Source organism: Camarhynchus parvulus, chromosome 2 (genome assembly GCF_901933205.1).
Source record: "Camarhynchus parvulus chromosome 2, STF_HiC, whole genome shotgun sequence".
NCBI classification, from domain to species: domain Eukaryota; kingdom Metazoa; phylum Chordata; class Aves; order Passeriformes; family Thraupidae; genus Camarhynchus; species Camarhynchus parvulus.
Genome location: NC_044572.1, coordinates 128952393 through 129013340, shown reverse-complemented (window position 1 = coordinate 129013340; position 60948 = coordinate 128952393). Strand labels below are relative to the sequence as shown.

The following is a 60948-nucleotide window of genomic DNA, read 5'->3' as shown; positions in this document are numbered from 1 at the left end:
TCCCACACCATCTGTGCACGTGCTGCCACCAAGACTTACGATTCCTTGGCAGTGGCAACTACTCCTGGTGGGGAACTGATGGGAGTAAGCAGAGCAGGCCCCAGCTGAAAGGACAAATATTGCCCAGGGTCAAGCACCTGAGGCCAGCCCCAGTCTTACCCACGCCATTGGATACAAACAAGACACCTCTCACTCAGGCTGGCTGGCACTGGGGCAGGAGCAGCTTAGGTACCTGAAGACTTCCACAGGCTGCTGTGGAGGGCACCCAGCTGAGCAGGTCCTGCCTCCATCCATCCCAGCAGCCACGGGCAGGGTGTGCTCACCCACAGCAGCTGGAGCTGCTCAGAGCTGGGGATAAGCAAGCATGCCAGTGGCCTACAAGCTGGAGAAATATTGACACATGGGTGACTTCAATTTGTGCAGGCAAACTCTAAACATCACTGCATTGAGGGCAATTGCATACTGATCCTGCTTTTCCAGTTAGTCTGAGGTAATTTCATGGGAAAGCACTTAGATTCTCAGGTGGGAGTTTTGGGGTTATCTCTGAAGAATGGACTGGAAGGGATTTTTAATTGTTTTTTCAGGGCTCCCCCAGGGAGCTCCATGGGCAGAGAGTCTGAAGGCTGGTGAGCATCACTGTGTGGATGCTGTTTTACATACATGTAGTGTTAGCAAGGCTATCCCTCCACACACAGCAGGGCAGGCTGTCTTTCATCTGCCTTTCCAAGCCATCACTGCATTTTCTTTTCTGCTTTTAGCCTTAGAAAAGATTGGAATAATTTCTCTGAGAGCAGCCAGGTTATGGATCTAAACCTTAGCTTCATTTGGTGTAGAAATCCATCCAAAAGGCAAGCGGCATTACAGAAAACTTGTCTTCATACAATCATTACTGTTTCCTTTTCTTCTCAAGGCTAGGATTTGTACTTAGGTTAACTCTACATTTCTAACTGTCTTTTTGATTTAACAGGGTTGGCAGGAAAAGGAAGAGCTGTCATAAATTGTTTCACCATCCTTTTTTTTATTATTATTCTAAATCAAACAAACTTTGGAGGAAACTGTTTTACAAACAAAAAAAAAATCTTTAATGAAACTTGGAGAGCTGTCTTGTCCCAGTTTCACACTGATTTCTGGAGCAGTCACTCACACATAAAAATATGGGTGTAAAATCCTGAAGAGGATCTGGGTCTGGAAAACTTCATCTAACCTATGTCATGAAAAGTATGTTTATATTACAAATGCTAAATATATATATAAGAATTTCAGGGCAATATTAATACCCAGAATGTTAAAAGGTGGCCTGCTGTGTCCATTTCACACAACAGAAAAATTGATAAGTGATTGCTACCATTTTCCTCATGCTTGGGTCTGAAATCACCTCCTCTATTTACAAATGCTTTGGGAGAGGTTGCTTAAGAAGAAAAGGTGAGAAGTAAAGCCCAGCTTGTAAGACATTAACAGTTGTTGGCTCCAGAAGAAAAACTACAATGATAATTAGATTTGGCCATTGACTATGGAGCAGCTAATCACCTAAGCTAAAATCAGATTACCCAAAATGAAAATCTTGCCTGGCTGCAGCTGAGTTTCAGATGTTCTTATTGTAAGTGTACCAAGAGGAATCACAACCCTGTTATATCCAGACAAGGGCCAAAAGCCCACATCAAATACCAGACAGATTAAACTGAGGCTTCCCATGTCCCCTCCCTCCTGCTGAGCCCAGAGCCAGGCACTGCCCCTCCTTGGACACCTCCTGCCAGGCACCGCCTTCGGCTCTCCACCAGCCGCCCCTGAGCCAACTCACAACACCCAACCTGCAGATCCACTTTCAAAGATGCTGTAAATGCTAACTGAAAACTTTTTGTCTCGTTGGTCTCTTGAGCTTTTCCACTCTTTGTGTTCACACATTGGTTGCAAGATAGCACATAAATTCAACAACAAATTTTATCCTCTGCTGGACAGGCATGCTGCAGTCAGAGATGGTGCAATATCATGTTGGCAAACATTAGGGCTCCTTGGTATTTTTGTAAATTTATTAATATTCAGCCAAAGTTTGCAGAAGGGTTTAGCTAAAAGGTCAGTGAAAGAATATCTGCATATTGTAAATCTAATAATCAGAGAAGATGTAATTTGTGTAAATTTGTAAAAAAGCCAAAGTAAACACGTTAAAGAGATTGCTCATACATCTGAGGCTAGAAGTGGGGTAATAAAAATAGAAATTATGTGCATAGGACCTATTGTGGTATAGAAACTTAACCTCAACATATTGATTGAGGCAGTTCTTTTCCCTGAATTAATATATGCCTACAAGTGAGTGTTTGTTTTAGGAAAGTAAAATAGAAAGGCCATGAATAAATATAAAGGCTGAGATGAAATAGCCATCTGGACTACATTAGCCCAAACTGTATAATTGAAGCAAAGAGAGCATACATCCTTTGATCCAGTCACGAACAACTGAAATGAAAGTCAATGGGCAACTCCTCTTATCTAATCACTGGAGAAGAGTTTGCAGCACATGTGAGTGAGAAGGACCACTGGAGAGATCCAGCTGGGGCCACCTCTGCAGCAGGAGGACCCCAGGTACAGAGCCACAGGTGTCCTCGTGTCTGGTGCTACATCAGGGCCAGGACCTCAGTGCAAGCCCTAGCTAGGCTTATGTTTAAACTGCTAAATCTGTGCATCCAGCCTTAGCATCTCTGCAGTTTCCACACAATTAGCTGCAGAACCATATAACAGGGCAAGCTGGACCTTGGCTCTGTGCAGCTGGAGGAGGTGTGGTAGCTTTGAAGTGCCCCATTCAGCCATGGTAGGGACCTGGGTCCCACAGTGAGCAAGGGTGGGCAGGCAAGCAGGGAAACACCAGCCCCTTTTAATGCAGATTGGTCTTGCAAGAAATGGCATGGAGAGGGGGCATGCAGTGTTGTACTGCTGCCTTGGAGTATCCTCCATTTGGTTAAAGGTGAGTACATGTGAATGGGATTGCCAAAAAATAATAATGGGAATGACAGCCTGTACTTTCAGAGCTTGAATTCTGCTTCAGCCTTTGAATCCAGGGCTGGCTCCGGTCTTCAAGGTACGCAGATGCACTTAACTCTAAGGTGAAGGAGCTGACAGAATTGAGGTCTTTCAATAGCATTTGTAACCTACTGTTGAAATCCCAGCCAACTCCTTAATGAGCTATAAACTGACCAGAAACTGCCTTCAGTAAGCTGTGTTTCCCTGAGCACCTCCTTGCCCAGGCCATGAACAGCCCATCAGGAGGGCTCTGACTCCTGGCCCCTTGGTCAAAGATGTCCTGTTTGTCAGGGCTGCAAGTACCCCTGGTCCTAGACCAACAGTGTTGTGCTGGCAGAAGTCTAGAGTCTAAGCCATCAGAGCATAAGGAACTTTTCACTGCTGTAGATGGCTTGAGGGGACCGAATGGGGGAGCAGGGAGTGGCAGGGGGCCAGGAGGCAGAGGCACCTGCTCAAGAGCCAGGCAGGAGTAAGATGCCTGTTGATTTGGTGATGCGCAGCACACTGCCTGAGCGAGGAAATGGCAGTGCTCAGAAAGCAAAGATTGCTGAAGGCAGCTTCTGATTAGTTTTTCGCTTACTCAGGAGCTGGCTGGGATTTCAACAGCTGGTTCAACCACAGTGAACCAAACTGTCTCCTAGCAGAGCCCTGTCTGGAAAGGGGGAAGAAGAAATTTAGTTGAATCCAAGGAAATAATTTTTCAAGATCCCGTTGTCAACTGCCAGCTTCTTGAATAGCTTTTCCATTTCTCCTGTGCTCCTGAGTTCTGTGCCTGTGGTTAATGTGTTGGGTTTGTAAACAGGCAGAGTGTAAAGTCAGCCCTCCTTGCTGACAACAACAGCTCTGTGGCCAAAAGCATAATATTATCTAATAATCTTTCTTCATTATTTTCACAGAGCAAGGGAAATGATATGCAATTGTTCACATATGTACACACACACACCTATATATATATATGTATTTTCTGACATTACAACATGAAATATTCATTTGGAGAGTTTTTCCATTATTTCCCAACCTCAAGCAGAAATTTCTTAGATGGGTTTGTCTGACTGGCATTATGTAGATAATGTTATAGTTTTTAAAGGATTGAGATAATAATTCCAGAACAAAATGAAAAAAAAACCAAACTAACCAGTCTGCTGATTTTGAGAGTGGGAAAGTTTTAAAAGTTAAATTTTCAAATCCTTGAAAAACTCTTAATTGAGTAACTTTCAGACTGAGACAGACCCCGTCCAGCTAGCTCTGTTATGCAGTGGCAAGACTGCCTGAGTAATTGAGAGATGTGTTAGATATGGCTCTCTAAATGCTATCAAAAATTATATTATTGGTCCTGTGACATACTGGTCATGATGGATTTTCTTTGGTAACAACCACCAATCAAGTGGATGTGTGTGCTCTCTTCCAGTTAGTTAGGAAAGTCTGTGTGCCAGGCCATTATATCCAGAGTACAGATCCAGCAGTACAGAAAGGGCAGCTGAAAAAATACACTATGCCTTTGAATAACAGCTCTGAGTCCTGTCAGCTCCCTTATTTAAATCCAATTTCCAAGCTGGAAAATAAGATGAAACAAGTTTTTTGTCAGGGACTGTATCACCCACTATTCTATCCATCTTCTCAGTGGAGGATATATTCCCTTTGTCCTCAACAGTTTAGATGAACCCTTTTTTTTTTTTTTTGCCATTTGCCTTTCACCATATTAAATGAGTAAAACTTGCACAAGAGTTCAGAAGAAAAGAGGATGCCCCATATCCCAGACACTCACTCTTTCCCACGCAGCATGGCCACCCTCCTGCACTGTCCATCTGCCAAGTAAAATTCAACATCTTGGAGACAAATGGCAAGGGGGAAAGATTTTTCATGAGAAATGGTGAGTTTTCAGAGCAAATACTATATTCATATTTGTCAGGAACAAAAAGTACCATTTATAGCCACGTGTGGCTGAATATAAATGAGTTTGTACAGCTGAGTTAACTTTAACCCTGCTGGGGAGGGAGAGATTTAGCTTAACTGGAAAACCCCACGTCAGATTTCTCCAGCCACAGCCCCATGCACTCCTATACTGGCCCTTTTGGTCACATCACTGCAACCTGCCAGCAGCCTGAACGATTTGTAAATGAAACACCATACTGCAGGACCAGGGGAAAGAAATACAGTTGGAGATTTTTTTCCACCCCATCGAATCCAAGCCCAAATGCATTTGCAAACCTACCAGGAAAGCCCTCAGTGCTCTTACTTATCCAGACTGCATTGTGGTTCCATGAGGTCTGAGAATGAAGTCAGGGTGACCCATCTGAAACAGGAAGGGTGAAGTCAGAGGGCGAGGCAAACAAACACAATTGCTACCTTTTGTCCCATTTCCGAGCCAGTCTCTCAAGGTCTATAGTTTCTCATCTAGAGATGTGGCTTCAAGTTCCTGCTGTGACCCAGCTGTTCCCATAGGTGTTTCTGATGGAGCTGGCTGGTTTCTTGGCCTGCTCTAGCACTCACAGCACCTTTGTCCTCCCTGAGGTAGCCAGCTCTGTTGCTTGGTCAACAAGACCCTGTTTCACTCCTGCAGCCTCCCACTCAAGCCTGGTTTGGGGCTCCCTGGTAGGACTCCCCATTGCTGATGTGGAGCTGTGTGTGCAGGCTGGAGAGAGGATGTCTGCATGTGACAGTGGCTGAGTGTGCCACTTGCTGCCTCCATGCCCTGTGGGGAAGCCCAGAGGAGACCAGGGGGGTCTCTGATGAGGGTCAGGCTCTGCCACTTTCTTCATCATTTGTCAAGGAACAGCTGGAGATACTCAGGACACACTGTGATTAGCTGATGTGGACTCACTATCAAACACAGGCTGCCAGAGGAAAGATTAAGGGATAGAAAAGGAGGGAAAAACAATATATCTGGGATTTGTCCTCTTTCCACCCCATGCATGTTGCCTGAGTTGAGTTTCAAGGCCTTGTACATGTGCCTGGCTGGCAGCTGCGAGCAGGAGCAGCAGGTGGGCTGTGACATCCTGCAGTGCTGGTGGTGTGCAAGCTCCAGAGCAGAGCAGGACAAGAGGTCCCAAGCTTTCCAGGCATGGCTCTGGCTGGGCCCACTCAGGAAGGCAGCAGCTGCTCTACAAGGAAAGATGTTTGTGTGGCTGTAGGCTGGGGGAGCTGGTGCAGCCATCCCTGTTGAGCTGGTAGGTCTGATGTTGCTGGAGATATCGAGCTGTGACACCAGTCAAGTGTCACAGGCACCAGATGACAACCTCGCATTAAGCAACTTCTGCCCCTCCGTGAGAAACAGGTTTGAAAGAGAACATCTTCAGGATAGTACATCTTCTAGCTCATCATTTGAATCAAAGCTAGTCAATTGAGGGTGTAAATAGATAACCTGAGTAACTTGGCCTTAGAATTCATATGGATGGATGGATGGATGGATGGATGGATGGATGGATGGATGGATGGATGGATGGATGGATGGATGGATGGATGGATCCACCTTTGATAAAACTCCCCCAGCATTGGTGCCCTTGTACTAGATCAGCAGCTGTCCACATCTGGCCCCTGATTGCTGACAGCTGGAAAGGCTGACACAGGCTGTGATTCACCTAAGGGTTGGACCGGATGATCCTTGTGGGTCACTTCCAACTCAGAATATTCTGTGATGGAGGAGCTTCTCCAGATTTTTTGTCTGTCCAAGGCCACTTCAACATCAACCAATTTCTTAAAGTACATGCAGTCCCTGGAGGGAAGGTGGAGCCCTGGACTCGGCAGGGGAGCTGGCAGGCACATGTTTAGTCCTTGATCCCTAAGCAAGAGAGTAAATACAGGACAGCAAAGAAAAGTTTTCCACAGGAAAAGGAAAAAGGGAGGGGGAAGAGTCAACTTGCACACATTTTTATATCGAGATGAACTTGTCAGGAGCCATGAAACCAACACTTCACTGACAAAGCAGAAGCCATGAAGGGCTCATTTGCTGACAGGCTCAGTCTCCTGTGGCCGTTGAACTCAAGACCTACAGGGAGGTGAAGTACAATCATTTATATTGTTCAAAAAACCACTGGGCTTTATCACAGCCTGCCACAGGAGTACAGACACCTACAGATCTGGGAGTGTAGCTCAGATCAATGGCAAGAGTAGAAAGGAGGGAAAACTTCCCTGGGGGTACTGAAAGCAAAACAGCCCCTCAATCTTCAAAGGCAGCTTAGCAAGAGAAACAGATCCCACAAGCTGATTTCTGCAGGCACTGCTTATCTTTTCCAGTGCTGGAGGTTTCACACTTTAAAGACTCACTTCCTCTACAGTGCTCACAAAACATCAGTATGATATTATTTCCCCCTCCTCCTTGGTGTCAGTCATCACCTTCCAGTCTCCCATATGTCTTACTCAGATCATAAACACTGTTTGTGGGCTCTTCTGCCATCACCCCTTCACATGGACAAACAACAAATAACTGCAAATCATTCCCAAGTTTTGTTTTCCCAGTGCTGCCAGATTTTTTTCAAGACATTTTATAAAACCATGCAAAATGACTTGTCCTGACCCATGGGCAGCAATGCCTGTAGCTCATGGCAAGGGAGCTGTTAGCTGTAGCCTGCCATTCTCCCCTCTCCCATTCCATCCACTAAGGTCTCTCTCTGTCTGTCCTGCCATGGTCTGTCAACCCACAGCCCCTGGCTTTTGGGCAGTCAGGAGTGCGTGCCAGAGGTGGCATGGGAAACCAGGCAAAAATCCTGCTCTTCACCCCTTCACAGGCATCCACAAAAATGGTACAGATAGTAGTCCTGATATGTTCCTTGTTTTCAGAATGCTGTCATGGTCTGGGAATGCACAGCTCTGCATCTTTCTAAGTCATCCTTCCTTTAAAGAAAGTTGAAACCCTGCTGTTTTGCATGTCATGTGCAGAGACAAGCAGAACAAACTGGGTCCTCTGCGGAAGAAAGACAACACAGGAAAATTAATTAGTAACATTTGGGGTGATTTTACCTAACCTATTAAGAACTGTAGTTCTGACAAAAGATAAATTGGCAGTAACTGAAGATGGCATAACAAAGAGAACCTGAAATATCCTATACTAGCTTGTATGTTGGCTCAGTAAATTATCTAATTTCTGTTTTTCTGTCTTTGGTCCCTGCCTATCCACAGCACTGCTTCATGCAATAATAAAATGTTTTCTAAATAAAGCTCCAAGCCCAAAGACCCCACTTCTGGGTAAATTAACGAAGTAAACAAGCAAGCAGCTAACTGGAGCTGATTATATATACCTGCCAGCAGCCTTGCTTTTAAGCACCTTACAGGTGAACATTTTAATTACTTAATGTGCTCTATTGTTCTTGAATTAGATATAAGAAAAATAACACTGATCCAATCCTTTTCTTATTTTTACACACTGGATTTGGAAGGCAAGTGGCTTTGTAAGGGGATTATGCATGTGTTAATCCTCTTTAGCTATGATAAAGTTCTCTGCTTCCTAGTGAGGTTGTTTAACCCTCTTCTAACAGCTGAAGGGAGCTGGAGAAGATGAGTTACAGCTTGGGAGATTTGAAAGCAGAAAGAAATAAATGTTTATTTCTTATCTTTTGCCGTGCTGAATACTGCTTATCACACTAGTAGGAATACAGCCTCAAATTTAGCAGGTCCTGTAAGAAAGCCGGTGAATGTCATTCCAGCATGGAACCCTTAGTTTCCTTTTTTATGCTGCAATGGGCTCAGAGTATCAGCAGCATCCCAAAAGCACAACATCAGGAAGAGGGGTAACATGCTGAAGTACAGTATTCCTGCATCTAGAAAACAGCATCATGCTGTGAGGACTGATGGGGAAAACAGATGGATGCCTCAAATCAGTGGAGCACCGGGAGCATGTACCTGGACTCATCCCTTGTAATTTGGGTGCTTGCAGGAGGTGATGCATTGTGAAGAAGGCTGGTGTAGCTACATGCCTGCTCTCAGCAGTGAAGCCTCCTTTGGAGATCACCTGCAACCCCAGAGAATGATTAAACCATCTACAACGTCCCTTGCTCTTTGAAGATGCCTAAAGAATTTTCTTGACTGGCAAGGAAGCCTATGGGGACTCTGCACCTAATTAAGGCTCTTCTGTCAAATGTCTTAAGTGGAGATGAATCCAAGCATCCCATCCTGCTGCTGGGAGAGGCTGACTGCTGCATGACAGAAAGTGACATGGCTGCTGAGGGAGAAGAGAGAAAAGTCATTGTTAGGGGAGCAGAACAGAGGCTGATCCAGACTGTCACCTGCTCAAAGCTGAAGCCCTGTGGGACCATATTAGGTGGAAGGATAGAGGTGAGCCAGGAACCCAGCTCAGAAACAAAGGCTTTATTTTAGTTCCTTTTTTCTTTTCACTTTAAAATGGCTGTTATCCTCTTATCAAGTTCAAAAAGTAATCAGTCCTTAGTGAAAGACCTCTGATGTGTCAAGACAGAAGAGCATGGCTGATGGAAGCAACACCAGGGTCTGACAGGCTCAAGAACAGTATTTAAAAAGCAGAAATTGAAACTTTTTAACCTGGTACAACGACACTAGGGTCATTATCTCTTTAATTCTTGCTAGAACAAAACCGGGAAAACACCCTCAGCTCACTCAGCAATTGCAATAAACGCAAAACCAAAACCATGAGGGCCTTAAGGTCCTGGTGTTAGTGGCAGGCCTTTAGCAAATGATCCACTTTCACAAATTAGTTTCTTCATGCAGGAAGGCATTGCATGCCTGGCCAAAAAGCCTACAGCAAACAGATTTCTCTGGAGTTGTCCACCCAAGAACTGTGCACAGCACTGCAGGTGGGGTCTCACCAGAGCACAGCAGAGGGGCTGAACCCCCTCCCTTGCCCTGCTGGCCATGCTGCCTTGGATGCAGCCCAGGACACATCAGGGCTGGGAGCACACATTGCTGGGTCATGTCCAGTTTTTCACTCACCTGAACACCCAAGTCCTCCTCCACAGGGGACTCAATGAGTTCTCCCAGTTTGTATGCAGGATCTTCTACTTTGCCCTGTGTGTGTTGTTCCACCTTTAGCAAACCCTAATTTTACATCAACAGCCAAGGTATTGGTCATGAAAGCTCACTGGAAAAGGTAGGTAAACTGAAGTAAGCCAGGGAAACAAAATGAAATGAAGATCAGAATATAAGAATGGAGGGAGTATCACTTTGCTCCTGTTCCATCTTACATTATATTTTCATTTTTAAGGACTAAGAGATGTGGGTAATATTCCTGCAGTTGCTACACAAGCCCTTTATTAGGAAGTCCCATGGTAATTTTCAGATAACAGCATGGAACCCAAAGTTCTGGGATTTCACTCTTCTCTTTGTCTTCAGCTTCCTGAGGAAATGTAGACACGTGACTTACCCTTTGTCCCCATTTCTATTCTTTAACGTGAACTTACTGGCCACTCCCCCCCATCAAGTTTGTGATGACCTATGCATTGTTCCAAAGAGATTTCTTCAACATGGAAGTGGTACAAGAAAAAAAACTCTGCAGCATGAAAGATCATTACTGGTAATCATGTTACCATCCCCGTGAGAAGCACTGGGACTGAATGAACAGCGTGTGCTGCTGAAACCCGAAGTCACCAAGTGGAACATTTCACCCTGAGATATTTTGGGATGTTTAGAGAACATGTCACCAGGAAATTGCAATTCAGCTCTATCTGGTTTCTCCACCCCAACCTCTGTCCTGCTATTCCAGATGCATTTTAAATGTGGGCAAATGGAATGCGTAGATGTGGATTTGGGAGCCAAATATGGCAAAGTCAGCAAAAGAACAGAAATAATAGTATTTTAAATGTTATAAACATCATTTTGCATCACCTACAATCCTTACAGCACATAAATAAGAAAAAACACAAACCTGAATGTCTCAGCTAATATAATAAAAGGTCTTGGTTTTCTTCCAGATTATTTATTTGATTAATGGAAAAATATGACTCTTTAGCAATATTTTTCACTGTATTCTTTTCCCTCTCCATTAAGTACTGAAGTCAGGCTACAACAAAAACCAATACAGGCTTACTTATATTAGTGGCTTCCCTATGCAGAACCAGATTGAGAAGAGCAAGGACACTGCTTCCTCCTGCAAGGAATGATGACTGCAATTTCTTTTTCCAGCTGACCATATAAAAGTTAAATGATCTTTCTCCCCAATAGCCATCTTAGAAGTCATAGTAATTGGTACAAGTTGGGTGCCTTGTTGAGGTTTGTGACCAGAAGGATTTTCCAAAACTTTAGAAAAAAATTACACTTAAAGGAGAAATGGTAATGTTTTGCAGATGGTATGAAGTTTTGAATGCTTGTTGATAAATACTCTGAGTCATCCAAAACTCTGAGCCTCATAAACACACAAAGCAATAACAACCTGCACCCAGTGGCTTCCCTGTCCCAAAGAGATTGGCAGAGATAAGGGACAGGCTCATCCGAGCAAGGAGGTAAATTCACAACTCCATGGCTACAGCCACAAACTCAAGGGAATAGGCAGCACTGGAGATCATGCCCTGGTTCAGCTGAGCTCCTGGGAGCAAAAACCAAACCACCTTTTCAAACAGCAGTCATCCTATCCCTCCCAGTGCCCTACACAAAGCCCAGTGGGAATAGGAGGAAAGCCATAAGAGCCCTGCACAGAGCTTCATCCCAAAGATCCTTGGGAGAAAGTAGTGCTCCCTTCAAATCAGCAAGGTACTCAGACAAGAAACTGGTAGTCTTTGTATGATGGAAACCAGAAGAGAAGTCTATTGCTCTTGCTCTCCAAAGCCTAGAGCTATCATTTAATGCTTTAAATGAAAGTCTTCTCAAAGCTACTAATTTGATTTTATTTTGCTTTGGTTATTCTGCAGCAAGTTTGACAACAAGGGCACTTTGCAGGACTGTGTGCATGGCACTTGTAATTAAAGTCAATGGGAGTTATGAAATCTTTAAAACCAAGCCTGGGTGGCTCAAGCCAGTAGCCCAAAATTAGAAGCAACATTTGAAAAAGCAGGTCATACTCTTTGTGCGTTTGTGTTACAGCATCACCTAGGGGCTGCAACTGAGATCACTGCCTACTGCTCCTGGAACTTCCAGGGGTACAGACAGACTGAGAGGCTTCCAAATGCTCAGGTGTGCTGTAGTCATTGTCACAGAGACTGTACTGAACCAGGCTCTGAGCATTTCAATGAGAAAGTTCATCTGGTAGATTTATATGTACATATACAAATGCACACAACTATTTTATGCATTGTTTTTTGAGCAAGAACCACTAAAATAGTGAACTGGAGGGCACAGCAGTTGTAGAACATACTTTGGATCACAGCCACAGGAATGCTGCTGCTGTAAATTCCCCTACTCTAAAAACATCAAATAAGCCATCCAGCTATTTCATGATCATCTGAAAACTGAGATCCTCAAAAACGATGAAAATTGAACCCATGTGTATCCTTAGTATAGTCTGGCACTCACATTGTTGCTGATTATAGGAATTCAATGTTTATAATTTGCATTCTTTCCCACACTTGCTTTTTTCTTCTGCACTGAAGTAAAAACTCACTTGGTCTTACCACAATACAATTTAGACTGTTGAGGGCAAGACTGCTCCTTTGTGAGAAAAACAAAATCCAAGCATGAGAGACCAATTCTTGTCTTTCACTGAGAAATTATAGAAACAGGAGAAGATACAGTCCAAATTAAAGACATAGGAAGGAGATGGAAATAAAAATTAACACCTCAAATTTCCAAAGTTCTTTGAGATAATCATGACTTGGACTCAGAGTACAAAGGAATTTGATACATTTTGCTGAGCAGCTGCCCAAAGTGAACAGACAGGTCTCAAACATACAACAGGAGACTTGTGCAGGATCCACTCTTTGTGATGTTCTTCAGATGGACAGCATAATTGCAAAAAAGCAACAGATCTAGAATCATCCAGAAACAAACAAACCAACCAAACCAAAGTACTTTCTCCAGACCCAAACTGGGTTCCTAGAGTCACCCTCATGGTTTATGCATATGGCTCTCACGTACAGGCAGGTAACTGGTTTCATTGGTACAACAGAAAATGGGAGCAAGCCCGAAAGCCTATGTATTATCTTCACACTGCCAGTGGGAAGCCCTCTGGCCCCACCTGTGCTGACATGTCTGAAAGGTGTGTCACTGAGTCCAAAAAAAGCTGGAAGTAGCAGAGCCTGACTATCAGCTGGCTTCAGGGGGGCTCATACAAGTGAAAGCAGCACAGAGGAAGGCACCTGAGGTGCACCTGCAGCCACAGCACTGACAGAGGAGTGAGCAGGCATAAAGGTAACAGACCATGTACCCTGCTGGGCATAAGCCAGGAGTCTGGTTGTCCTTGTACCTTTCAGCCCACTGCATGAAGAGCTTATGGTTTTCTAGTCCTACTTTCTTTGAGTAACATGTAAGCGCCCAATTCCTGACCAGCCACGCTAAAGCAAAAGTGAGCAACATGAGCAGGGTGCTTGTCCAAAACACATTTCCACTCAACTGGGAAACTGCACCTTTAGGAACTACTTTAATTTCCTATATTAACCAGGGCCTGCCGTAGCTCCAGAGGACAAAACTGTGGCATGGATAAGAAGGCAGATCACACCTGCAGACAAAGGGAGCCAGAGTACTGCAGGAGGTATTTTGAGCATCCAAGCAGCTCAGAAACCTCTGGTTAAAAGTAACTGTGTGTTCCTTAGAGTGCTCCAGCATATACCAGAGGGAACATGTGGCTCAGGAGAGTAGTGCTCAGGCCCATGCATACATTAACAGGACAGAGCTGAATGTGAGCACTCAGACACTGAATTAGGCACACCAACACCTATTTCCATAATGCTGCCAGCTTTTGGCTCCAGCTTCTGGTCTGGGCCACACCATATGATCTTAATAGTGTGCAAGTTGTGCCACAGGGTGACTGAACACAAATGAAGCCACTAGGCCCATCTGAACACTGCTGATTAAGCTCCACCCTCAACAGCAACTACCAAGACATAAAACAAAGATTGATTATTCAAATGCAGTAGAGCTCCATGCTTATAAAGGAGCACATTTTGAATTGTTGCTTCTTACACAAAGTTTCTAAGACTGTTCCAATTTTTCCCAGTATTTTTAATGCTTTAATGAAGAATGAAAAGATAAATACCCTCCCCTCCCCTAACATAATAAGCAGTGTTCTGAGAGAGATGGCTCCTATAAATTTCTTAATCAGGTATTTTCCCACCCTTCAGAAGGTTTACAAATGGAATACTTGACTTTTAGCTGTTCTTCCCACACTATGAAGAAGCTTAAGTCCTTAAGTTAGTAGTAAAGTTAGGGATAGCCTATCTCAGAAGGTATGGCCTCTCTGTAAACCAGAATTCAAAAAGATGTTGAAGGAAAGTCCTTCCCAGCAAATCAGAAAGTCCCAGTATTCAATGTCTGTATAGAGAAGGAACTGAAGAAGAACAGGAAAGCTATACTGCTTTCCAAACTACACATCTGGCTCTGAAGAGCAATCAACAGCTCACAATAGCTCTTAGGGATAACAGAACTGGAAAGTGCTGTTGTGGGAACTGTCAGCAGTGGAAGCCAAAGCAAAGTGATTTAGGCACTCAGTGGCACCTTGTACTGGCTGTTTACTTGGTGACAGCCTGCCCTGCAGTCCTTGCACAGGAGGCCTCGTTTCTTCTCTGAAGGTCTGCCATGAGACCAACTTGCAACTCAGCTCTCCCATCCAACAATAAATACAACCCAAAAAGAACTAGTGAGACAAGAACTGATCCTGTACACTAGAAAAGCTTCAGAAGGGATAATGTAACTGTTCTTGTTATAAGATCTGCTGCTCCAAAATAATAAATTACAGCAAAACCTCAGAGTGCACTGTAGGCTGCCCAGGAACCACTGCATTTGTCAAAATTCATTCACTTAGAATAAAACACAAGATCTTGTAAAGGCAGTATGTCAATTTCCTATGCCTTACAGGTACAGACAAACACACATTCCAGTGATATGGCTTGATTTACACAATTATTGCAAAATACAATACTTTGCAATCAATACAGAGCAATTCTATTCAAAAATTATTAAACATGTGGTAACATCTGTGTCCTCTTGTGATAACAAAGTAAAAAAAAAAGTTTTAACAGTTGGAACATCAAATGATGATCTTCACAGAAGAGTAACAAAAGAATTGGTCGAAACCACGCTCAAAATATTTAATAAGATGTGGTGTATGATCCATGCAGCAACCTTAATACTGGAATTCAGTACTCAACATGAGCTCTGATTTATTGTATAAATCTATTTTTAAACTCTCCATTTTTATTTAATCTACTACTTCAAGTTCTTGCCACTACCCTCTGCTTACACCACGCTGCCTCAAATTAGCCTCCCTTCAATGACTGACATTGAGGAACAGCCTCTGGAGGGCCAACTCCAATCTCTCCACAGCAGCACGGGAGATCGCTGGAGGACAGAGAAAGGAAAGAACATCAGAAACAGGAAAGCAGGAATGAGAGGTTGTGGCAGAACAAGTAGTTTAAAACAGGACAGCACATCCATGACTGTTACAAAATACTGTTCAAGCAGCAGAATTCACACATGGATGCTTGTTACTAAACAGCTCAGTGATTTGTCATTTATAGGTGTTACACACATACAGAATTCAGCAACAGCACAGTAGCTGATAAAACTGAGATCACTAATTTTACAGAAGTGATCAAAAGCACCTTTCCAATGCCTTCCAGTGCAAAGCTGACATCCAAAGGGATGGGCTGAAAATACAGTTGTCAGTCAGTGCAGGACTTGTGAGAACACATGCGAACTCCAGCCAGAACTGCTGATACAGGAGACAAAGTGCCATTTACCAAGCAGCACTTGAATAGTTTACTAGTTTCCCTTTTCCCTAGCAATCTCTCTTTTAAAGTGAAGAAAGAAAAAACCCCAAAACACAAGAAAAAAACAACAAACCACCAACCAAAAAAAACCAAAAAACCCCAAAACACCCCCAAAACAAATAACAAAAAAAGCCAAACAACCAACATCCTCGCAACCCCCCACAGATGAAACACCACACAACAAGCAAAAAAAACCAACCAAAGACAAAAATTTAAAGTAAAAAGACTTAATTGGAAATAATTTAAATGTGTTGTCAAACAACATTTTTTCAGGACAAAGCTGTTGTAATAGAAGCTGTGTACAGAAGTCAGCTTCCATCAAGATGACACTTCAATGTTTCTCTTTCCAGTATTTTTAGGGTGCAGTTCAGCAACGTGAGCACCAGGCCTACATTTACACAACATGTGCTTGTCCCCAAGGCAGGTAGATGATGTACTTCAGCATCTGTTTACACATGTAAGCTTTGTATACATAGTTGGTGTGTATACCCCTTGCAAGTACAAAATAGGCTCTCACACTGGAAAACCACAGTACTTAAAATACCCAAACCATTAGATTTCAAATCTCTTGCTTTGGTATTGAATCAATAGAAAATTTACAATGCCATTCTTCAGTCTTAACACAGACTGAGTTTTTAACCAAGGAAATAAAAGAAATAACATGTCTCAGTATCCAAAGAAATCTACAAATACATTCAGCAATATGTAGTACATTACAAATACAACGGCAATATATGGAATTGCTATAGTATGAATGAAAACCAAGTAGTTGTAGGAGAGCCTGAAAGTCTTCCTAATGTATTTTTTCATGTAACATTAAATGTCACTGTGGCAATGATGATACAGCAGCTCCTACTACATTACTTTCCAAGCTGTACACTCCATGTTTGATTGAAAAGCAGGGTAGGAAATTAAAGGCCTCTGAAGAGCTCAGCAGCAACACTTAAGTGCATTGAAAACATTGATAATCTGTGGCACATAGGAATTGATGGATAACACAGGATAATTTCTTCTATTTACAGTATCATACACTTGCATAAAAGTCTCTGCTGCATTTTTTCTTTAGTACCTGGCCTGTGGCAAATCACAGTAACATTAGTCAAAGAAAAAGCAAATCCTATTTTCTCATAAAGACTAAGTAACTAATGGGTATCGGTTATCCTTTTAAGCTACCTACCCCTCTGAATGTCTTGAATCCCAAAATTTAATTGGCACTAAAACATTTTGATAACTTAATACAGAAACTGATTGCTCATGATTGCTTACCTCTTGACTTAATCACTACATTCACTGCTGGAGAATTACCCACTTTGCTAGATGTCACAATTAATACATTAAAAAAACCCAAAAGAACACTCAGACAAAAAGTAAATCGCCCCTCTCCAAAAAATTAAAAAAAACAACCTGCAAGAAAGAAAAGAGAGACTTTGCTTTTGAGTATCTAATGCATGATAGGAAACACCAAAGCAATGGGCTCTATCACATTATGTTGCCTCTCAGACATCAAACACTACTGCAAGTCTTCACAAATAATTACATTTATGGAGATAGTAAGCAATTCAGCTTCAGCAAAAAACTGCCTTATCACCAAGCTCAGTAGGGCATCTGAGCCTTCAAAGCAGTTTCTGGTATCAGTCTGAAGACATCAGGATTTCTGGGTCCAGCTAGGATGGAAGAAAATAGAAGGAAGCACGAAGAAACATTCTACACAATGTGACACAGATGAAAAAAAGACATATTTACACTTGAAAATGCAAAACACACTACAGTAGAGGAGGAAAAAACAATGAAATAACACGACCTTTGTCACTGAGGACAGGAGGCATGGCCCTCTACTATGAAGCAGATTTTTATATATGTATTTTAAAAACTTTTAAAAATTGAATATGTATGACTCAAGCAGGAGGACAATGTAGAACAAAAAAAATCTCTGTGTTTGAAAATCAATTTCACATCCTTTACAAGAAACCTGGACCCATTTCCTTCCTGGTTAAACCCTGACATAAGGCCTAAAGAGCCTTTAAATAAAAGCAAGCAATACGAAATTTTTAAAAACTTACTAACAGTTGCATGGGAAAGTTTTGTTGTGAGACTGAGAAAGAAGGGCAGAGCTGCTTTTAGTAAAATAGTTGCATACTCTTCTAGAAAACAACACAATAGACCAAACAAAAAAAAATTCAATCAACTACACCAACTCACTATCAGTTTACTAACCTTTGGGTTGAAGTCCTCAACTAATCTACTAAAAATGACCTTGCAACACCTGAACACAAAACAGGGAGTACCTGCATGATAAAACAACATTTTTTTTCCAGTATACCCCTTATGAACTTTTGATGCCACCTACTGAAGAAACTAGATTTATGTCAGCGAATGGCAAGTGTCATCAGGCAACAATTTATATCAGCGAATGGCAAGTGTCATCAGGCAACAATCTGCACCACACTGGTGGCTCCAACTTCATCATCCTTCTCTTCAATACCTCCTTTTTTAAACTTTAATTTAAAAATCGATCTTCCATTTGGTAATTCAGAGCTAGGTCTGATCTTCTTTGTCACTTCTGGTCACACTGTAGGATGTCTTTAGATACCACTCTTATTTCTTGCCAATTCCATTTGATACTTTGGATTTGGAGTGTCGATTCCTCCTTCTAGATGAATGGCTTTCACTATTGACTGAATGTTTTGGTGGACTATTGTCAGCACCTGCTGAGAAATAAATACCTATTTAATTCATATATATAAATAAATATATATATTTATTTAGTTGACATTGTCAAGCTCCTATCTGAAAGGCAGTAAGGCTTTTTAGAGCTAGAGTGTTAACAGTATGGATTATTTCAGGCTAATACAAATTGGTTGATACTTGTACTCCATCTAGTGGCCTAGTTCTTTTAAAGCAATTCTTAAGACTCCTGTAAAATTCTTCCCTCCCCCCCCTCAAAAAAAAATTCGAAGTTGGCTATAGCAGAGTACAGTGCTGAAACATCTTCCAATTTAAATCAATAATTAAACCTCCCCATTTTACTTAGTGGCAGAAATTAAGAATTATTAACGCAAAGTCTTAAATAAGAGCAAAGAATTATTTAAGCAAAGTCTTAAGTAAGACTTTAAGCAAAGTCTTTTAAGAGTACGTGTCTAGACTTCAGTCTTTCAAATGACAGAATATGTTTCATTCTGAGAAAAAAAATGGGAAGTAGTGGGCGCCAAAACAAGAAATCAAGAACAAAATGTGAAAGAAGCTTAAAGCCTGTAATTAATGAAGTAACAAGAAGTTACAGAGAAGGGGTTTTTTGGTCCAATTTCTCCAACATACATAAATGGAAAAAACATTCTGAGTGCAAATCATTTTTCTCCAAAATATAAAAGTCCACAAATTTACTAAACTGAGAATAAACATAAAGAAAAATCATGTATGAAATATAAAGAAGATCTGTTTTAGGTGCTTTTCAAGCTTATGATAAATAAGAAGTATTTTTAATTTTACAAACACCTGGAACATAAACTCTGACAGATAACTTCCAGGTGTGAATTTTTGATATATGTTCAATAAGCAAGACCACACCAAAAAGCCTATGGAGGATGCAGATAATTGACCTCTAGTGTAGGGAGAAGAAATCAGAAAGAAGCTGCCTTTTCTTAGTGCAGAGAAAGCTGCTTATGACCATCAGGACTGCACTGACAAGGCAAAAGTCAGTAAGAACACAAGCTCCAGGGCCCATTGCTGACTATTTCTGAGCAAGAAGAAATAAAAGTACAGCAAATCAAACATGCACTATTCAGAGAGAAAACCTGCTCACAACAGTTATGAAATGCATAATGCCCAACACCTACAACAACGGCCTGGAGTAACAGGAGAAAAAATCAGTTGACATATTCAAAAATAAATACATTTCCAAGAATCAGAATTTAAAAGTGAGCAAAGAAAAATAGCTCTGCAGATGATTTATCTTCATTGGTCCTGCAGAGATGTTAAAACAAGTCCAGCTGAAACTAGGTAAGTTTCTCAAGCCTCATTTTCTAGTGCTGAGCCTTAATTATACCATTTCAGGAATACAGCTACAGAAGTACCAATACCTCTGCTGAATTTAGAATGAAGCCAGGAAGCATCTGGACTGTATGGACTGTCTTCACTTTCTGATAAGGTCTGCAAAAACAAGGACACATGTCATTGGGATGCTGGTGGTTCATGTTATCAGTACTCCTCCCATTTTCAAATGGACTTAGGAACTGTAGTAGAAGTCCTCATAAAACATTCAGGCAGTACTTTGGACTTTTCCCTTCCTAGTTAGAAGGCATCACATAGATGATACAGTAAGAACTCACTACTTGCCATGTGATCTGTTGTGTAACCAAGTATTCTTAATATTCCCCTAGCATTCCACCTGTACAATGGGAACATTAGCTAACCATTCATCCTTGAACGCTGTGCTAAAATTACGGCCTCATTTTGAGTAACTAAGAGGACAGCATTCTTTAGAAACCACAGTGTAATTTGGGATCTGTCCAAGGCCTGCTGAATTCAGAGTTCTTTCTCTTGACTTCAGTTACACTCTAGACCATCCCCCCTTATCCCTATTTATGCTAACTCTGGTAAAGAATTCCAAAATCTAGGAGCTTTGGAGTCTTAACTCTGGAATAAAAAAAAAAAAAGAAAAACAGGCCTCTTTTATATAAGTACCTTTTCTCGGTGGCCATAGTACTCTGCATACCAAACCATTCCATATAAACACAGGAAAGTTGTAAAGGCCTAAACAAAGGGGGGAGAAGAAAAAGAACAACAAGAAAAACAATCTGTAAAACTTTTTCCAAATTCCTTGCTGATTCAAGGTCTCAGAGTCCCTGGAGATGCCAGATTTAGACTTTCATGCTCTGTTTCTCCCTCTATCTTTTGTCAGGATGAGTAAGACTCATGTGTCAACTTCAAGCTACACACAGAGCCTACCACCCTGGGGTATGCAGAACAATTCTCAATGGGAGCAGGAAAATACATCCAGATCACCCACAGGAAACATTGCCAGCAGAATTTCTGTCCACATTCTGAACAGTCATCACACAAGGGCAGCTGGTAGGCACTTGTAGGTATATTATCAGGAACCACCAGACTGAAATTCAGAACCAAATTCTCCTCCTCCTTCTCTGCCCCATGCTTCAGGCTAGGTTACATACTTGGTTTCATGGTACTCTGATCTGAGAAGCAATTCAGGACTTCTGTCCTCCTCTGAAGTATCAGGAATAAAATCACCAGGCTAAATAAGAGAACAATAAATTCTGACTCCCCATCACCTGTTCAAACTGTGTTCCCAATTAGAAGGGAGAAGTATTTATCTGTCAGCCCATTATAAATGCCTTCTTTTTCACTGACCATGAAAAATGTGCTTGGCATCAGAGTTACAAGTCTGGCAAGACAAACATCCATTTACTGTTATAAAATGGGCATTTCATGCTGCATTTGCAGTAATCACACTGCAGTACAGAAAGTTACAGGCTTAGTGAGAATGATTTGCTTGATAAATGAGGGTTGTTTATGTGGTTGTAAGACTTCAGTGTGGCACAACACACATTGCTTATTAACACTATCCATTAACTCCTGTTCATTTCCAGCAGGCACTACAGCAAGCTCCACCAAAGCTAGGCTCAATCAAACTGACATCATCTCTCATAAAGATAAAGCTTCCTGTAACTACTGTTTGTTTCATTGTTAAGCACCAGTAATCTGCTATGTCAAGAAATGAGAAGTTATTCTAGTCCCTTCAATGTGAGTTCTAAGCCATCTAGCATTTGTTTTTACTACGACATGCATAAGGCTCTTTACCAGCATTGCCCCACAATGATCCCCTGCTGCCAATGTTCCAGAGAGGAAGCTATTTAGATGCTTTCAATGCTTTTGTCATGCTTTATGTTTCACATGAGAAATTTCACTTACCACACAGAGAAGCCAAAACACAACATACAGTATTTGTGTTTTGGAAAAAAGTTCTTGTCCAAACTTGATGCACACAATAGCTTCAAGGAAGGCAATTACCCTGTGGGTAAATGAAAGCAGGGAGGAGAGTGATTAAAAACACTAAGGATTTAACTCACATATTCACAACTCAGACCCCAGACTGTCAGCTCTGAACAAGCACTACCCTCTAGTGAGCACTCACCTCCCTGACACCACCATTAACTGAAACTCTGACAAATGTAATTTTCTATCTATACTTTTCTCAGCATAAACAGCACACAAAAAGTGATTGACTGGCAGTTCACTGTTCCATGGGGCTCAAGGGAACAAGGAGTGTGTGCCAATAGCAGACAATCTTCAATTGTGCCTACCACTGTGCTTCATTTCTCACCACATATGAATTTCTTTTCCATGCTGAACACCCAACAGACTCCCTTGATGGATGAACTAGAACTGTGCTTTGTTTATTTCTCTACTAGATGTAAATTTACTACAATTCTAAATTTTCTAGTTTGTTTGCTTCACATGTATTTCCCATATTTTCACATACAAGAAAATTCATATGAAACAACATTTCAAATTCTCTGAGAACCCATGCATTTGCTCTAGTTTATCTGTAAACTCAGGTCCACATGACAGCCTCAGAGGATTTGGGGAGAAATGTGAGAGGAAAAAATGCAGTTTTTACTTTCCTCTCTGATATTAAAAGGATCAAAAAAGTATCTCCATCTCTCTCTCTCTGCTACCAGGTGTTTACATCTTTTCAGGTTCAAAGCAATGAAGACTTTTCCACTGCTTGTTTATGATTCCAAAGTTTCTATTGTTTGCCGTGAAAATAAATCCAGTTTGTATAGGTCCTGAAGAGAAAATTAGGTATGTTTAACAATACAAGTGTAGCAAAGTGACACCAAAAACCTGCATTACAAGCGCAGGAAATTGACTCATCTCAGTCTGAAGCAAACAATGAAAAACACTATTAAATTTAAAGTGTAATAGTTACCTTACTCAATAGAGGCTTTAAGGTTCTACATCTGAGCAATGCATGAAAACTCCTCCTTGCCTGTGTGCAGACACACTTAACATCACATCAAGTGTCCCAGTCTCCCAAGCTTGACACTGCAGGACACATTCCCTACCAGCACTCTCAATAACCAGTTCACAAAAAAATGGCACTCCTGCCTTTCAGGGAAGACCCAGTTTCCACCACAAAAGAGGAAGGAAAATGTGTGCTTGACTAAACCACTGGTATTGCAGAGATTGTCCTGGTATAAGTAATAAATCACAGCTTTCCCTGTACTATTCAATGTCACTTTCAGCATGATAAATGGGGCCAAAACTTAAAAATGTGGCAGTAACACCCAACTGACCAATACACAAATCAATGAGAAGCATATTAGCAAAAAAATTGAGAGCAGTATTACTCTTTTCAGTAACTATTTCTCCTTCTTGGTTTTATATTATTCTTACTGATCCAGCTGCAGAGTAAGAAATCATGAAACCAGAGTGGGAAGAGAAAGACCACCATCAGGAATCAAGGACAGGGTTATGATTCACTCAAAGGCATAAACAAAACAAAAGGCTATTTTTAATGAGGACTCCAAAAATACAGCTGTTTGCCCTGAACTTATACATTCTTTCTGTTATTCCTGTCAAGAATACTTGGGTTAAGCACATTTTACAATAGGAAAGCCATTACAGCTGATGAAAAGAGAAAGAAGGATGCTAACAGTGAAGGGTGTTACTGTCCTACTGAAGGGTGATGAGAGCACTCCATAGAACTAAATATGGTAAGTTTTCTTTCAAGCAAAATGGTCTTGTAACATTCTAACAGATTTTCCTTTTTGAAAGGCTCCATCTTAATGAAAATAGTGCAATTTCAGCAGGACTGTTGCATTGGCCTTGTTCATGCTTTACATCACTTACTTTATATTTATCAAGAGTGATGCAATAGTTATGTCAAGTTGAAAGGAAACAGTTTTGTACTAATGAAAGGCACTAATTTTAATTATACCCATAGTTAGGCTGCTTAAAATTCCATTTGTGCCTTTAGAAGTGTCTTGGTTACCACAGAGATGAATGTTCCATATACTACTTTTAATTGCTTCAGAAATTATATTCTAGATAGTTACATTACTGGAAGATTTCCTCTTTTTCTGTAATCAACAGCAACTCCTACTGATGCTCCGGTGTTTCTAGCAGATTACAGAAGTAAGCAGCAGGAAGGAGAATACTTCTTCCATACACACTTCCCGCTATTAGATCAGACTGTGGGTGAATGTTCTATTGCAGTAGACAATAGAAGCAATCCTTCAGGCATATTTGGGTATCTATTTATTGACACACGTTACACTAATGTGTTCAGTGAGAGCTTTGGACCAAGGATGATGGGTTCTGTAGTCCTTAAGAATTTCTCAGAAGCAACCATGCAAATTCTTCATTTAAAGGTATTCTCTAAGAGAAAAAGAGATTGCAGTCAAGGTCACCATGGCTCATAGTACACGCATAGAAACAGTGGATAACCATGGCTTGTTTCACTGTCCTCTGCTGTGATGCTGCTAACAGCAGCAATGCCCACCTTGGCAGCCAGGGAAACTTTACCCTCACAGCCATCAAGCAAAGGCAAGCTGCAGAGGTAAAAGCTTTTTCCTTCTCACCTGACTAAGAATAAGGGCAGAAAGGCCAATGGTGCTTTGAAAGAGCCTAACTTTATCCAGCAGTTCCTAGTTATTATTTCTGTTGTCCTTACTCATTCCATTACTTCGATGTTCTTCCTCCAAATTCAGAATCTCCCTTTCCTCTGAACTTGCAAAACCAAAACAAGACAAGGCTTCATGGGAACTGCCTGTTCCTGTGCTGGACTCATCCTTGACACTTGTCCAAGTGCTTCAGGAATGCAGCAAGAACACTTACCCAAACACCCAGCACTGAGTTCCCACCCTCTTGCACTGTGTGTCTGTGAGGTAAGCGTAGTATTGCCTGAGAAGGGAAAAAAGAAAATTCTTCAGTGAAGTTGAAAGTCCCCAGAATATTTACATTTAGAAAAAAAAATTTGTGTTACAGATGTATCTATAGTGAAAATGAAGTGCTGATGGTTAAATTCACATGCAATCATTCTGGATGTTTACCAGATGGCTTCAATTCTAGCAGGACAGATTATCACATATATCAAATAGCTTGAGACAACACAGAAAACAATCCTGAGAGCAAGGACTGGGAAAATACCCAAACTAGTAGGCTAGCAACATTTGTCTCCTGCCTCTCCAGAGTCTCCAATTTTTACAGGCAAACTGCAACAGTTTCAAAAGAACTAGAGAATCCCTCATTTTTTTCCACAGTTTGTATTTTATTTATTAACAACCACATTTTCTTGAGAAATGTGGGCTTGAATCTTGGAAGAATATGGCTATTCCATATCCTATTTGAATGGTCTAACCACTGGCATATTTTCCTCTCAGGAACAGTAGAATTTTTCACTATTCTGAAAACAGTATGGAGGCCATTCTGCTCTGCTCTCTATGCTCCAGAAATTTAAGAGTTTAGAGAGGGGAATCCCAAAGAAGTGGAATCAAAGTTCCTGTTCTCAGTTTCTGATTTCCACTGACAGATGGGGAAGAGAAGTGTTATTACTCCAACAATACAAGGACTGCTAAAGAATAAACACTTCTACAGGTGTGCAAGTGCTACAAAAGAAAAAAAAAAAGCCGTACAAATTCACCTATACAAGAGCTCACAGGGTATTTTGAGTGATTTAATTAATAGTGTGAAATCACTGCAGATAACTTAAGACACTATTTGAGGAATAAACCAGTTCATGGCTGCCATTTAACTGTCCAAGGTAACATCACTTTGGACATGAACAGGGAATTCTCTGCTTCTAACTTCAGATCTGTGTGCATTCTGTCTAGCTCCATCTATGGAATGGGGAAAAAAAGAAAATTAAGGGACTTTGCTAACAAGGTAAAATGGCATGCATGACCAAAAGCAGATTCATGTTCCTATACAGTTGTCAATGCTGCATAAATACTGTTCTGTTTTCACAATAAGCCACTGCTCAATCACAATCAGGAGCTGTTAGAAAAACCAACAGCTCTGGTTTTCCTCATCTACACTTTTGGAAGCACCTGACTCATTAACTGGAATATTTTCACATGCAGTCCTCAAGGATAACATATGCAGCTACCTCACAAAACAAGGAGATGCTACACAAACAGGAGAAGGAACAGACTGACTCTGCATCCCTATGGCAACACAGTTGTTATGTACATTTTACCTCATTAGTTTAGTTGTGAGGAAGTACACTTTATTGACAAGAGATGATTGGTTTGCATTTTATGGTGGCAAAAGCATACATTTTGTGAAATGTGCCATACTTATTCACAAACTATATGTAGTTCTTGGATGCCTAGAAGTTAAACCACTTTAAACTGAAAAAAAACACTCAAGCAAAAAAATTACCTTACAGTGGGTGCAGTAATGATTCCTATGAAGAGAATTCTCCCCCAGCTTAAAGGGTGGCTTGCTTGGAACACAAAGATATGTTTCAAAAAGAATGTGTTCAACTCAGTTAGCTAGATCAAAAAAAAAGCTAGTTAATAATGTTCAACTTACATAATTCCTAATGAATTAGTACAGAAAATGTGCACAGATTAGTATGGAAACTAAAACATAAGGAATTCCTGCTGTGTCTTTTGCTAGGACAAGCATGTAATATACTAGTAAAACAAAAAATTCTCCCCTAGAAACCTCTATCAAAGTATTTGCTCTCTTTCCCAAGACTCATTAAGGGACCAGACACTAATTCACCCTGTAGAGGTCTTCTGATAGCTTGCATATCCTAAATCAAGTACAAACAACCAAGGCAATTTTGGGAGAGAAGCAGAAGAGATCATATATAAAAAAAAAAACAACACCTCAAACAACTATATCAAATATCTATGGTTTTCCTTTAAAACACTAAATTAAGAATTTTTTTTTAAAAATCACAAAAGTTTTAGTTTTAAGATTTTAAAGCATTTGTAACACACTATAGAGTCTTGCTGGATCAATGACAGTATTCTAAGTATCACTGACTGATCTGTTTAACAGTCAATGGGAAAGGAAAAAAAATCCAAGAAAAGCAAAGCAAAACAAACACACACCCCACACACAAACCAAACTTAATCTCCTGTCACATCACACAACAAAATAAAAATAAATTAAAATCCCACCCCCTAAACTCTACTGACTAACAGTTTTTAAATCTGTGTCAATTGCAAAAAGCCAATACAGCAATCTGTAACATTTGGCTTTTTCCACAGATTCTGTAATTACACTCCTGAACTACCACATAACTCCCATGAAAATGCCCTGTCCAATTCCTCATCATCACTCCATTTAACTGTGTACTTCAGTAACAGACATACAGTCCATCAGAACACTTTTTAGTCCAACATAGGCAGCAAGTAACTGAGCTGATAGCAGCTCCGATTTCACAGAATTGATTTCTTACCTGCCAAATAATCATGAAAAGGTAGACTCCAGCCACTCTCTGAAATGAAGACTTTGGGTCAAACCAGCGGACGTAGGTCCAGCTGGCTGGGGTGAACTGTAACACAGCTCTTTTGATCTTCCCTGTGGTTGTGTGAATGTCCCTGGGAAAAATAATGGCTGGAGTAAATACAAGGAATATGCCAGAGGGAAAAAACCAAAAAAGCAACAGCTCTGTTACTGATGTTTCTGAGGAACAAGCACATTTTTTTGGTCAGCAGAGATCTTCTCAGACACAACTATGTACCAGGCAAGGGGGGATTCAGAAAAATAATCTATTAAGCATTTCAGTCAAGGTGTGTATTCTGCTAGAAAAATCTGCCCTTCTCTATCATCAGTCAATAGCTCAGTAACTAACTACAAAACACATTTATCATTCTCTTCACAAAGAAACACGGACAGCAATTCTGCAACTTCCTTGGAAAATCTAGAAGTTATTTCTTCCTAGTTTATGTTACCACTGCTCTTACCCCAAACACTCCTTGTTCTAGAGCTCACTGACATCAATCCTTCAAGAATCTGTCAGATTCATTATTCATTATTTGTATCAGGGACTGGCCCCAGAGGTTTGATAATACTACACCTCCAGCACACATAAGCCCTGCTGTTCTGATAGCAGATGCATGTGGACCTCCTGGAGAGGAGTGATAACACTGTTAAAAGCTAGAAAGCATTTAAATGCCATTTAGAAAGGGAATTTTAATGCAGGCTCATCTGACGTGTTACTGATTCTTACTTTTGATAATATCAATTCAGATGAGCAACAGCATCCAAAGGACAGAATCTAAGAAAAACTCAGCAGCTAAGAAAGACTAGCAGGACTAGAAGCCATTTTTCACCCTGTTATTTCTCTGGCCCTTCTAGACAAAAAAAAATCAAAAAAATTCCCAGGTTTGATATTTCAAATATTTGTGTTCTTCTAGGCTAGAGAGAGCTTAGATTAGGGAGAATCTTCTAAACTTTAAGATCTGTATTTATTAAATGAAAAAAAAAATAAACTAAAAGGGCACAAGCAAAAGCTTCTCATTCTCATGAAGCAGCATCTTCATGTTAAAGGTCACAAAAATCTACTCATGCATTTAAAAGAACATGAGGAAAGATTATTTCATAAAGACAGTAAAGACTAGTTGTGCCATAGATAGTCTCCTGTTTAAACTTTCAGTGAGCACCTCTAAAGACAGAAGGACCATCAACTGTAATAGAAATGCAGGAGAACCGAATTCAGACTAAAGGCTGGATAGTTCTTAGAGTAATTAACAAATCTGTGAGTAAAAAAAGACAGCAGAACAGAAAGTCACACGAGGTACAAATTTGGAAGTCAAGATCTGAGTTCCTTTTCCACCTCTCAAGGCAATTCACTGCACTTGACCCTGTTTCATGCACATCATTGGTAATACGCAGATATCCATGCTTGCTACCAGCTAGCAGGGAAGAAGGCAGGAGAGGGGCAAAAAGCTATGGAAGAAACCACACCTGGACAGCTAGGAACTGACATACTAGGCCATAAGCTGTTGCCCTCTTACACAGCAAATGCCTCTTTATTTTACAATTACTCCATTTATTTTAGAAGGTCAGCAATGAGGTAAAGCAATTCACAGCACAGATACCATCAGCCCCATGCCCTCACTGCAATTACAACTAGTGCTGACACATTGCCACACTAATGGCTCACCAAGGTGAGCCCAACCTAGTTAAAAATGTAGGATGAGAAAACAATCACAATTTGTTTTGCTCCCTGACTTCCTCGAACTTTTATGCATACAAAATAAACTGAAAATGCAAATAGCTTTACTATTTTCTATTGTCCATTGGCATCAATGCTTGTAACTTAAAATTGCAAAGGAAAATCATATATAGAGTCACATTTAGAAACATTTACATACAGGAACATTACTATGACACTGATATTTAACATTTAAAATAAAATTACAGCACTGTTAGCACAGGCAGATTCCATGCTATTTTTTACATGCAAAACAAGGCTTATCAAGCTTTAATTTAGACCTACTTGAAGCTTGCCCAGTGATAGGTCCTCATCTCCAAGAAACGACAAACTACCATGCCCAACCAGATGCCACCCCCGTTACAAAGCAGGATGTCCAAAATGACTTGATCCCACCAGCATTCAGCAAAATTAGGCAGAAGGTGCATGAAGAAGAGCTATAGAATACAGGAAAAAGACTCTGGGTGAGGAACAGCACAGAATTAATATAAATTCACTTTTAAAGTACACATTCAAAAATCAGCTTTTCAGTACACAGCATACTTCAAGGACATGAGCCACAGCCACTGAAATTTGATGGACATCCTTCCATGAACTTCAGAAGGCCTTGAACAGAATCACACATGGCATCAGAGGTTTTCTTCTCATTGTTTCCTATTAAGGCTATGCTGTATATAAGGATATCATGCAGCTCTTGGCTTCTCAAAGATGATACATGATACATTAACAGAAATGGATGAAACAAGCACAACAACTGCATTTCCTGGAGGAAATAAGGTGGTTTGTGCTTTAAAAAATAAAATTAAGAGAATCTTTGTTTCATTTTTGCTAAATAGTTTTAACTAGTATGTTTTCTAAACCAGCAACAAGATGCAGCAAGTAAATGGATGCATTTGTAAAAGCTGTCAGTACTAAGGCATGGTGGTGGTCAGGACATAGGACTTCTTTATTTCAAAACTCTGTTTTCAGGAAATTTAGTGACCGTAAAAAAATTAAGAGTTCAACAGCATTTCAGTGAGTTTTGCTGCTATATTTAATACAGAATGGCTCAAGAAGTTAAGAGGACATTCCACTCTGCTGATGCAGTGAGGGGAACAACTGGCCAGAGTTAAGGCAAAATATAAATATATTTTACCAAGAGCTAGAAACAGGTTCACTGCCTCTCTCTCTCCTTTAAGAAAAATAATTTATTTTTCTTTTTCTAGGAGAAAAATCACTGCAATCCAAAAAAACAGACTGGAAAAGTTACCTATGGACAGCCATGTGTTAAGCAGTCCCTCTGCAACACTCAATGAGATAATTAACAAAAAACATAGCAAACTAAAGAATGTACCTCCACAAACACAGTGCAATTCTTGTCAGTTAATGTACGTACACTGTGGCTGTGGAAGATTATTGGTATGATTTTGTAATAAAGTATCTTTTGTTCAGAGATGTAAGCATAAAGTACTGAAAAAAATCAGATTTGAGAAAAGCAACAAGGATGTTTTCTGTATACAACAGGAATGAATGCTGACTCATTTACAGTACATCACAGTGACTAATACTGGCAATGACAATTCCTGTGAAAACTCTTGCAAAAATGTATCAAATGCAGTTGTTTTTCTTTGAAAAGCTATGCGGATTTCAACCTTTACAAAAAAGAAAACTTGACTTTCTCTTCAGGAACCAAGTGATACAGCGTTGTTCATTGTCCTGGTAAAGATTCCCTTCCATATTTTAATTAATTTGGCCTGAGAGGGGCAATAGCCTACAAATGTAAGTAACATCCAGGCAAAGACACCAGAAGTAACAGATAATGAGGCAGCAAGACCCAGAACACAGGTGTTAGCCTGACAGCCTCTAAGGTTCTCTAGCTGCTTTCTCACAATGAGAGACCAAGGTCCGCCTGCTCCCCAACTTTAATCCAACAGTATGGAGCATGAGCCAAGCTTCCCATTTCAGAACAAGGAGCTGGCTGCAATCCATGAATGCTAATAGGAAATACTCAGCTAAATCCCTAAGTAACTGCCCTGATAACTTCTGGAGGTTTCTAATTACTCTCCTGAATTATCTGATTTATCAAAAATCCATTTGAGTGGTGATTACATACCTGTGTTTTGAACCTTGTCCAACATAATATCTGTTCCAATAATCTGCCTTCCAACAAGGGAAGCTGATGCTATGTCAAACTGAAGACAAGGGTTGTGTGATGAACAGTAAGAGTATGAGTGAAACAAATCACAATACATTGTTTTCCAGAGGGAAAAAATTAGTACAATTACTAGCTGAGGTGCTTTCTGTGAATGGGTACTTGTGAAATCCCAATCTTGGGGAATTTCAAAATTGCTTAAAAAACACAGTATCCTTCAATGCCACAGAACAAAAACACATTTTGAAGAGGAACTCACAGCACCAGGATTTTCAAACCCAAAATTTAATTTTAGACAAATAAATCCTTATCTATGTTTCTCAATTACAAATGCTTTGTCAGATAAGTCAAGCATTCTCAAGACAGCAAGCTTTACAGAAAACTGATTTTAAAGACTAAGTTCAGGTGTTTACATCAAGAAGATCCCTCAACTCCATTTCACCTGTACATTATGCATCACTATACACAATGTGTGATATTGTCGTATATGACGTACAGGGACCAAGAGAGCAGATCACAGATATTGCAAGGTGAAAAAGGAGAACAGTTGCTCTGAATCAGGAAATACACGAAGTAGAAAAAGTAGCATGATCCCCATAACAGCAGAAAATAAATTATGAATGGCACAAATAGGCTGACCAAGACTTCCTTTCTATTCAAGCAATAATAAATCACTTACATAAAACCCAGCTTGCTGTTGTCTGTTCATTCAGCTGCATAAATTACTCAGCATCTGGTTTATAAAACTTAAAATGTAAACCTATACTGAGAAGTAGCGAGCCATCCTTCTATTAACATTCACTGTTCCCCCAAGACCAACTCACATCTCTTCCCTTTGCTGATAATGCAGATGGAAGTGGCCTACCTCAGTGAGCTCCCAGGTGATGCTGATAGTCCAGCAGAGCCCATAGCTGCGGATCAGCAAAGCCTTCATGGCCCAGCCCCAGAAATGTCCAAAAGCAAATATGTCAAAGTGGCTGAGGATTCTCTCCCAGGTGATAACATGACAGTTCACTGCATACTCCTGTTATGAAAAGAAAAAAACCCAGAACAAAATTACTCCATCAACACAGAACTTAAGAAGAAACATCGTTCCACCCAATGCATTAAGCCTGGAATTATAAGGTATTAAAATCAGCATTATTTCATTTTCTTGTCCTTCTAAACTGTGGCATAAAACTTCCAGTATTAAGACACAGTGCCATCACAGTACAGCTCTAATTTAAAGGGAAACAGAACGGACCTTGGTGCCTGAAGAAGCATGTATTTCCTAAGTGACAGAGAACCAACAAAACCAATAAAATCCTTAACAATAAAACCAGCAAACAATACTCCAGAAAATACTTATTTGCCTTTCTTTGGAGTCTTGATTTGAAATAACCATCTTTCTCCACATTCATGCTGTCTGGTATTCAGATGTGGCTCATCAGTGGCTAATCCTCCTCAGTTTCTGAGGTACTGTTACTCATGTCAACGTTTACTTGAGTATCTTTTTTGTCTTATTTTCCTCATGAAAGCAATTTCCTAGAACCCATTCATACTGAGGATGTTCAGTCACAGGCTTGGATTGAAAAAAATTTAGGGAAAGATCAAAGGGAACTTGCAAACGTTTTTTCACGGATGAGCAGCAGATTCCTTAAGAATACTACTTAATATTCTAGTCACCAATGACAAAGCAACCAGGTTCTCAAAACATGTTGTACAGCAAGTGCTAGAAATCACTGCCCCAAAAGAAATAAAAGGTGTATGCCATCAGGAGGCTGCAGTTGTGGGGCTCTGTCTTATCACTGGGCACAAACTGAATTATTCCTAACAGGAAACACACATTTAAAAAAATCTCTGCTCTTCAATCCTCTTAAAATACACATTGCCACCTGCAGGTGACAACTCAGCACTGCTAAGTGCTGTTAAATCAGGAATTCTCTCAGGCCAGAACTATTGCTAATCCTACACAAATGAACACTAATCAAGTTGAAGATGAGATGGCAGAGAAAGATTTAAATCCTGACCACCACAAAGAGAAGAAAGCACAATTTCATATAAATCTGTCTATTAGCAGGCAGCTAAGTCCCACTGTGGGATGACAGGAGTTGCATAGGTTACTGTAAGTCACCCTTACTGCTGGTGCTTTCTTGTGCCTGCGCTGCTGGCCAGAGAAAGGTGCACCACCTGTTCTAAGGATGGTAAACCTGCAACTTTAGTGCACCAAGAGAACTGAAACTGGCTCCTTTGCCAACATGAGAAGCATGGAATACACCACAAAAGCTGCAGGCTACACCACGATACCTATGATGAGTGAACACAATGAGGCTACTCCAAAAGTAAGGTTTTTTCCATAGGTCTTGCTTTTTTCTTTTATTTTTACTGGGACTTTTTCCTCTCTATCTCATTTTTCCAGCTGCAGTTCTGCCAGTCATACAGTGAAATGTGCTGAACTTTTTTTATACCCAAGTAACTTTGCTAGTCCTGTGCAAGCAACCAAGCTGCAGCCTTTATTACAGCTGCACTTAAAAAATTTACTCCAACTTCAATGACAATATCTGGATTGCAAAGCAGACCAGGGCAAGTGTCCACTGACTGCTACAGTCAGGGAATCTGCTGTACTGTGCTTCTGTGCCAGCAGTAATACTAGTCTTTCCCTAGTTAGAATCCATTTCTGATTTAGATGACAGGAGAGCCAGGTGAATCTGACAAACCACCAGACTCCGTGTCTCAGCACCCTTTTGTTGCTCAGCAACACCACTGACACTGGTGCTGGGGCTCCATTTAGCCATGTGCCCTCTCCCCATCCTAAGGGCAGGCTGCCCTCACCTCTCCAGCAGCACAGGAGGCTCCTTGCAGAACCCAAAGTCCCAGCCCAGAGTTGCACAGCACGTACTGCTGACAGGCTGAGGTGCAATACCTGAAGCATGCAGTTTTCCAGGCAAGGAGCCTGCATGCAGCCCTCACTATCAATCAGCCAACATGAGCTTACTGCCCTGTAAGGATTTCCATTCCCCTATGTACTACAGGGCACGAGTTTGCAGCCACTGCTGATGAGGTGCTGTGCCTTGGTCTGCATAAGCAGTAAATTGCCACGTGTGAAAGACAACCAGTCAATTTCCCTACTCATGAGGCATGAGCCCTATAGAAGCACCTAGCAGTCAACAGATGACCATGGTGGTCAAGGGAGCATGTTGGTCAGATGGTGAAGAGTAATTTGATGCGATAGTGAAGAGGGCAAGATTGGTGATTCCTTCCTCCCCATGCAGCCTCCTCTTCTGCTTGGTGCCCAACTATTCACACAGTGTTCTGCTTGCCTCCCTGCATAACTCACACCCTTCTCCCAGGCCTCCTTTTACAAGCTCAGCTTTCTGTGTTTGTGTCCCCACCTGAAGGGGAATGTTCTCCATATGGAAAACTCTTTGCAAGCTGCTCAGTGAGCAGAAGAACAAGCCTGGCTTTCTATGCCACTCCAGGTTATGGTCTATGGAAGCAATTTCCCAATGGTAACAGCATCAGTGCTCAGTTGCTGACTGACTGGAAGGGAGCAGAGTCCTGCAGTTGCCATACAAACACGTACTCCACAAGCTCCATAGCACGACAGTAATGTACTAAGCTCAGAGCAACAAGATGAGACCAAAGTTCTTTGACTGCAGCACTGTGGCATCAAAAACCCTGATCTGGGACACATACCATACAGGCTTCATTTAGATACTACCTTGCTAAGTCTATTTTCAGTATCCATCCTCATATCTATTACCAAAAAGCATCCAAAGCTACCCCACTGCAAACATATATCCTATTCCAAATTGCACACTCATCCAAACATCTACATTAGAAAAAAAAAAAAAAAATACTGAGAAGACACTTTTTCACACCAGCTGATTTCAGTGTAAATAAACTATTGACACAAAGGACTTGTTGACTCTGTCAAGTATAGGCAGAAACTTGCACTGCTCATGGCAACAAATTCAGAGTTATCCATTCCCACTCATATAAAACATGCCTAAAGTATGTACAATAAAGTGCCATGGATACATACCATAATATCTGCTTCCCTTGTGGCATATCGAAGATTAGGGTCCAGCCAGTACATCACTGCTTTTACCTGCTCAAAGTTGAGGAAGAGCACGAACACCAGGAACAGAAAATAGAGCACACTAAGACCTGCAAAAAGACTCAGTTTTAAAATCATGCTCACTCACAAAACTGCTTGGAACACAGAATTCAAAAAGCTCTTTCCAAACAGTTGTTCTACAAATGAATTTCTATACGCAGCAGCTACATACAGAAAAGCTGAAGAGACACCAGTCAGATAGCAATGTCTGAGCACTCAGCCCTTCATATCCCCTCCTGTGACAAGTGATACAACACATGCTCAACTGCATGAACAAAATCAGTCTAATCAATTTAGACACATGTAGTACAAGGCTGTGATCAGGAAGCTCCTTAGTAAGAGATACATTAGGATCCAGGATTGCATCAGCCCAGTCCCTTTGCTTTAAGTATTCTTGGTCTCACTAATGTAAGTCCCTAAGCCTTTACACAGATTTCAACATAAAGATGAATTTAATAATGCCACCTGGCAATTCTGAGCTGTGCTAGTAATAATGAGTAATTATAAACTAATGCATGTCTGAATTACTTTTGTGAGCTGGAAAGTTTGCTGCTTGAACCTTTTAAAGATAAATATGATTATCTCTTTTCACACCACTATAAATTATGAAACATGATTGCATTCAGGAGTACCATTTCTCTCCTCCAGTCTGAATAAGGATTATTTTAAAAAAAAGAAAAACTTTTTAGAAGTTGAGTCCTAGGTGTAGCTCTGTGGGTAGAAGTTTTTGTTAGGACCATATCTTTACATTATTCACAAGCTCCCAGATATCCAAGACCACATTTGGAGGAGGCATACAAACACTATTTCCAGAGCCTTAAATGTATCCTGCAGCAATATCATGGAAGACAGAAAGATTAATGTGAATAAACTTAGGATCTGTCATTCAAAATAAACTGCAGCAATTCTAAAAAGGCCTTTTAAACTATAACCAGGACTCACATGCTGATAGCCCTCAGTGTACACCAGAAAGCAACTTTTGTTCAGAGACACACACACGCACAGGAAGTATCTGTATGGTTCTGTGCAGTCCCTCCCAGAAACACAAGGGCAACAGACGTCACCCCCCTAAATGAAGCACAGCCTGCAGGCCAGGGTGCATCTGGAAATGTTGAGGATGCACCAGTCCCACCCTTCATCTACTGAAGGGGTCAGAGAACTGAAACACAGCTAAATGAACCACACCAGAAGGAGGAGAATTACACAGGGAAAAATGCTGCTCCTGAGTTTGCATGTAGCCTTTTCCCAAAAGCACAGGGGTCAAGCTCTGACAGTATCAACATTGAGAATGACCTTTCACTCTACATATGGTGAAACTTGAAGTGAGCAGTAGGACCTAGTGTTTGCAGTAGGAGTAGTGTTTCCCAAACTTTCCAAGAAGTAGGCTTGTTTAATGAGTACTGTCTAATCAGCAGTATCCTCTCAATGTCAACAGATGAGTAATCAGTTACTTTGGGAACCTACTTATTTTTAGATATAAGGTGGCAGGAGAGAGGAACATTCACTCTGCCTAAAATAATCAAATGTGCAGTCTAGCATATGCTCTGTGAACCCTGAATTATCTGAAAATAAAATTCCTTATTATTTTACTGTGTAATTCAGATGTTTAAGGAGCAGGATTTCACTTCTGAGTTTTGTAGCTAACAGAATTATTTTTGAACTGTAAATGCAACTGATTTTTACAGGTACTTTTAATGAAAATAAGTTAAGAATATGAATATATACATGTCAAGAATATTAATAAATTTTAACCTATGCAATGCTACAATTTAGCAAACAAATAAAGTAACAGCATATTTTGCCAATAATGAAAAGAAACCAACTACTCAACTGTGTTTAAAAATCAGACAGTGCATGCAGTAGCTGGGGTTGGAAGAGCTGACAGTAGGAAAGGTGTGGGAGAAGGAGATTGGGAAGCACAAAACAGGATTAAAACTGTATCAGAATGAATGATCCCTTTTTTGTGATTTCATGTACACCATCCCAATACAGAGTAACTACAATGATATTCTCAGACATAACTAAGAATAGGTTATAAGCAACTGCTCAGGAGCAGGAGGAAAGTAACATTCACACAAGTTTGACACACAATTATGTTTCATGACAATTCCATTCATCAGAAAGCTAAAAAAGGCAGGTCCTGCAAAATCAATGCAAAAGTTGGAAACACAAACTTACCAAAAACCATCCTCCACAGAGCAGGATGAGGACGTGTAAAGGGTCCTATAGATAGCAAACAAAAAGCTTATTAGGAGACAGTCAGTAAAAACCACAAAATTTATTTTTGAATCATTGCATATGACTACTTGGCACGAGCATGGATCAGTTCTTCATCAAAGTATGTAATACACCTGGAATGTTGGAGCTCTATGCTGTTAAAAAAAAAAACTCAGCAGATTTCAGAGTGGAAAAACGAGACTGCCAGTTGGTAACATGAAGACAATTTTTCACTGTTTTTATAGAGTTATGTCCAGAACAGTAGCATGTTGTTTGTTCAGCAGACACCACATCTCAGGTGTCACCTGAGGATGTCCTGACTTGGTTTCCAGACTGCAGCTTGCTCCCAGTTAAGATATCCCATACAAATTTGTCTGTGTTAACCAAGAAACACGGTCCTTAGCCTTCAGACCAACAAGAAATGTTACCAAACAGGCCTCCTGAAATTTCCAAACTGAGCATCATATATAGCTAACAAGAAAGAACACACCTATGCTCTTTACCGGTGTCAAATTATTTACTTTAGAGCCAGGGATGAAACTGATTTATTAGACTAAAAGCCTCTCAGCTAATGTGAACAGCAGAGAAGGTAAATCAGGTGAAACTGGAAAACATGTAAAGATGAATCATACATTTAGGTAGCAAGAAGTGTCTCAACAAATATTTCAGCACACACTGCAGACCACTCTTTCACCACTGTATGCATCAAGCTCCTTTTTCTCTGTCATTCAGTTTTTCAGGCAGCACTTTGTGAAAAGCATGCATACAGGAAATTTAACATCTGGGAAAAATACATCCCAACTCTGCAGTACAAAGCTGCCCTGAACATGGTCACTGTTTTTTACTGAACATTGCCAACTGTGAGACAGTTTAGACTTAACCCAAGAATCACTATTTTGCTGACAGGAATAAGCAAAAATTAAAAAACCAAAACAGACAAACCAAGTATAAGCATTTCTTCCACAGAATTAAGTGACACAGAAACATTCTTACATTTTTGTACTTTCTGCTTCTCACACAACTACCAAAACTTTTATCCAGCTTTAATTTCTACTGAGCAACTGTGGTTTTACATTGTAAATGCAACTTAAACCATTTCTATTACTATCTTCTGGTAAGGTGCTGTGTCTGAGAACTTCTAGAATTACACTTCTGTTGAAACACACTGAGGGAAAGTCCTCCTAAACATTATTTAAGGGTCTGTTAGCATCATTACTTACAATCAGATCTGCAACTGCACATCTGCAAATAGGACACTGATTTTGAGAATTTAACTTCCTTGTTAAATACAGACTATAAATAGCAAGCTATAAATACCACTTATCTCTGCTCAGTATGACTACAACCCATTTTTAGACTGTTCCTTAACATAAAAGAATTCCAATGGGTAAAGAAAAATACACTGAAAATTGGTATTTAAATAAAAGTCCAAGTAAATATAGTGGCAATAAAGAGAAACATTTAAAAAACATTAAGAACAAGCTGTATAAACCTTACTCACCATTAGGAAAAGCTAGAACACTGATGATTAGAAAGAAGAAAATCACAGAGAGGATACCCCTCCAAATATTATCCTCTGGTACAGAATCATCCCTAAAGAGACAGACAACACAGTTATAAACTACATTAAAAGGATGAAGTCAAAAGGCTCTCAAGATATATTATTTAAATAAAGAATACAAGGAAATAAAATATAAGAAATATGCATGCCCATTATGTTACAAGTTAAGACAGTAATTGCACTGAATGATTTTTACACTACACTTCTGGGTGTCTCTTTCTTACAAGAGGGTTAAATATTTAGTAAACACGCAAGCCATTAGCATTGATAGAAGTGAGTGCAGAAGTAACGATCAAATTTAACATAAGGTGAAAAAAATCTTCCTGCTTTAATACTTACAGAAACATCATTGAATTACTTTTACATAGCAACTTTTACTTTTACACCTAAACTAAAACTTCTGGAAGCCTGGATGCAATTCCTAGGTTTCCTTCTGCTGTTTTGGTGCTACTTGCAATACCCTTCACTTCCCTTTGCCTATCCTCAACATCAAATGCCTGAGATGAGGACAGAAATAATGATTATAATCAGTCTTTAGAAATAATGAATGTACAGCTTAGAATCTGTAACAGAGACACAGCACAACTTAAAGGATCCAAGGAAAAATATCAATTTGCTTTAAGATCTATTAAACCGAAGCTCTGAATATAGCATCATGCATTAGTTGTGCTGCTGTTACATTATAGGCAGAAGTGAGACCAAAGAATTCAGTTTGGAATGCTGAGGCAAACTTGACAGAGCTCTTTCTTTTCAGGCAGGTAGAAGATTAACAAAATAACTCTCACCTAACTTTTCTAACCAACAGACAGCTTCTGGGATACTTCAGTAATACAAAAGAACAAACTTCAGTCTATCATAGTATAAACAGTGAGTATTTCATATCACCCACTACAACTAAAGTCAAAGTTTTACTATCTCAGTAGTTAGCATGCACTTAGGATCAGTTTATTCATTTGAGTATATTTGTTTATTTATTCTCAACACAATAATAAAAGAATTCCTAGCAAGCTTGGAAGGTGTAAAGCTCTTCCTGGAAGAGCATCTGTCACATTTCTGGATGGTTCAGTAAAGAATCCATGACAGCATAAATGCCCTCCACATTAGATACTTGCTGCAGTTAGAAAATATTACTCACTTAGCCAAATTATTTTTCTTTTCCTCAAAACTGAACTTTAACAGCTTCACAGCAGGCTTTCAGCACTGTGAGGCATTTAAGCACTGTGTTAGTTTAAATGTATGGAAGGAAAAAGTGCATTAAACACAAATGGTTTCTCTGCAGGCCTTAGGGACTCCCCACAGCATTTTTTCAAAACCAGCTGAGTTCAGCCTTACCAGTCATTTTCCAGCAGCCATGATGCACAGGCTGACACTTTATGCCAGCTATAAACTCCAGGTCCCAGAGCTTAACTCACACTCCCTTGGCAATGCCAAGACCTTACACCATCCAGTGCACTTCCTAGCCAGAGCCTCCAGCTCTGATGTCTCAGACAGCAAAACCATATCCCTCTTTTAACACATGTAAATAACACACTGGAACATTCTGTCATGGCTGCCACCAAGAGGATGAACTGGTTTTGGGTTTTCTTAGATAGCACAAATAACTACAGTTGCATCACATCAATTCATCACAGCCAACAAAGAAGTGAAAGACATTGTGATCACACCACTTAACTGCTGCACTAGGTGAGACTAAAGTCCTCTCCTTTGCATATCAGGATTCTGAGTACTACTCAGCTTCAGAAAAGCTCTCCTACTCATGTTGGCATCACTTCCCCTCAAAATCAACAAAGATGTAAGCACTGTTAAACTGCAATGCATTCCAAGTGAGTGGCAAGGCATTTTACTTTGGCTTGCAGATACATTTCACAAGGGATAGACACCCAATCTTCTTGCCAGAAGCAGGTAAGAACAGGTGTGAGCAAGAAACTTGCTGCTGTACACTAGCTGGTGTAAGAATTATAGTGTTTACCTGGAAGAACTATTTTGGGGAATGCCAAAGGGAAAGATGCAATCATAACAAGCTGCAATTGGGAAAATGTGCTAAATCATCTCCTTACATAGCCCAAGAATTGTTGACTCCGATTTTGAAATACAGGCATCCATACAGCAGAAGCAAGGTTTACAATGCCTACACGGGAGGACAGATGAAAATTCTCTCAATTTTAACCCACTTTATGAGGGCATTTATCAATTCTGTGGCTTTTTAGAGAAGAAATTAAAAAAAAACAACAAAGTGCATAAAAACTGCATAATTTTTATCCCTCTTCTGTTCTTTATGAGTAGATTACAAAAATGTCAACGAGTGAGTTATTACATCACCAAAAAAAAAAAAGCTGGGGGGGGAAACTCAATTGAGGAAAAAATAGCTAGGACACTAAATTTGGAATGTGGAAGAAAGAGGAAAAACATCTTCCATAAACTCAGCCAAACCTAAATACACAATAATCCAGTTTAATCAAGCCCATTAATCAAGAGACATGGAAGACAAAAGCCCTGCATCCTACAGGTCCTACTCCTGCTTCCACAAACCCAGGCAGCTTCATCTCAGAAGCCACTAGTCTGTCACCCTTCTCAGTCCTGTTGTTGTGTCCCACAAAATATATCCTCCAGGACTCACTCCTGCAGGCTGCCTCTGGGCTCAGAGTGCCACACTCCTCTACCTAGGGTGGAAGAGGAGAGCAAAACTAGAGCCACTCCCCACCTCTGCCCCAAGGCACAGGATGGAAGCAGTGGAGCCTCTGTCTGGCTCATTCAGCAGGAAACAACCAAGGAAGCTGCAGCCATTGTCAGAAGCACTAGAAGGATGTGCTTTAAAGAACAGAATACCCTTATTCCCTACTTTATCATAGAAAAATTAAAAATCACATTTCTTTTGGATTATTGTTATTATTATCATCATACCTGAAGATTCCTGCTATCTGAAGTTCAGTTTCACCCTTATCTGTCAGCTCAAAGACAGTAGCAGCCGCTCTCAGTGATCCTAAGGAGGACTTCATGTTATGTATGGCTTGCTACACACAAGGGAAAAGCATTTTCTAAGTTCCTCAGAACTCTCCACATAATTCTGACACAAAGCAATTATAGAAGAGACAAGAATTTAGGGAACACAGAATTTCCTCCGTCTATGGTGAAGTTCCTGAAAAAATAAATTTTACTTGACAACATCAGCATGAATCTATCATAGAAAATCCCCCACTCAACAAAGTGCCCAAGAGAGCTACGGAACAACTGACAGCACAGGGGAAGCAAAGAACCACTTGTGACACTTTACAGGGAAGTCTACAGGGCCTTGTGCCCAGCAAGTGGGAAAATGAACTTAAACACCACCTTATTGCATGAGTCAGTGTAGACTCAATGCAATAAACTGATGGAAAGAAGCACAGACTGCAAAAGCATGTGGGAAAGTATCTCCTCTTCCCCAGTCTCTCTAAGAGTGTACATGGTTTGGATAGTGTCCCAAATGAGGCCCAGAGGCAGCACTCTGGCATCACTCAGGAGATCTATGAAACTCCTACAATAGTTGAAAATAGCAGAAGGAGGAGAGGGGAGAAAGTAAAATCAGAGTACCTTCTACAACCTGAGAAGAAATAGATGACAGTTAAAGAGAAGTCAACTGGTATTTAAGCACAGGAAGTGAGGCAGAGATAGAGGGAAGAAAATGAAACTGAAGAAGTCAGTTAGAAAGACAGCAAAACAAATGGAAAGACACACCAGCAATCCTCTTGGAAAAATGCAAACAAACATCCCAGAAGTGAAGCAATTTTATTTGGGCCTAGAAGACTCCAAAGTGCTGAAATTGCTTCTTAGCTCACCCTCTGCTTGAAAGAATTAATGGCAAAATTCCTTCCCCAAAGGTGAGCAATCCATTAATCCTCCAGAATGACACTGTGATGAAAATTTCTTAGTGAGTCAGAACTTTGACCTAAATTAGCCCTTCAGGGGAAAAGTGATCAGGCAAAGGGAAGAGGAGCACTTGCACCAAAGGTCTGTAATTAAACATTGTAACAGAGCACAGAAATATGTCTCTGATTTTGGAGTTAAGAAGGGATCCAAGTAGAACTAGGGATGTGCTCCCCAAAAGTATCTCCCTTGGGGCCATACACATGTTGAAACAAGAAAAGGCACACCTCAGACCATCTGCAGTTACACTATGTTACTTTTCCTTATGCCCCTGTCTCAACTCAAGCCAGGCTTGGCCATTATCTCACAGCTGATGAAAACGAAACATTTGGATTCTTAGAATAAGACAAGATTACACATTGAACTGTGTATCAGGCTTAGCGACAAAAAATAAACTTCTTACATCAAGAGAGTTGTCATAAATTAATGTTTTAAGGTCACTTTCAAGGGGGGATTCACCACCATCAGAGTTTAAGCCACAAGACCACTGAAATCCATGACTGTGTACACACAACGCCACAAAAGTTTAAATGAGTCTAAAATGCACTGCACTACCTTGCCAAAACCTCGCAGGAATCACTGCCTACATACTACACAACTTAGTCTACAGGACGATTATACAATCATCTTCACATCCAGTGGGAGGCAATAAAAAGTACACACAACTTCAAAAAACATGCAGGATACCCCTCGGACTGCACTGCTATACCCCTTGTTTTCAAAGCAAGGTTCCCGGAAAACCTGTCCGTTCCTGGCAGTACGGCCATGGATGACCGCAGGGGTGATGCCCACAGAGCTCTCCCTCCCTGTGGTGCGCCAAGGATGTGGCTAAGCCCACTCGTGCCAGAGCCTGAGCCCTGCTAAGCCCACACGTGCTAAGCCCACCCGTGCCAGGGCCTGAGCCCTGCTAAGCCCATCCGTGCCAGGGCCTGAGCCAAGCCGAGACTGGCCACAGACAGTGTGGGGTACAGAAGCGGGGCCACAGAACAGCCACTGCCGTGCACCGCACGCTTGGGAAACCATCTACACTAGTGATGTCACCGCGGGGCTGCTCGATAGCCTAATAAAGCCCATTTCTGGCAGCTCCCTGAAACACACATTTTAGTAGAGATTTTAGCAGAGATCCCCAGAACAATTACCAAATTCCCAGGAAACGCAGTGGGGATGATGCCCGCTCTGGAAAGGAGGGCAGGATGCCCGCTCTCCAGCACGGGCCTGCCGAGCGCGGGGTGGTGCAGCAGCCGCCCGGGGAGCGCTCCGCAGGCACGGCCCGGCCGGAGCCGCGCTGCCCCTGCTCGCCCCGGGCCGGGCACCGACCCTCCCCATTCCCTGCCCGGGAACCCCGGGACTGCCGGCACCCAGGGGCGGGGCTGCGGCTCCCCGCGGCGGCCGCGCACCTGGTGAAGGCGAAGGCCATGAGGCTGAGGATGGTGAAGCTGAGGAGGGTGATGGTGTGCGGGCGGTAGAAGAACTCCAGAGTGATGTCCTCCACCTGCTGCTCGTTGATCATGCGGAAGTGCAGGCGGTAGTTTACGTCGTCCTTGCTCAGGGTCCGGCTCCCCACGCACGACGCCATCTCGCCCCCTCTCTCCCCTCGTCTCAGCGCGGCTGTGGTTGAGCGGGGCGGCGCGGCCCGAACCAGCCCGGCCGCCCGCCCGCCCGTGCCGCGTCCCGCCGAGCGCAGCCGAGCGGGCCGAGCGGAGCAGCGCCGCGCCCGCCGCGCCGAGGGGCGGAGCTCCCCCTGCCGCGCCCACGAGGCGAGGGAGGGAGAGAACAACGGAGTGCGGGAGGGGGGGACGGCTGTGCCATACCGCCCTTTTATAACAGGCGGAGAGAAGGACTCTGCTCCCTGCTCCCCCTCCGTATTATTCTGAGTGGTCTCACCCGGGCCGGGCCGGGGAGCGGGGCGCACACGTGGGCCGCGCCGTGCCGCGCAGGTGAGGCCCAGCGGGTCCCGCTGTTCCCGGGCTGGGCGGCACTGCCCCTATTCCCGCAGGCTGCACGCAGCGGCCGCCGGCGTGGGCAGCCCTGCCAGGGGAGGACAGCGGGCCCGGCCCGACTCAGCCTCCCCGCCCTGTGCGGTCGCGGCTTTACGCGGAGGGCCCCGTGCCCCCCGGAGGGGTTAGGTCCTGGCTGGGCTTTCCCGTGCTCCCGAAGGAACGGGTGTCCCAGAGGGCGGCGGGCGGCGGCCTCAGACCCGGCTCCTCCGTTTGTGGCGCGTTTAAAGCCGGAAGGCCGTAGGTGGTGCTTTGTAGTGAGGGATTGCTGTAACGCCGGGGATTCACGCTCCCGGCTGTACGGCGAGGCGGGCTGCGCCCGTGTCACTCCGCGGCCTTTTCGTGCCCCTAGGATGCCGTGCTGCGGTGGTTGATGGCCGTGTGGGCTCGGCACGCCGCCCGCTGGGGCTGCCTGCTGAGCACGGCCCGTGCTGCTGCTGAGCTTCCTCGGAGGCTCAGGGGTGGCGGCTGCCCCGCACGGGCCTGCCGTGAGTTGGCCCGTCTGGCTGTGCTGCCCGCTGGAAAGGAGGCGGCTCTGTGCGGACTGCAGGGGTACAGGCAGCTGTCCGCAGGGAGCTGTTCCCCGCCCGACAGCGCCAAGGATGCAGCCTTCTCCTCTCCCCAAAGTAACCTGCCTTCAGTGCAACAGGAACAAGCAAAACCAGAAATATTGCCTGACCTGAATGCAAAAATACTGGATGAAGGTAAGAGGCTTTAAGGGATATAATTTCTCCCGAATCCTCAATTAATGTTTTCAGTATGCTGTGCTTCAACCCCAACTGGGTTCTCCTTTTTTGCCCTGTTTGCCTCAAATATGTATCTGTGGTTCCTGACTTTCACTTCTGATTAGCTCCATAGTTAATTCAGATAGTAATGGTCGATGTAGCATGCAAAGAATACCTTTAAAGTGAGATAAAGGTATAATGTTTTGGGTAGAAATGTAGGTCTGGAGCTGCTGTTTGAAGGAGTTTTCATAACCCTACCTGCATATGTTTGCCTTTCCCTCACAGATGTGGTGGTACAAACTAAAGGGTTTTGAGTTGGGTTTTTTTGGGCGTTTGGTTTTGGTGTTTTTTTAAATTTTTTTTTTTTTTTTTTTTTTTTTTTGTTTGTTTGTTTGTTTTGTTTTGGAATTTTTGTTTGTTTCGGTTTGGGGTTTTTTTTTTTGCTTTTTTTGTTTTGTTTTTTGTTTGGTTTAGCTTTTTTTTGTTTGGTTTGGTTTTTTGTTTTGGGGTTTTTTTGTTTGGTTGTTTTTTTGTTTTGTTTTGTTGGGTTTTTTTTTTATTTTGAGTGAGCCTGGGAGATAGCACGCCTGAAGCAGCTCACACTCCGCGGTTTGAGGAATCAGGGAGGACCAACAGGAGGCAGTGGTGTGAAGCCTCCTTAAGCGCTGCTCTGACGAGAAATGCTCACCCAACTGTCTTCTGAGGAAAGGACACCAAAGGAGATAAATGCAGTGGCGCCTTGGTGTTGTTGCCCTGAGGAAATTTACTCACTTTTTACCCCTACTTTTACGTCTAAAAAAATTATAATGTTTCCATCCTTTCACATTACTTTGGGTATGCTGAGGAAACTTGCTCTGAATTACTGAGCAGCTTTGTATGTTCAGATTCTGCTTTGAGCCCAGCCAGCCTGGATTATACAGAGCTTATTTTTTGGGGTGGCTCAGACCTGCATCAGAGATCTATGTGTGTGTAGCTGGTTCTGAAACAGTGCTGCACCAAAGTGATGGGTCAGCCAGCTGGTAGGTGGCTGCACCTGTGATGCAGTTATCCACTTGCTAGATTTTTATCTACCAGCAGCTGACTGGAGAATGTGTGTGTGTGTGGCATTTTGCCCAGTTGTCAGTCTGTATTATCACATAACATAATTGATAATTTTGGGGGGTTTTGGTAACTCGAAGTATGATTCCCAATAGGAAGTGTAAGGACCTTAAAGTGGCAATAAAAGACATGCATGCATGTGGAATGGACTTAATTGTATATTGGTTCCGTCCTCAACAAGTTGAAAAAAGCCACTTGATATTCCTATAGATTCCTAGAGAGTTCCTGTTCCATGTGTAAATGTTGCTGAAAACATTTTACTGTGCTTTTGTTTCTGAGGCTATGAGAAAAAGACAAGAGCTTCAACAGCTATCAAGCTAGTCTGTGCAACTCTTCCTGAAGCATTAGGCACATCCTAATTACTTTGGAATTATTTGTAGTAGGATTCTGGTGTGCCTTTGTTTCTTGACTTGTAAGAGTGTTGCCCTGGTCTTTCAGAAGCCATTATACAAAGGTATAGAGCACTGAAAATCCCCTTCCCAAAGAGTTTATAATCAGGGCATCTGATCAGTAATCAAGCTGATGATTGATGTGGATGCTAGCAGCTAGCCTGCAAACAGCAATCTTAATCTTGCTGCTGTGAGTTCCTACCTGTGGAAAAATAGATCTATTTGGAGAATTTGTTTTTTAAAGACATTGAGTTCTGTGACTTGGAACACTTAGGGGAAAACAAGCCTAATGATGTTCCCTTTGAAACCTTAGTGAGTAGGAAGTTATTCCTTTTGCTGTTTGAGATAGTGGCAGTCAGCTGCCTTTCTGTAATGGATAAGACATAATAGCTTGGCTGGAGTTGGCTGTGAAATACATTGAAAGTTAAAACAGCTGCATTTCAGGCATCATATTCAGGAGAGCCACAAAGTAGTGGGCTGGTCAGGTTATGAAAAATAATCTTGGCAGTAGCCTTCTATCTGGCTGTGATCAGGCAAGAATGCATTTGTGAAGACATGAAAGACAATCCTTTTCCAGAGGGTGATTTGATCTCCTGTCTGCAGTGTCTAGGCAGCAGACTGAAGGCAGGCTTGCTAGGTACTGCTCTCAGATTTGGCCGTATGAGTAAAAGTTGATGGGCAGTGACCAGTAGATGGAACAGAGGCAAAAACTCGGAGTAGAGTCTATGTTTTTATGTTTTCAAATAATAGGCTGGTTGTTTATCACATGGCACAGTGTTCCTGCATTTTGGACAGGATTTTAAGAGATGTGTATAGCATTTGGTGGGAGCAGGTTTGTCTTTCACAAAATGCATTTGGGTTTTCTGTATTTGTTTCTCAGCCTGGGATGACATCCCACCTTCATCTGCTTTGGAAGTGATTTCTGAGGAAGAAGCTGTACAGATCATTGCAGAACCACTTCTTCCCATTCAGTCTACCACGCTCCGAGATTATGTTGATCACTCAGAAACCCTTGCCAAACTTGTCCACCTAGGTACGTGTGATTTTGTTTGTGTGCTCTGCCTATGGCAGGAGCTTTGCAGATCCTGTAATTTGTGCTTTGCTCTTACTGGTTACCTTGTAAATTTGAAAATGGGAGCAGTGACCAATCGTAAAAAGCTGCAGAATGTTATTCAGGGTAAATTGACAAAAAGAGGGGAGTGTGTCACTAGCAATGCCATACTACTGGGAAACAAAGCTGGCTGGTGTTAGTCCCTCAGTGCTGTGTTAGAAGGAGGCGTCTCCCACAGCTTCAGGAGGTGGGGATCACTCTGTAATTTAATTGGTCTTTCTTCTTTTGGGCTGGTTAAAATGCTTTAAGTTGCTGCAAAACAAGCTGCAGCTCTTCATCCTTGGAAGGAAGGAAAGAGAATGGTTGCTATGCATAACATTAGGAGTGAGGCACAGCACACTGGAGAGGCAAGAGAGAAGGGATTGACAAGAACTTTCCTTGTCAACAAAAAACACTTGGACTACAGAGATGCCCAAGTTCAAGCTTTCTCACCGCCTTGTTGCCCAGACATGCAAGGAAGACTAGAAAGAGGTTGGAAGAGGTTGGAGAAATTAATATTTGAGAGGGGATATCTGTCCCCATGTAGTAAGAAATTGTCATGTGTGAGTCAGTATACAAAGTCACTTCACTGCAAAAATGTCATCTTCCCTTTTATAACAGATTTGGAAATTCCATGCGCACATACTTCTGTGCAACAAGAGCAGGTCTCTAAATGTGGCACATGCAGGTTTCACTGCAAAGGTCTTTCTTCAAAAAATAAACTCAGCAAAAGCTTCTAAAATGACTGCTTATTTTATCTGGAGTCTTTCCACAATATACAAGGTATAGCCTTGCTGTGTTGAGTAATTAAAGTATGCAAAATCAGTGCAAAAAATTGAGTAGTCTATAAATTCCAGCATGCCTTTGGGAAACACTTAGAGAAAGCAGAGTCTGTGTTTAATTAAAACAACTTTTAATTTTGTTTGTTGTAGGAGTTGACTTATCCCAAGTGGAGAAACGTCAAAAGGCAGGTCAGCTCTTACTGACCTTGGACTTTGAAAAAGATGTAAAAAAAATACTTCTGTTTCTTAAGGATGTGGGTGTAGAAGACAATCAACTAGGACCATTCCTGACCAAAAATCCATACATCCTTGGTGAAGATCTGGAAGATTTAGAAACCAGGTAAGCCTTTCAAGTAGTAGCAGGGTGTTAAGCCCCTTGGCTTGAAGATCTGGTTTCCCAATTGGTTTAACCTTGTCTGAAGAAACCTGTGCTGCCTGCTGCCTCCTTTCTTACCCTGGTTGCATATTCTTGTGCCTCCCCATCTGTTGGCACTAATGTGTGATGGTATCATAAGTCAACACCTTCATCCACCTGAAAACTGCCTATTAACAAATTTTACTGCCTGTCTCTGTCTCTCTGCCACAGAGGAAGCAGCTTGCCATCTTAGGCCACTTGCATTACTTGTGTCAGCTTTCTTTCCAAAATGACATCCCTGAGGCTTTACATAAATTTGTAGAACAATATTAAACTCTTCAGTCACAATTTGAAACCTCATGAATTCAGCAATCAAAGAAGCAGACCAGATTTCTTCCGTGTTGACATCTAATAGCAGCAGGAGGTTTTGGTGACTTTTTTTTCTGTTGTCCAACTGAAACTCGGCACAACACTATGATGAACTAATTTGTGTGTGTGCGTTTGTTCATACTTGTATGGCCCTAAACTGTTCTTCAGTCCTTAAAATGAACTTTAATTTATAATATTATTCTTAATTCAATAGTTTTTTTCCAGAACAACTCATGTGTGTACCTATGTGCATGTTTAATGAACTCAAAACTTCCCAGTACTCCAGAGAAAAAGTCTGTCATCTTGGCTCTTGCATGTAGTAGAATTTCTGTCTGAAACAGAAATCTGAAAGTGCCAGTATTTAGAAACAGGCACACAAGTAGACTCTTGTATAACATAGACCTAACTTCTTTCTCCTCTGTTCTTTTAATCTTGTGTTCAATAAATGGCCTTTCAGAAACAATATCCAAAAAAATACCCTATGTCATTTTTCCAGAAGTAGTTTTGAATTTAGGTATCAGACCATACTGCTCTTCTGAATGCTCTTCTGAAAAGAGGTTTGGGATTTTTTTTTTTGTGATAAATATCCTAACTCTTCCATTAAGTCGGATTTTATTTCCAGTGACACTCCTGTGGCACTGGCTGATTAATAAGAAGGGGCTAAACAGAGCAATCCAATTTCTTCTTAATTTTCTGCAGTATGATTCTTCTGTAAGTTTGACACTGGTGAATGATTTCCTGCAAGCTTTAAAGTAAGTAAGTATGCTGTGAAGGCTGTGAAGTGAGTGTGTCTCAAATAGCTGTCTTTTGAAAGCTGAGTATCACCTTTGCATAAACAGTTCGGTGCAGATGGACGTGGTATTGGTTACATCACTCTGGAATGTTTTATTGCTATGGATCCCATGTTGCCAGGAAACAAAACAAAATTTCAATAGGTTTGGCATTTGACTTCAGATAAACACTGTAAAAGTCAAAACATTCCATAATTCCTAACAATTTTGACAGTTGCAAATCAGTGTCTGTACTGCAGCTGCACCAGATGCTTTGTTTTATGCTGGTGTTAATGATGACTTAAAACTGTTAACATGCTACATGGAACTGCTGAGCCCTGTAGTGGAACGAGGGCTGACCTTGGTGCCAGCACTCACAGATGTATCTCAAGCTTTGGCCAGGTTGGATAGTTGTGTTCCTTTAATATTCCAGTTTCTACAGTCAGGTTACTACAATCTTCCATCCCTCTTTTAAGTTTCTTGCCTTTCCAGGAAGAAACGCTTCAAGTGTGAATCTTAATGACTTGTTAACAGAAAAGAAAGGGAATCAGGACAGCCAAAAGGTTTGATTTTTAATCAGCTCATTTAGCTGTTTCTGGGATGCCTGGAAGCTGTGCCAGTTCCATTGTCATTGTCTGGAGCCTAGGGTGCTACCTTCTGTGTTGGGGTGCCTGCTCAGTTAGGAAATTGTCCTCTAGAGCTTGTTTTTATATCTTCCATCTGGGAGTTTTTGGCTTTGATAACTTAATTTCTGAGGATTTGTGGAAAGAGGGAAGTTGAGTGACTGGAAGGTAATTTTATTTTTTTTCTCTCCACAAGACATGGCTTAACAGATAGCCCATTTTTTGCTGAATATATGCTTCTGCAGAATATTCTGCAACCCATTTATTATCTTAATTACTACCAGATAAGGCAATTATTGTATGCTCTAAGTTGATCTGACTGCAAATACTTCTCATCTTGCAACTACTCTCATCTATAACCAGAGGAAGCCTCTCCAAATTGTAGTTTAGTTGTTTAGTACATGGTAGTATGTGGATTAATTGTGTCTCTTTACTTGGTGTGCTGTATTTCTCCTCTTCAAGCATTTTTTTCTGGGAGCTGTGGTAATCATCAGTATACTGCAAGTGGGACTTGAAATAAGATTTCACTTTCACTGAAATCAAAGTTTGGAAAAAGTTTTGACTTGGAAAGAAGGAAGGAAAGCAAGCTCTGTTAAATATCAAAACTTTAGTCAACTCCTCTTGCTTTCTGACAACCAGATGTTTGGCAGACACAACTTCAGCTGATGTAGAAATGTCTTTTTCGACAATATCTCTACACACAGCATCCTTGTATGATATTTCTACTCCAATGCTATTGGCAAAACAGGAGTGTATGAGGTATAGGACTCTGTTCTTTCAGCAGTAGAAATGGAATTCATTAAAATAGCAAAAGGCTGTATATATCTTCTTGTCCATACCCTATTAATGTGTTTGCAGTCTAGGAGACAGACTGGTAGTTAACTGTAGGTTAACATAGTTATCTGCTTAAGTGCAGCTGGAAGGAATTAAAATCTGTCTTCAGTATTGACATTCTGCTCTGAGGTTTATTTTACTTCTAATTAATTGGAAGGGAGGGTATTTTGCTTTTACGATAACTGCAGATTTCACCTTAATTATTTTTGGCAGGGTTGCATGTTAATGCTAGAACATCTGTCCATTTATAAGATATCACTGAGGAATTTAAGTGATCACTGAATAAATGGAGGCAATATAATTTTCATCACTGGATTTTATTTTGTTTTTGTTCTCTTTCTAGAGTGGCTTACCTAAAATCAAAAAAATTTGGTAAGTCAGAAATTGCTCAGATGGTCTCAAGAGCTCCGTATTTGCTGTTGTTTTCAGTGGAAAGATTGGATAACAGATTGGGTTTCTTCAAAAATGAACTTGGTCTCAGTGTAAAAAAGGTAAAGACTGAAGTGTTCAGGTATTTTGTTAGTGACAGTTGTAAGGCCTTGCAATGTGAATTCTCCAAAGTGTTTGGAGATTATCAACAAATATTGTGTTAACATCAGTAATGTCACTAGAGGGTTATAGGTAACATGGTTTTAACTGTCTATGGAAGTGATATGGACACCTGACATTCAGAGGACCTGAAGTACATTTTCTGAAGGCGACCTGCTACAGGTTATTATCAAATAAGCATGTGTATGTCCAGTTCTGTTATTTGAGGTGGGTCAGAGGACTGAATTAATTACTGAAACAGCAAGCAGCTCTTTTAACTTCTGGAAGAGTATTTGGTGCTCTTCATCTCTTCAGGATACTTCAACGTACTTAAAGAATTTTGAAAATAGTCTAATTTGTGAGTATCTTATCAAGATAAATGCCAAATCATATGCTCAGCTCACCAAGAGTGACTTCTGTGTTTGCTCATGGGTGCATACCATATTACATGCTTAGTGGGTATTCAGCACCTTGCTTTGAATCTTCAGGGCAGGTAGTAGCTGGACTTGCCTGGAGTAAGTGGGCAGTGTTAGTTGTGTCCTGCAGTAGGTGGGGATTGCAATGAATACCAAATTCCGAGTGGAATTTTGGGTTCTTCTGTTAGCTGAACAGTCAGAGCTGCTACAGTGCCCTGTTGCTGGCCTTTCCATATTTGAGGTGAGACATCTTCTCGGAAAAAGGTTTAGCCATCACCTTGTACTCAGGGTGGACTACAAGTAATCAGACACTTCAGGGTATGTGGAGTATTTCTTGTAGTGCTGTTACACTAACCAGATTCAGAATTTAGCTCCACTGCCACTAAAAAACCCTTTTATAGCTTCCATTGGGTAGTGTGTTGTTTACTTTTTTAAAAAAGATGGGAAGAAACAACGTGAGGGCTAAGAGAAATTGGGCACTTGAGCATACTTTTGATGCATGCTTTTACTCCCTCTTCCTATCAGCTTTACAATTGTATTATTTTTTGTTTTCTACAAGAACATATTTGAGTAATGTTTTGCGTCTTAACATACAAATTTCACACAAATTCATCTTTGGCGTAGAGATATAATGAAATACAAAATGAAATTTAAAAAAAAAGTTTATATAGGATCTTTCTTTTGAAGCCTTCCATAAAATTCATTAATTTATGTGTTTTTTCTGATTGTAGACAAAGGATCTGGTAGTTCGTCTTCCAAGGCTACTGACTGGCAAACTAGAGCCTGTAAAAGAAAATCTTCAGGTGAGCTTATGAATAGATATTAAAAGTGTATATAGTTGAAGAGTTGTCAGGAGATATAATTCTTGTAGGGGATTGTGTACAGAAAGAATTTAATTAAATAGTTTTGGTGGTGAAATAAAGTAACTATTAAACCATGTATTTTCCTCTATAGCATGCATTCTTACTCAATGCATGGAGCATTACCTTGTTCTCTCTTCTACTCTGATGCATTGCCTTCCTGCCAAAAGTTGCTATATGATGACATAAATGGTTACCCATTTTTTAATGAGTAGAAAAATACTCAGTCTTTTTTTTCCTCCCCTTAATTATTATGGTTTTTTGCTAACTTGGGATTGTCCATGAGTATTTAGGAGCAAGAAATGTGCAGTTGATTATTTTTCTCCTGGCAGGTAACTAGCCTGCCAAAATGTGCATTTGACACCTATTGTCTGATAGCAGATGGTCGTTATTAACAACTGTTGGGTAAATAACTTCAAACCCATGGGGATTCCTTTCCCTTTTGAAAATGTAAGTGTATTGCTTTAATTACTGTGCTGTAAGGCCATCAAGGCCAAACAGCATGATGTAGTGTAACAATTTGTGAAATTCCATTATTCTATAGCAAATAACTATAAATCAAAATGTATAATTTTCAGACAGACTCACTGTTCTGAAACTATTAAACTCTAGAAGTCTTGCAATCTGAAATGTGTGTGTGGTAAGGGAGGAAACTGGAAAGTAGCAGACTGTTCTAATTAATAGTGCTTTCTTTTAAACACACATTGTTTCCACAGGCTAGGGAGCCATTATTATAATGAATGTGTTTTTGAGGTCTTTAGTTCTATGTGACTATCTTGTTTATCCACCAAGAAATACAGCATAGCACCTCTATTTTTAAAATGTGTGAGAAAGGGAAAGAAAGGAAGGATTTTTAGGTCCCCACTGTTGGAATCTACTAATTCTTAAAAGCTCAAGCTTTTCAGGGGGTTGGATTCAGAATCTGTGTTCAGACCTGTATGTCCTAAAGTGGTAGTGGGAGGACAGTACTTGGAAAGTGACATCACATACCAACAGTTCAGAAGTGATGAGGTTGTATCTCTCATTCTGCATGGACTGTTATTTAGAAACAAGTACAGTAGCTGATCTTGGTTGTTGTAAGATACCAGTCATGGACGAAATGTGCTGAAGGATTGCTTAGTCCATCCTCTGAGGGTTTAATCAAGCACAATTAGAGATTCATTGACAGGGTAAAACCTGTCAAAGCTTTCATTACCACTGCCTATTGTGGGAATAATACATACTTTGTTGACTATTGCTGAGGCTTACGCAATAAGGATATTAGCATGTGTGGCCTAGAGAGTTATTGAATATTAAACATGTTTGCTGTCAGACTGAGTGCAGTCAAAGCAAATTACACTTGAGCTCACTGATCATGTTGAGGGAGCTGTTCCATGTCACAGAGTAGAAGATAAAAGCTCAAGATTCTTGCCACAATTGCCTCTACAGTTGGCCCAGCTTTATCTCTGCAGTGATTTAACATGGGGTCTTAACTCCAGTTGTGTATCTTGATGCAGGAAGTTACCCCTGCCAGCTCAGGTCCATGGAAGATACTACTCATGTGCAAACACCTATTTCCATACTTGAATGCTGTCTCAGTTGATTGGTATTTTGTATGGTGCACAAATATTTATAAAACAGAAAAGCTGAAATAAGGAGTTGAAAGATCCGATTATAGTTGCCTCTAGAAACAGTTCCCTGTAAGGATTTGGAAGTCCTAAGGTAAATTCAAAACCCAGATTCTAAGCCCTCCCCTTCATATTTGACAAGCAGTTCTGGAAAAAAGCTGCAGTCTTGGCACATCAAACTGGGCAAACAAAAACACCACCTTCTTGCCAATTGAAGTACCTTAGTTTGATATGAAAGTTTGGTTGTGTTAGCTGGCAAGCACACCCACTTCAGGACTGAAAACAAGCTGCTTGTAAGTGTCACTGGAGGATAGAGAAATTACTGAGTTAACAGACACTCTTGTATGCTGAATTCTTTCTCAACAACTCAATGAATTGCTTGCCATTCTGCACTTTGGGAGGAGTGCTCATGATTTTATTGAAAAAATGTGTTTTGTTTTCCTTTTGGGAAATGATAATTGAAGTCAAGTCAGTCTCTGAAAAAGACATCTTACTTTAGACTTTATTGAACTGTAGAATAAATCGAACACACTATGTGCTCTGCACATCTCTTTTAGGTTCAGCAGTCTTAAGTTGAAAACTATAGAAATTATACTCTCTATTTTAAAAAATATACCTTGAATACATTAACAAAAGTAGGCACTAGCTATTTGATTGCTGTGTTTTACAGAGCTCAACAGCTCCATAGGAAGAAAGTCTCCTGACAGCTTGGTATTGAAAATGATAAAGGACTCTTATAGGGGAGAATTTTTATGCTTTTAACTGCCATACATATGGAGATGTGGTTTTTTTGTTCATATCTCAGGCAAACTGAAAAATACATAACATTCACAGAAGTTATCTTTATTTTGGGGATATGTTACAAACAAATTACACTTTAATCTAGAACAATAAATAATTTGCATTGTCTGACTTGTGAAGAACTGAAGTGGCAGATATTTTTGTGGTTTGCATTCTTGTTGCTGTGTGAAAAAGAATAGAAGAATTTTGCATTAGTTTATTTCAGTGGTATGTTAAAATAAGCTGAGTTTGCTGTAGCTGACTTGCAAAGATAAAATTGTGCTCTTTTTCAGGTTTGTCAAATTGAACTTGGTTTTCAACGTAATGAAATTCAACAGATAGTGTGTAAAACTCCCAAGATTTTAACTGCAAGTAAAAAGAGACTCAAACAGACATTTGACTACTTACACAACATAATGGGCATTCCCCACCACATGCTTACTCGTTTTCCTCAGGTGAGCTGTTGATCTGGGAATAAAGGTGCTCTTGTCACAGCCACTTCACTAACGTGCTGAAGGTGGAGCCTTGCTCTGTGCAGAACACAAGTGAATTCTCCAGCTAGCCTGTGGCTTTTACTCTAATTAGGAAAACTTTTATTAGCAATCCAGAAACTTTTGAAGATTTCCGCTGGAACTGCTGCTTATTTTCCCTTAGCACATGTGACATCACTACCCACAGTCTTGTGATATTTAAGGTTTTTAACAGAGGTAGTCATGCTTATCTCTTGTGTGTTCATGCAAGAGAGATTACTGCCTGCTTAGGGATATGCTTGTCCTGAAATCTTACCTAAGAGACACAAGAGAAGACAGATTATGCAGAAGATCTGTTCATTAGATAACATTATATATATAAATATAAACATTTGTTTCAGCTTTGTCTACTTAAAAAATAATCTTTAGAAATTTTAGGATCTGAAAATACAGTGTAAAGGTAAGAGAAGTTCTGTCCATTAGACAATCATTAGATTATCATTGGTCTTCTTATTGCTGCAGCAATTGCTAAAATACTATGGGATTGAAAACAGATTTGTTTCTTGATTACTATTTTGGGGTTTTTTCTACCTCCTCATTACTGCTATTTCCTCACAAATTGAAAGCTAAAAGTGTTAGTCACTTCATTCAATGCCTAGATGCAGTTGCACTATCTTCTTACAAGCTAAAAATGAAAGCAGAAATTTCAACTTCTGAACTGCAGTAATTTTCTTTCTATAGCAAGTCTAGTAGAGAATCTAAGTGGCTAGAAAGCCAAAATTGCATGGGGAATAAAACTATTCCTGAGGATTTTGATTATCTTGCTATTTAATCTATCTTTACTTAACAAGGATGCTTGCGTTTATGCTCAGCTTTGTCACTTTGCCCTCCTTGATCTGTAAATGACCACAAGTTTTGCTCACTTCTTCTCAGTTGTCTTATTGTTGGCTTTATGGTGGTTCACCTCATTACTTTTCTTCCTTTTGTTTGGTAAGGTAAGTGGAGTGTTTCCTCTATTCCTTATTCTTGGCACAGTCTCTCCCTCTCTTTTCTGTTCTTCCCTTTCATCCTTGAAAACTGTGAATTCCAGGATACAGGTAGTGCACATCAGTCTATGTATGGTTGGGCCTTTAACTTGTGCCTTCACAAATACATATTTATCTCCATCTGTACTCACTTTTATCCTGATTGACAGTAATGTTAAAAATAGGAAGTATACAGGATTTTTTTTGTCAAATTCTCTCTGATGTTTCAGTTGCTCTTGTAACCATTCTGTCAGCTATAAATGGTGGTTAAGTGATTTTTTATTTTCTCCTGTATTTTGACTGCCTCTTAAAATTAAAGAGAAGCAGAGGAGGAACAGTAGTTTCGTTTTTCCCTCCTTGTTCAAATTAGTTTGCATCCTCATGGAACTCTTCTTCCATCAATGGAGTCTCTTTTTTAGTAAAATCTCTGCTTTCTGTAGCATTCATATTTTCATCATTATTGCCTCTATAGCATCTCTCTCTATTCAGTTGTACTGCTCAGGAATGAACTTAGATCTTTGCTTTTACGACTTAACTGTGCAACTCATCTTCCCCACTTCCCTCTCTTTTTAAATGTTCTGCTGATTTCTTTTGTGTTTCCCCTACCAGTGTTCTCATCTTCGACTGTCTAGATTTTTTTTTGTGGCAGGTATCTTCAAAGGTAGGCATTGCTGTGCAGCAGAAGACAAATGGTTGCTTTGAACCACCACACTGTGCCTTTTGGCCACATTATCAAGACGGGAATCACACCCACTCACCTCTGCCCTTGCCACTGTGCCAGTTTGTTATTTGCATTATGCCCTGTGGTCACCTCTTCATTTCTTCCTTGTAACAGTGGTTATTTGAATCTGTCTGATGCTAGAGGGAAAGTGCTCCCTGTTACTGAATGTCTCCACTGTCTGGGCTGTGATTACACAGTAATTACAAAGTAATATAGTTGTTATACAGAAACAACTCTCAAGCACATTAGGTTTTTTGTATCACTCCCTTGTTTTTATTGTGTATGTCAGCACATTGTATTGAAGTATTTATTTAGAGTTTAGATAATTTATATGTCAATGTAACCTACCTGATGTTTGACGTAAACTAAAGGAAAATAAGCGTATTATTTGTTTGCTTCCTAGAGCTTCAGTTTGTCTAAAAAATGCTCTAATTTTTGATGCCTCAGGGTCTGAAATTTAGACAACCTAAAAAATGGTTCCCTTTTTTCTTTCTTAGGTTTTCAACTCAAAGCTATTACGAATCAGAGAGAGGCATATGTTTCTTGCCTTCTTGGGAAGAGCCCAGTATGACCCAGCCCAGCCCAGCTACATCTCCCTGGATCAGCTGGTATCCCTGCCCGATGAGGTGTTTTGTACAGAGATTGCCAAAGCCTCTATGCAGGACTTCGAAAATTTCTTAAAAACACTTTGATTAGTAACACATGTAAAAAATTATAGAATTAAGTTGCAAAATAAACATACTTTATAAAACTATTTCCCTTTAAGGTCTCTTAACTTTTTAATTACTGGTTTAATATGTCATTGTTTATGAAGCATGTAGGATTTAAAGGCTTACAGTAATACTTACAGTAGCTTAAAAATGTATTTCAGGAGGATTGAGCCAATATGTTGATTGCTACTAATGCAAGCCTTGTAATTAATCACTAATTTAATTCAGAGTGGATGATGCAGCACATTAAGAGAAAGGTAAATTCAAATTCCTCTTTTTTTCTTTTGATAATGGCAGAATTTTGGGAGATTGGAAAACTGGCTAGTGACTTATTCCCTGTCTTGCCCTCTGTTATCTTCTCCTTTCACTCTCTTCCCCCAAAGTTAGAATAGCAAGATAGTGTGGTAGTGAAGTAACGTTGTGTTTACTTGCTTGAGCTAATAATAATAATGTTATTCTTTTCCTTGTATGGTAGAAAGAATCACACCATTAATATGTGAAGCTCCTCATACAGAAAGGCATTCTATCAATAGGTTTCTTGTCAAAGCTGGCTGTTGAAATTAGTATTCTAAAAGCTGGTTAGAAATGTCAAAAAAAAACCCCAGCAAACGGAATTCAGGAAGATTATAAAAAGAAAAGAAAAAAAAGCTGTTACTGTCCCTGAAATCAAGAAGAACTTTATTTTAGTTACTTTTCTCTTCTCTGTGTTCAGTTTTTCTCCCCCCCCCATACTGCTGAAGATACTTTGCAGGTTGAACCTCTGCACCCTGCACCATACCAGTGAGATTCGTGTGGCTTTAATACACAAGTAACCATGTGAAAAGAGGCTGTAGTATATATTAAGGTGATAAGAGTTGGTCAGTTGTAAAAGCTGAAGTAAATTCTGACATTGGGCATCATGGGAGTATTGAAAATACTTAAACTTATCATGAAACAAAGCATGTTAATATGGAATTATCAGATGCTTCACAGTGTATTTGTGAAACAAATTTCCAAACAAAACAAAAAAGCTGCCTAAATCCACATGCAGAACTCTTTGATGTTGTTTAGAAGTTTGAATTCCTTCATTAAAAATAGCTCAGGAAATCTGAAATCCAGATGTTTTAATTTGGATTTAAACTTATTTAATGAAAATGCCTCAATGTTTTAAAACCTCACTGTTGAAGCTAAAAATAGCAATTTTTATGCACACAGCAGACTAAAATACAAAAGTCTAAATTCTGCTAGTAGGTAGCAAGTAAAATAGGATTAAAGAGATTTAAAGAATGAGAATAGTAATGATCTGTGGATTATGACTTTGGATAAATTCTTATTCATCCAAATTAAGAATTAGAAAAACAAATGCTTGAAACACTTTGAAAAACCACATTCATTGTCTGCAATGTATATCTGAGATGATCTCTTTTGTCTTTTTTCTCATGTTTTCTGTTCCGTTGGCCTGGAAAGATTGCTTGAAATACTCTATTGAATAGATAGACTGTTCTTGGTGGAGATGCATAACACATTTCATGGTGGCTGAAATGTGCTGACTAAGCACTTCCCCCCACTTCCTCTTGTTAAATCAAAGTATCCAAAGTCCAATATGCTTACTTGGATTTTTGACTGTATTAAATGCTAATAACAAACTGTAATCTTCAAATAATATTGCAAAAAATAATGTTTACAGTAAAAATGTTAATAGAAAATATGTGGGTTCATAATGTTGGAGTTAACTTTTGCAGATTTTCTCCACTAGCCTTATTACTATGTTATTACCATGTGACAAACCATTGTAACAGAATTATATTACAGAGTCTGTATATTTTGAATGTCTCAAACGTTGAGCTTTAAATTCCTTTAGTATTTTTAAATGTAGGAATGATTGCTGCC

The 60948-nt window shown here is 40.6% G+C and overlaps 2 protein-coding genes across 3 annotated transcripts; one reads left to right on the top strand and one right to left on the bottom strand.

The window, feature by feature from the left end:
- Positions 1-16052: 16052 nt before the first annotated feature.
- Positions 16053-44639, bottom strand: PTDSS1 (phosphatidylserine synthase 1). 2 transcript variants are annotated; one of them, XM_030971894.1, is made up of 13 exons: positions 44328-44639; positions 38971-39062; positions 37431-37475; positions 35178-35302; positions 32019-32177; positions 29308-29459; positions 27262-27403; positions 26229-26341; positions 24684-24749; positions 21753-21852; positions 20508-20576; positions 19904-19973; positions 16053-18535 (listed from the first exon to the last, which is right to left on the bottom strand). In XM_030971894.1, the coding sequence occupies exons 1-13, from the start codon at positions 44504-44506 to the stop codon at positions 18423-18425; spliced, it is 1425 nt and encodes a 474-aa protein (XP_030827754.1). In that variant the 5' UTR covers positions 44507-44639; the 3' UTR covers positions 16053-18422. The 2 variants fall into 2 exon arrangements, with proteins under 2 accessions (XP_030827754.1, XP_030827755.1); XM_030971895.1 differs by having other exon boundaries at positions 16053-18532.
- Positions 44640-44793: 154 nt separating this feature from the next.
- Positions 44794-59123, top strand: MTERF3 (mitochondrial transcription termination factor 3). Its single transcript, XM_030943732.1, has 7 exons — positions 44794-45631; positions 48020-48172; positions 49162-49351; positions 52306-52453; positions 53638-53709; positions 56447-56608; positions 58867-59123. Exons 1-7 carry the CDS (start codon positions 45301-45303, stop codon positions 59059-59061), a joined length of 1251 nt encoding a protein of 416 aa, XP_030799592.1. The 5' UTR covers positions 44794-45300; the 3' UTR covers positions 59062-59123.
- The last annotated feature ends 1825 nt before the right edge of the window (positions 59124-60948 follow it).

What these genes read in the sequence shown, in the direction of transcription:
- PTDSS1 (XM_030971894.1), bottom strand. Translation starts at nt 44,506, where the DNA reads ATGGCGTCGTGCGTGGGGAGCCGGACCCTGAGCAAGGACGACGTAAAC. An exon ending in TCACCTGGGAGCTCACTGAG is followed by an intron (nt 29,460 to 32,018) that starts GTAGGCCACTTC and finishes TGTATTCTATAG; the next exon opens with CTCTTCTTCATGCACCTTCT. An exon ending in TATCACTGGGCAAGCTTCAA is followed by an intron (nt 27,404 to 29,307) that starts GTAGGTCTAAAT and finishes TATTTTTCCCAG; the next exon opens with GGACATTCACACAACCACAG.
- MTERF3 (XM_030943732.1), top strand. Translation starts at nt 45,301, where the DNA reads ATGGCCGTGTGGGCTCGGCACGCCGCCCGCTGGGGCTGCCTGCTGAGC. An exon ending in CTGGAAGATTTAGAAACCAG is followed by an intron (nt 49,352 to 52,305) that starts GTAAGCCTTTCA and finishes TTCTCTTTCTAG; the next exon opens with AGTGGCTTACCTAAAATCAA. An exon ending in TGCTTACTCGTTTTCCTCAG is followed by an intron (nt 56,609 to 58,866) that starts GTGAGCTGTTGA and finishes TTTCTTTCTTAG; the next exon opens with GTTTTCAACTCAAAGCTATT.